Source organism: Lagopus leucura, unplaced genomic scaffold (assembly GCF_019238085.1).
Source record: "Lagopus leucura isolate 7727_CA_CO unplaced genomic scaffold, USGS_WTPT01 Super-Scaffold_100014, whole genome shotgun sequence".
Classification (NCBI taxonomy): domain Eukaryota; kingdom Metazoa; phylum Chordata; class Aves; order Galliformes; family Phasianidae; genus Lagopus; species Lagopus leucura.
The window spans coordinates 12,270,714-12,342,802 of NW_024962268.1; the positions used below are offsets into that span (position 1 = coordinate 12,270,714).

Sequence of the window (72,089 nt, forward strand, 5' to 3'; positions counted from 1 at the left end):
GTTACAAAATAAGAGCACTGTCTTCATTCCTGGACCTGAGTCAGATGGGAATGTTTGTTTGTTTGTTTGTTTTAAGAAAACAGTGCTCTTCAGAATGTCAGGACAAGTCTGAGGGATGAGGAAGAGAAATGACAGCTCCTTAGTGAGAGGTGGGGGCATGGGTGCCTTGAGAAAATACAAATGATGGCAGACTGCATGCATGAAAACATGTAGTACTAAAGTACTAAATAGGCAGCTTTAAATTCAGCATGAAGGTAGGTGAGCAGATTGCCTTGTGCAGGAGTACATGTACATGAATTTCCTTGATCCAAAAAAATAAGTGATGGAGATAAAATATAGAAAAAAAAATTTGAATTGTAAACAGAGAAAGAACACAGTGCAAGCTAAGACAGAGTAAAAGGACTTCATTCTTAGTCTGAGGCATGACTTTCTCAAGTCACAGTTTTTCTCACTGTGAATGGAAAAGGGTAAAACACTGCAATCATGGAGTAAAGGAATCACTTCCAAGACCATCTCCTCATTCTCGATGTATTGCTACAGAAAGAACTCTTTGCCATCAGACACTATTCAGCATTGCCTCAGATATCTAAGGACATAAAACAAAGTCATAGTCCAACTTACTGTTGTGATAGATGATGAATAATTCTTGTAAAATTGTAATTGATCTAAGCACTGTCAGAAACAACAGCAGAAAGATCACACAAACTGTGTTAGAACATTTACTTCTTTCTCTAGTCATATGATCAATATTTATAATCTTACAGCTTACTATCCAAAAGAAAGATACTACTTACAATGTCCATGTTTCAGGATGAAAAAAATGCAAGGGTATGACACGTTATTTACTGACAATTGAAAATCCATCTACCTTTTCACGTTTTGCTGAAAACACTTTGTTCAACAACAATTACTTTGTTTGTTCATGATGATACTAGCTCCTCTCCATGACTGTGAAATATCTGCTGTTTCTTCAAAACTCTCTGCCATTTCTGTTTCTTTATTGAAGCTCACTGTGGAAGTAATCAATACAGAAATTGCAGTCAGATCTAGCACTAAAAGACCCCTATAAAAACACACACATCTCCTTTCTTATTCTAGCCTTCACCTCAGATTTGACTGCAAACTCTACACGACTCCTTTTAGACTATCTATTCAATACTTATTTTAAAAATGTCTTTTATACTCCATCATAGCTTCAGCAGTTTCAAGTCATACTCAGCAGAGCATTATAATGCAACTCAGAGAAAACTGACCCATCAGAAACTTTGTAATATCAGTAAAATTCAGTTATTATCAACATTCTTGTTATGACCATGATCTTATTTGCCGCAATTACTCTCACCTGACTCTAGTCCTCTCCACTCCAAAATAAATAAGTAACTAAAACAAAATAAATCTCCCAAAACAATTAAACATGCAGGATCTTCTTCCAAGGATCAATAATTTTTTTTACATTAAAAACTAGACAGTACATTATGTATCTCCAGAGAATGATCCCATCTTCTTTTTATCTTGCAGGTCAGTAGTTCAAAACCAGCCTCTCAGTAATTAGTGAATGCTGTTATCTTCATAAAAGTATTCAGTACTTTATATAATGCACTATGAAATCTTATTGCATTCCAAGCCTTTAAAACCAGAACATTCTTTCACTATTCTTCTGCTGTATAAGGAAATAATTTTAGCACTTTTAAAAACAAATGGATTATTCATTTTTAGATGTATCCTAAGAGAAGAAATCACAATGCTCACAATCCTTCCACATCCTCACAATGAGGAAGACCAGCATAGGCTGTTCATACATTTTGGCTTTAAACTGAAACTGTAAAGAGACTAAATGTGTAAGTGTCAATGAGACAACAAAACATTGTAGGAAACTAGAACTGATTGAAGGCTACACCAAAAAAAATACAAGAAAACTATTTATTATAATAGAAAAATGCTATCTATTTGTTAGCTATGTTTAAAATAGTGCCAGACACTGTAGTCTCAAGAGTTAGTCGGCTGTCTCAAAGACAAGTAGGAACAAGGGATATTCAGGAGCATGCTCAGAGCACACACACTGAGCCTGGACCAGAGACGGGGGCTTTAGCTCCTCACAGCTGCTGTCCCAGCCAGGGCAGCCTAATGGCTTGCTGCAGGATACAGCTGGGCAGCAGGGCAGCCAGGGCAGCCTAGTGGCTTTCTGCAGGCTGCTCCGCTTTTGCACAGAGCTGGGATTCTGGACATTCCCAGTTTATGTTGAATACCAGAGAGAGATAGAGGTCCCCAAGGGGGTGGGTCTATTCTGGGTAGATTTCTAGTCGTAACTGCGGAGGAAACTAGATGGCGTGCCAGGAGTAGGATATCGCTTCAGCTTGTGAGCCTGACAGGAGAGCATATGCTGTGTAAATTGCTGCAGGAATTGCAAGGAGGTTCAATTTTGTTTTCTAATTTACTGTCAGAATATTGATAAATATTTGCAACGAGAATTGGTAAGAACTCACAGGGAATGGCAGATTCTGTATGAATTTGAGATGGAAATTACTCTGTTGTCTTTCAAGGGGAAGGCTTTTTATTAATAGGTATCAGTTACTTCTGTTATAGATGACTTTAAATCACCAATCAATTGTTGCAGATATCTTTACTTTTCCCTCTTACTATTTTAACAGAGCTCACTAAGTTGTAAAGCAGAGACTCCAATTTAAACATAAGTTTAATGGATTTACCATGACAAAATTTGACTTATTTCCCAGCTGAGCATAGACCATCATTCCCCAAAATAGAATATCTGACACCACTCATCTACACTGTCTCCAAGTCAGCCAACTGATATCAGCAGTGAAGTTGCAGAGGCAGAGGTATACAAAGGTTTTCCTCCCTGCAAACTTGTGCCCCAGGGCAAACTACTGTTATCTATGAAAAGAAACTAACAACTTGTCGTTACCATACAAAAAGTTAATTTTCCATTGAATAAAGTTTTCTTGTTTTGCTTTACGGAAGATTTGCATATTCTTTGTTTTATATAAACATGGCTTTTATATATAGGTTATATATGGGTTTTATATAAACATGGCTTGTTCTGGATACATCTACACTGCACTGCAGATACAGATCCAAACTTGCACTCAGGTCCAGGTTCATCCATGCTAGTCCATGGACTTTGGGCAAGATTTGGCAGTTTCTGCCACACACTGCTGTTTAGTGTGATCCCAAGCCTGCTCTCTGATCAGTGCCTGCTGCCAGTGTAACTGCTGCCTCAGAGACACTATGAAGAATCCAATACATTTCCTGTAAGCCATTTTTGTGCTGTAGTTCAAGATCTGATAGTATTGTACAGACAACTTTCTCTCTGGGTGTATGTAGGAAGAAGTGCGATAAAACAAACAAACAGAACTATATAAACTTATGTAAACCTAGCATTAAGGGGATGGATGACATTCACATTCCTTCCCCAGTATGAAATGTAATTGAGAACTGTGCTTTTCCATTCATTCATGTGTATACTCAGACATACATACAAAGAAGCAAAAGCCATCACGTGTAAGTAACACCTAGAGAGTAAGAAATAAATATGCAGTTGATAAACATTCTCTAGCTTCTACTGCAGGAGTGGGAGAGAAGCACATGAACAAGAAACATAACACTGAACAAGAAAAATAAAAATGCTTCTTGATAGCACTGGTAGTAATCTTCTGAAAAAAACTTTGATCTGATCCCACTGAAATCCAGTCCTTTTGCCAGACATGTCACTTTTGTACTTTGCCTTTTGGAAAGCCCAGACATTTAATTTTTTGAGCTACAGAGGATGCCTGTTCAGGACTAAATGTGGACAGTCATACTGTGAATCAGATAAGCTGCATACTTGGCATACAGACAAAGAAGTGGAAAACGTGATGTTTCCGGCTTCAGTTGCCTTCAGGTTGCCATTACAAGATCCTGTTCTCTTTTGAAAAGTTTCTCTTTTGCAAAGCTCCAAGTGTGTTTTTTGGTAGTGGTAGGGTTTGTTTGTTTGTTTGTTTGTTTTTTTAATGCCTGTGATAGAATGTTATATTGTGTCCACTTCAGGAAAAAGTAGACAGTAACAGTGTTCTCCACTCTACTGACATCATCAGAACACCAAAGGGTACTTGAAAATAGATTCGTATTTGCAACTTGCAGAAAAGAGTGTGAAATTGACTGAAAGCCCATCCCTCAGTTTATCTGTGAGATTAAATAGTTTTATATTTCAATTTCACATTCCCTGTTGCAAGTCTGTCTACATACGGGCTTTCAGGATCTCAGTTTCTGCAGTACTTCTACTTGAGACATCACAAAGCATGATGGCCTGGTGAAGTGTGTTAACATCTTCAAGAATGAATGCCCTCAAGAGGGAACTGGGGGAAAAAAAAATAAATAAATGCACTTGATTTTTTTTTCCTACTAGGAAGGGATGATGTGACCTATGGAGTTTCAGCAGGCAGAGCAACTTCTTCAGCACACACCTGGAAAAATACTGTGCTGTAATGACAGCTGCCTTTGAACTAGTTCAGGGATGATGCTTCAGAGAAGTTGTAGAAATCGTGATCAGTTATGCTGCAAAAACAAACTGGGTTGCAGTAAATGATACAGGAAGTTTGTCCACAGCCATACAGGAGTTAATTTTTCCCTTACTGAGATTAAGTAGAACAGTGACTAAGAAAGGCATATGAAAAGAGGATCGTGTATTTTCCAACTACACCAGTCACAGATTTCAGGCAGTGACTTCTGCAATCTGGTCTCCTACTTTCCTACTATTAAGTTCAATTAACTTACTGCATGGAGGTCACTTTCTGTGTGAAGTACAATTTAATGATGACTGTAGAAAAATGTAATTAATTTCTGCACTGCCTCTGGTTTGATGAGTTACAATAGGGAGGCACCATCATCCTCAAAGGTGTATTATCAAGAGAAAAAAAAAGCCATGAAGTAATTTAGAATTAATAGGCTTTGTTCTACCAACTTTGTAAGAAGATTTAAATACTTTTTATGAAACTTTCAGGCATATTTAAGTCTGTCCCACTAACAAATTGTAACTAAAATCTTACTTCTGGATTGAAGATTCCAGGACAGTCCAAAGTAGTAATGAACATGACACTTTTAAACTAAAACTAGACATTAATTATCTGTGAAATCCAGGAAATATATCACTGTAAGAAGTTTCAGCCTCAGTAGCCTTTTTCCTATTTATATACTACAGTAGCTGTAATTTCAAAAGACCATCAAGTCCTGGAGATCTACGATCAAATTCCTTGCAGAAATCCTACAGGATAATGAACCTGTTGCACAATTGCAATTTTTCAGGCTACTGGTAATTTGACTCTGATTTCCAACATAATGTCAATGTATAAATGCATTCAAACTTTTGCTTGCATGAAATCCCCATGTTCTCATAGCTATTTGATGCTCACCCTGCAACCTGTGCTGTTAGAGGTGGCAACTCAAATTCCTCCCTCGCAAAAGTCCAAACATGCTGGCAGTACAAAGGGCATGGCTTGTTCTCTCCTAAAAGGAAGAAGTGTAAAAAGCAGGTCAGTAAAGAATGCCTCTGACTTGTTCATTGCACCTTTGGCAGTCTTCTCCACTTATCCAACTCTTTCTCAAGAAATCAGAATAAAAGGGAGAAGAAGCTAGAAAAAAGCAGTCAAGCATAACATTGTCCCAGTGCTATCTCAGGTGAGTGGCTTAGTAATTCTCTGGAGTTAAAATTACCCACAAAGCTGACATGAGAACATATTAAATGGTGTTAAGCATGGGAATGGGGTCCACATCCATAGATCACCTTTTCCTCTGCCAGACTTGTTTCCAGTAAGATGAGAAATCAGCCGGAGGCATATGTCATCCCAATAGTCAGAATGACCCATCGGCAGACATTATTATTATATCATATTATATCAGACATCATTATTCTCTGAAACCTTGTTTCCCAGTAAAAAATTATGCAACCCGTAGTAGTGTGCCTTCTAAAGTCTTACCATTGCCAGACGTAATTTACTACTTATTCTTTTCATCTGATCTATCTTAAAAAAATAAATAAATAAAAAATAAAAAATTCTTCCAAAAAGCTCTCTTAGCAGTACTAACTTGGAACAGAATAAATCAAAATGCAATAATTACAAAAAATCTAAATCTTAAAAAAGTGTACATTGAAATCCTACAATACAATTACTATCTGTTCCAGTAATTCTCATAACGAGGAGAAGGTCAAACTACCTGAAGAGGAAGCTGAAACAGTGAACAATAAAAATATGCTTTTTTTTCTCTTTTCTTTTTTTTTCAGGCATTTGTAGGATTTGTAAAGCCTGAAGTAAACTTGTCAGATCAACCAAAAAAAGTTGATATCAGCTATCACTGAAGAAATTTATACTGCACTTGCAGATTTTTCACTGCTGGTATATTCTACATATTCTTTTCATGGAAAATCTGTTATTTTTTTAATTGTTGTACTAAGAGATAGGAGTCAGTTAGAATAAGTTGTCTTTGCTTAATCCTTCCACAGCTTACTGAGTGCAGAAATATTTCAAAATATATTAATAACTACAGAATCAATCAAAAAAAAGTACAATCTACCTATGGAATTTCTTTTTTTACTGTTAAATTAACATCCTAAATACTAATGTGCTTATTTTCCCTAGAAATATTGGTAACTGTACAAATTATATCAGAATCCTGATGAATCCTTTATGGAAAATGCCTCCCACATAAAATCTGCTGTTATAAAGTCACCTTCAGAAGTTCCTCTTTGAACCCTTTTAGTGTGACATGCTCTGCTGACAGACGCACTTTAACTCCATTTTCACCAGTGTCAAATAAAATTTATATATTTATAGGATGACATGGATACATAAGGCAACTGCGAAATAGCCCAGTCTCTGACAGATCCTACTGGATCCCACTGTTTCACAGAGCAGTTTACAGCTCTGGATGAAAATGTTTTCTGAAGTAAAGAGAATGTACCATCGTATGCTTTGGAGGAACTGTAGGAATCTGATGAATAGACAAGACCGAAAAAGCCACCAAGGGAAAGTGGTTATGTGGAAATGCATATTCCACAAATTCTAGAATTGCTAAAATTGACTCATGATCCTCTTCCTTACTGCAAAAAAGGTATGTTTCCTTGTAAGAGCTCTGGTGGTTTTCTTCCTTTGTATAACTCTGTGTGATATACCCATTTTTGACTGCTGCAAGGAAAATATCTGCATACTGAAAAACAATGGACTTCTGAAAGGTCTCCAATGTGCAAATAACAAGAAATGTTTGCAGGCTGTTTTGCTCTCCAAAGGTGCTTTTCTTCCCTCAAAAAGAAAAATGACACTTCCTCCCTCGGGATCAACATACTTTCTAAATTTTATTTTCTCAAGGTAAGAAATTATTCAATTCTCAGTATGCATCACTTCAGAGTATTTAAATAGTTCTCCACCTAATTTGTTATATGTGGCTGAGTTAAAGCTATGAAAACTACCACAGTGATAAACCCTGAAACTGAATATTCCCTTTAACAGAAATAGTATGGTCCAAGAGGTATGTGTAAATTACTGTAGTATGCAGATTTCAGGGTGCATTTCTGCTATCTATGGTGGTGAGGCTCTGCTAATGCATATACGAATTCTAAAGTTTTAGGAGAGTTAACACTGACATCCAGAGTCCCTCCTGGCATTCTTAATGCTACAGACAGCAGCGTTGGCTTCTGTGCTGATATGTACAAGAGCCCGTCTTACCATTGTTCTGTGATAATATGCAGTGACGAAATGACAGCACAGTTCTTTTTTGGCTATGATAACTCTGCAGAAATTAAAAAAAAATGGAAGATTATATCATAACTTTGGCAATCCTTTTTTCTTTTTTCTCATTCATAAATGTCCATCAAGGCCCCACTTCTAAAATCCTATGATTTCAGGAAAACAAAACAAAACAAAACTTTCATTTAAACGTGCTACAAGTTTATAAATAAGAGCTTGGAAATGTAGTTTTACTATATGCTAAACATCAAAAAACAAGACCAGTAAAAATTGTTCTGACTCTCAGGGTTTTGAAATTACAAAAGACATTAGCTTTAGCTACATACCTTTCTACAATTTTTTGCTGAAGCTCTCTTTTCTAAAACAACAGATAAAGATTAAATGAAGAACAATCTTGAAAGTGAAAGGATGCTATTATGGTTAGATTTTCTAAAGTTTATAAAAGTTGACCAATACATGGAGTGCTGCTTGACTTAAATGTCTTCCCTTCATTGGGAATAAAATCGGTAAGCCTGAGGCGACTTTCCTTTGTTATTTTACGCTGTCTTTCAGGTCTCATCTGCAGTGTTACAGGCACCTTTCAATTATCAATTGATCAATACATAAATAAATGACTAAATTCAGAGGAGCTGGGTTTGTGTCAACTACCTGAAAAAACTGCAGTGGAAGAAAGCCATAAAAGAGGTCATTTGAACTAGTCAATACGCGATGAAGAAAAACACAAAGGCAGAAAAGCATTACCTCCCACAGCACATAGATGACTTCCCCCAGAGGAGGAACCACACATACCCTGATTTCAACAATGTAAACAAGACGTCAGTTCACCAGCCTTTTTAGTGCTGCTACTGACTGCTGCTAACAACTGAGCAAGTTCAGAACCTCAGCAGAGGAGACTTTCCTGTACAGTTTGTTGTATACAAGAATTATTTTTATCGCTATTTTAGTCTTTCATGATTTTTATCTTTCCAACAAATCTATTCTCAAGCATTTATTGGATAGGAAAAATGCAGAAGTCATGAAGAAGAAAAATCAGAATGGTTTAATTGTATGTGACCTTAAAGATCATATATTTCCAAAACTTATCAATCAGTCTTTTTCAGCTATATGACTTCAGCATAGTAAAAATCATGCATAATAACCATTCTCAAATTGTATTCGAAGCAGATGCTGGCTTACTCATTCCAGCTACATTAATGTAATGAAAGGTATTACCTCCCTCAAAATCTGGTCTTGCTTGAAACATTTAAAATATTTTCTGCACATTCTGAAGCAAAAGCCTACAAAATAAACCCTGTGATACTGCTTTCAGCTGGGATAGATTCAACTTTATCTTAGTAGTTGGTACAGTGCCATGTTTGGGATTTAGAATGAGAATGCTGTTAATCACACCCAATGTGTTAGCTGTTGCTGAGTGGTGCTTACACAGAGCCAAGGACATTTCAGCTTCTCACATGGCCCTGCCAGCATGGGGCTGAGGGTGCACAAGGAGTTGGCAGGGACAGAACCAGAACAGCTGACTCAAACTGGACCAAGGGATTTCTCATGCCACATGGCATCACGCTGAGCAATAAAAGCTGGGGGAGTTAGCTGGGGGCTGCATTGCTCAGGGACTGGCTGGGCATCAGTCAGCAGGTGCATTGTGCACCACTAATTCTATTCATTCTTTGCTGGTTTTTTTTTTTTCTTTCTTGTTTGTTTGTTTGTTTGTTTCTTATTAGATTGTCCTTATCTCAAGTTTCTGTACTTTTCAGTTCTCTCCAACATTCTATTACAGGATGAGCGATGGAGGTGAGTGAACTAGTGTGGGGTGTTGAGCTGCCTGCTGGGTTATGCCACGACAGGATAGCTTATACTGGTGGCATATACCACAGGGAGTTTTATTTGCACTTCAACAAACTGTACAAAAGCCTTCAGATGTCCCTACAAAAGATTTCAAATTAAGTTGTGTTTGTGTTTTAAACCAGGTACTCTTTTCCCATTATAGCTTTTATTAAAAACAACTATTTTGTTCTGGCTTGGGGGTGGGGGCGAGGCAAAATAACTATTAGCCAAAAATCTACTTGGCTGACATCCTAGTTGCCAGTTGCTGATTAAAGTACCTTGTATACAAAGCTGTTCCTGAACCATACTGCCTCATCTGCACCCCTACACAAAATTAATACCAGCACACTAACAAATGGTATCACCGTATGCTCAGCATAGCCCAGTAATCAATACTGAAGGGAAACTAAAATTTAAGAACAACCAAAACTTCTGTTTTATCTACAGATCCAAATCCCAGCAAGCAACATTAAAGTACTCCATAAAGAGCAGAATTCTCAGCTCAGATTATATACGGACTCTTGCAAATTGCCTGCTAGGAGGTGACAGGACTCACAACCATTCAAGAGTATATAGACATTGCAGAGTAGGCAATTGCATAATCAGCCTGTAATTTTAAATCCAGCCAAGAGGTCAGTTCAGTTAAATCCTTTGGATGGAGTGTGCCAAAGATAAATGTTTGGGGAAGACAATAAAATTCAGTTTTATAGTCTTGCACTAGCATTCAATACATTGCTTTGGCTTTCAGAAACACAGGAGTTCTGCCCTTTCAGTTTATCCCATCTAGACATAGCACAGCAGCTACGCTTGCGAACTGTTCTGTTAGTGCTATGCAGATTAGTAACACATGGTTCCTGGCCTTGCAAATTTACTTCTCGGCCTTAATTAAATTAATTCTTCTTTTTTCCAGTGTTTACCTTAATGCTTTTCCACTCTAAGAAGGTCCTATCTTTAAACAAAGGCTGCCTCTCCTTTTAAGCTCCTTGAAAGAAAAATCTAGCTAAGTCCTGATGATTTAGCTTTGGCTACAGAAAGCAATAAGCCACCATCCCTGAAACAAGTTGTAACTTCCACCCCAAGAGGTATGCACTCACTTTTGATTGTTTCTTCCTTTTTCCTGTTCTTCTTGAACATATGCATTATTTTCCTTTCACAGTGTTGATTTTACAAAGCATACTTTCATCCAAGGAAGGAGGTGGATCACTCATGTCTGTTGGTTATTTTATTGCTTTAGCAATTAACAGATTAAATGAACACTGATGACTAGGCTTTAAGAATATGCAAGTGGTTGTAATACAAAAGGTGTTGTAACAGCTACAATAAATTATAATCTGAACTTTTCTTCAGCCAACATCTAAAATGTCACAGCAATTTTCTCCATCTACTTCCCTCCTGCCATGAAAACTTTTAGCAAAGAATGTCCATATTAATAAATCAGCAGTTTTCCCTCTAACAGAGGCTTTATCAATATAAATGTTTAACTGTAATCCAGAGTGTAGTTCAACCTGTGAATCCTTGTTCCGATGCAGCTCATATTACCATGTAAAGAAAAAGTCTCCCTTTTTAGAAGGGAGAGAAAAGAATGAGCTAGAGAAAAAAGAAAATACTCTGCATGTCTATGGATGGAGTAGATTAGTCTTATTACTTAAAAGTTTGAACAGATTTTTTCCTGAAATTCCTAATTACTCACCTGTCAATGTTTCAAAACACACAAGACATATAATAAGAGTTCATCTTTTTTAATGCCCTCAATGTTTAGTTTTCTCACAATTTGCAATCACTGACCTTGTCATATCTAAATTCTCTTATCCCAATGCTTTCACTGGTGCTGATGAATCCAGTATCAGTATTTGGGGAATCCTCAAGTATCAGCGCATTATGGTAACACAAACTTTAGAGAAGTGAAATGCTTATAGTGCTGTTACATTTTTTGCTTTATCAGTTCCTCTAAATTTTGCTTCCTGTTTTTGCCTTCCGTTGCTTTGTGGCTTCTTTATCTCATAATGTGAGAGTCAGAAAACAACAGCTCACTCAGGAGTAGTCTAATAGTTTTTTTTCTTCCCATGTAGCAGGTAAGATAAGAATGGGATGTACTACTGGCAAACAAGTCATGACAAGCAGTTGAGAAGGAATCCTGCAAAGACATTCAGCATGCTCAGATTGCTTTGATGTTCTATCCAAGATAACTTACTGGGAAAGTCCTAACCAGGACTCAAATGATCTACCAGAATTTCTAGTTTCCACTGGGCAAAACCTGAAAAGGCTACTACAGCTAGATCCCAGGTCAGACTGTCCCAGCAACTCCATTTATTCCAGCCATAGGCTTCTACATAGACTTGTCCAACATTAACGCGGCCACAGCATTTTCAGGTGGATAAAATCTATCTCACCAAAAGGTGCTGCACACCTAATGGCTGGATCAGCCAAACACAGAATCACAGAATCGTAGAATCACTCAGGTTGGAAAAGTCCTTAAAGATTATCGAGCCCAACCACAACATAACCATACTACCCTAATCAACAGCCCCCTGCTAAATCATGTCCCACATTCAAATAGATTTGATGCATCCAGGAATGGTGACTCAACCACCTCCCTGGGAAGCCTAATGAACATCAGGTTTTTCTTCTCTCTCCTACAGCAAGGATGCTGCACATCCTACGCAGGATGCCACATAGAAAAGTACTTCCAGACTTTTCAGGAAGAGCAGTTTGGAACTCCTTCATATCTTCAGACAGTAGGCATTGCCTTTTTTTTTTTTCTTTTTTTTTCATCAAAGAAGCAAGTTTCTTCAGGCCAAAGTGGTCCAAATTAAAGAGCTTTCAAGTTCCAGACACTTTTTCCCATCAAAAGTTGAATAACTTTGCCATTCCTGACCAGCCTTATCTGAGCTGTATTCTCTCTGAATCCCATCATTCCATGCTGTCAAAGCCGACTTACAAATCTGTGGGTTCAGCCTCAGAGGATTCTGGTATTATTGTCTGTCAAATGGCTCAAGAGAACTGTGGGTTGTAGCCATGTTTCGAAAACAGTTGACTGTTTTTGACTACACAGATATTTACTGTGCAGTATATGTATATATATATATGTATACACACATACACAGCTCCCTAATTTTTGTACATGAACAAAACAACATTAGATACAGAACACTGAAGATTCCATCCCAATGCCCCAAGTGTACGTATGGAGATTCATGCTCTCAGTATCAGAAAAGGCTCCTACCTGCATGTGGCCCTGTACAGCCAGCAGGAATCCCACGCCTTCCCTAACATATAAAATGGGTTCAAGGAAAAAAAAAAATCTGTTCCCAGTCCTTTGCGATTAGATCTATTTCTTAAGGGTTTTATGATGGAAAGATTTAATATGAAGGACTGTAATAGTGTTAAGGGACATGGATGGCAGCAGATATGTATAAATTCAGATGTAATGCTGGAAAATCAGCATGTGGGACATCTGACTTGCATATGCTCGGCATGAACTTCTGCAGCTCCACCAGCATGGGAGAGCTATGCTGATGTACCAGCTTCACTGCAGCGACCTTTTCTGCACTATTGATACAAATCTTTGGCAGAATTCAAGTTCTCCATCAGCTGCAAGAACTGTGTCTTGATAGTAAGAATGCAGCACATCCCCCACCCTGAGGATTCTCCTTCAAAGAATGCCACCTGGTCAGGTTCTACACTGCAAAACCCAAACTGATTTTTTTTTAAAAAAAAAAAGTAACAACCATGTATATATGCATAAGTGCCTTAATTTACGTGTAGTACTGTACAGGCATTGAAGTACCTAAGCACTTAAGCAATTAAGGACTCCAGATTGTGGCAGCCAAGCCTTGGAAACACTTGTTAGAAACAACTCTCCTCCAGCACTGTAGCTCGGCTTTGGACATTCAGCAGGGAGCCCTACGCAGTCCTTCCTCTCATACAGAATAACCCAGCTGCCTGCAAGCCACTGACCCTCAAAGGAGGGCCGTGCAGGAGGTCAGCAGGCAAAGGGCAGAGGAGGCCGCGCTCCTTTCCTCGGGAGCCGTCTCAACGGTCCCGCCGCGGTTTCCTCCGGCGGGGGCGGCCCGCGACAGCGGCACCTTCAGGCCGCGAAGATAACCGCCCTCAGCCCGGCCGAGGCGGGAGGAGCCCCCCGCTGCCTACCGCTCCCACCTACGCCTTCCCGCCCATAAAGCCGGTGCGGGGCCCCGCTGTTTGCTCGTCCTCCTCGCCCGGCGTGGGTCGCAGTCGCGGCCAGACATTTGTCCAGCTCGCGGGTCTATTTTTTTTGTTTGTTTGTTTGTTTTCTTTTCTTTTTTTTTTTTTTTCCCATTTTACGTCGTCCCCTCTCGCAACCACGGCAGCCGTCGTCCTTTCGCAGCCGCCGCGGCCCTCTGCAGGGCCCGGGTCGGCCGCCTGCTGGGTGCCTGCACGCCGCCGGGCGCGGCGAGGCGGCCCCGGGGCGCGGTGCGGAGCGAGTTCGGCGGCGGGAGGCCAGCAGTGGGGCGGCGTGCCGGCCGCCTTCTATCGCGGGCACCCGGGGTGGCTGCTGCTGTTGCTCTGCTTCTGCCTCCCGGGCGGCGGCCTCGCAGGTGAGTGTCGCTCCGGGGCTGCGGCGCGGGCCTGGGGACCTCGAGGCGTCCATCCTTCAGGTGTCGCGGGGGAGCCCTCCTGCGGCCCGGGAGAGGCGCCGGCTTGGCGGCGGGGCTGCGCTCTCCCTCATCCCCTCCGGGCGTCGAGGCTGGCCGCCGCGCCCTGCTGCCGCGCCCCCGGCATCGCTGGTATCGCAGCCGCGATGCGCCGTGCTGCCGGCTCGGCCCTGGCTGTGGCTCCGCATCCCAGCCCGGCCGCTGCTGCCCCGCGGGTGGAACGGCTTCATCGGTGCGCGAGTGCAGGGCTTGGAGCTGCGCTGCTGCCGTGTTTGTACCGAATAACGTGTCACTGAGGGCCTGGAAAAAAGCGTGTCCCCGTGGGTTTTAATTATAGCTAATTTATTAACATATAATGGGGAGGGTTGGAAGAATGTTTCTTGGAGGATTTTTCTACCGCGTTTTTAAACGTCACGTCTGAAATACTAAAAAAAAAAAGAAAAAGAGAAAAAAAAAAAAGCCACTCTGGGATGCGTTCCTGGTAGCTCAGGAGTGAGCCACGTCTGAAGAAATACGCTTCTGTTAATGGTTTTGTTATTGGTCGCTGTTGGTGGAATCGCGGCTGGGCGGTGCGGCACGGTGGGACGTTAGAGCCGAATCGCTGCGTTCGTTGGCGGGGCGTTGCTGTGGGCCAGGTGGGCAGCTCCGCGTGCTGTGAGCGCTGCTGATGGCCCCGCTGCCTGCTGCACGGCGGGCTGCGAGTAGTTACGGGCGTGTCGGTGCTCCTGTCGGGCGCTGGGAGGAGTAGTAGTGCTCGCCCCGTGGTGACAGCCTCCTTAACATCTGTGGTATTTTCACAGGAAGATGTGAAAGGGCAAAAAAAAGTGTCGTGTAGTTCTTAAAGCTTGTGCAGAATGTGCATTTATATACACATGAATACATCGGAAAACCTTTTTGACAGTATTTCCGTGATGGAAAAAGTTACGTGACTATGAATGCCAGGCTGTAGGAACCTCTGAGCTGCGTCAGGGGCAGGTGATGCTTGTTTTTTTTTGTTGGCTTACCACCATAGCTTTTACCTAATGGTGATTGAAGCAATTCTGAATTTATGTGACATAATTAACGAAGTGAAATTCTGTGCCTCCAAAAAAAAAAAAAAAAAAAAAAATTAAATTTAAAAAAAAAAAAAAAAAATTGAAGTCCCTGCCTGGGAAGCGATTTCTTTAAATGTACTGTCTTTATAAAATGGTGGGTATGATACCTGGTTTTTTTGGAAGATAAGCAGAAATGAATCAGCAGCTTCAGTACCATCTGTACGAATAAAACAAGGCATTTGCTTTTCAGACTTCTACTAAATGCTTTCATGTTGGTATAAAAAAGGTTCAGTAAGAAGAGGGGCTTCATACTGCGATTTCCATGGTGTCTTAAATCCAGGGAAAAAATCTATTATTACTCCCTTGTTGATGAGTAATTTGCAAAGGCACACAGGCACTCCCAAGGGAAGTTCTTGCAACTTTTGAGGCAGGTGCAGTGGCACTGACTTCTTGTGAAGCTCAGTAACAGCGTGCTCTGGAGATGTGCAGGTTCAGCAGGCTTCCTTCTAAACAGAAGTTTTCAGTAGAAGCAGCTGCAGGGAGTGCTTTGTGCACAGGGCTGAGCTGAAGAAAGTCGAGTTAGGTATCCCTCTGCTGCTGGCTTCCCATATATTACTTTGAGTTAAGGAACTTGAGTTCTTACCATTCTGTTCCTTCTGTCTTTTAGTCTTATTAACTGTTTAATTGCTTTGAAAAATTTAAACCATCACTTCTGTTCTGCGTTGGGTTTGGAGTTATTTCTGACTATTCATTGTCAGGACATAAAGTTCTTAAAAGCGTACTGCTTCATGCTGTTTCATTTGCCTGGTTTAGTTGCACTGTGTGCTGCCAGATTGCTTTAGAAAAAGCAAATCCACCACATCTTGTCTGCTGTCTTCTCACCTTATGGATGGCAAGCAGCTTCACAAACAGAGGATACACCTGTTTTTTTTGGGCTTCCTTGCTGGATTTCTCTGCTTGGCTGTAAAGAAGAACTTCTGTTGAGGCATTGAAAGCCCTTTGTTTGGATCCTCTGGTGTCTTGTGATAAAATTTACGCTGCAGCTTTTGCCTTCCAGGCACCACTAGAAGGTTCTGGCTGTCAGTCTTAGTAGCTGGTGGATGCTTGTGTACCTCCACAGAGCAAAATTAATTGACAAAAAATATTAAACTTATTCTGCTAAATTAAACCAAATTTCATCTCAGTCTTTCTCTATTTTTCACTATGTTTTTATGAAGACCTTGCAGTGTGCCAGATGTGTTTGCAGGATTCAAATGTGATTCATAGAGGTGAAAATGCCAGAAATCGCTCCAGTGATTACAGTCATAGTGTAACTCCACTTTATCTCCCAAATATTGTTGGCTACAGTAAGAAGTAGAGGGAAGATAGAAAAAAAATAAATGAGTGACCTCATACTCTCATCTACTCCGTTTTCAGTAAAGATCAGGGCAAGCAGAAGACACCAATCCTCATCATTGCTAATGGAATTTAATTATAGGCTAAGAAATTTCAGCTCTTAGTCTGTAGTGTGAGAAGTTATTCCCCTGTATTTACTTACATCGTATCTTTATCATACTCATCATACAGCAGTAGGTCAGCTTGATAGCATAAGCTGTATAGCAGTATGTTTGTGACAGGACAAGATGTGCTACGTTACCTCTGTGTCATGTAGTTCTGTTTGTGAGCAGGTAAGAACCAAAAGATAGAAGCAGTGTCAATGAGAAATAATGCTAGTCACCTGCTCTCATTTGGTTTGTGAATCAAAGAGAAAGGCCACGATGAGAAGCCTAATAGTACACAAAACATGTTGCAGGTTATCTGGCTTCCTTGCAGAGGGATAAGAGCTGCTACACAGCCTCGTGCCTTTTAAATTTATCATCTTCAGGGATTTTAATTACTATGCAGATAATGCATCTAATAAGCTGACACAGGATCAGGCGATCCATGACACCTTCAGAATGCCTCAAGATGATGCACAGATATAAAATTTGTGGACCTTTCTTCAATTTTAGCCTTAATATCAGGAGCATAATAGTCTTCCCTGCTCTGAGGACCTGGATTAAGCAGAGGATAAGATTTGGTCTTCTTATCAGCTGGGTCATAAGCCAGCATGTACTCAGATTGAGTGGATTCCTCTATTTCTTAAATTCCTTGTGTTAGGTGAAGAGCAGTGGGACTGGTGCACTAATTAACTGTGAGAAATGAGAATGCCAGTTATGAAGAACCACTCCGGTGGCAGATTGATTTATTTATTTATACTCTTTGACTAACTTGCTATACTCAAACTGTTTAAAGTGTGGTGGATAGATTGAGAGCAGATGGTGCAAGCCAGGCATGTTTCTGATGCAGTCTGCAGAAACTGTGCTGAGGTGCCCACAAGACAATCTGCAGGTAGTCTGTGCTTACAGTAGTGAGACTGATGGGCGTGTTGGTGGTGTTCAGTGGTTGGAATTAACAGTATGCTTGAAGGCACGTGGTTCTCAGCAGATCTGAACGCAATCAAACTGTGATTTAGATTTCCACTTTTCACTCTGTGCTTGCTTCTGTTTTGAAGGTCTAGCAGTGCTTATTACACTGTCCTTTATTTGCTTACAGCTGCGAACACAGCATATGTGCCTTTTTTCCCTCTGGCTGCATACACAGCTTTGTGACTGCTGGCCAAATCAATTAAAAGGCACTGAGGTGATGCTGCTCAGAGAGGAGCATATCCTGCTGCTGTGGCTGTAGACTATGTCCTGGAATACCAAAATTATGTTAAGATAGTGTTTATTTTAAGCTGTGCCACCCAACTGTGGGAATGGAAAGGAAGCGGCAAGCATCTGTTTTAGTAAATCATCTGGGGACCTTGAGTTCTCATCAGAAGTGATACAGCAGAGTGCTCCAGCTAAACAGTTTATCTCCTTCTGCCCCTGCTGTTCTTTCTTCTCAGCCAGGAAGGCAAAGCAAAATATTGGTATTTTGGCTGGCTCTTTAAAGGAGAGAAAAAAAAAAAGGTAAGGTTCAAAGAGTCAAATCAGGCTTGTGGTAAGGAAACTAGAAATACTGATTAGAAGTATTTGGTGAAGGCTGAGTTGAGCAGTACAAATGGCTTTTGTTTTGCTTATGAAAATTATAATGGATAGAAATCTGCCACATAACAGAGAGGAGCTACAGAAGGTTCTTACAGGTTTGTTATCGTGTCACTGAATCTGCCAGTCTGTTGTAAAATAATCAACTAGTATCAGTATTACCAGCTGAAATGGTCCAAGCTCTCAGGTAAGATGGGATTTGAGTATAGAGTATAAAACTTACTGTTCTGCTGAAATATTCTGAAGTGTAGTCTGACTATCTACAAGAAAAGATGCAAACAAAATTCTCATTTGCGTTTTTAGAGAAGTCGGGTAAAAAATACTGCCTCTGTTTGAATTCTCTTGTCTAAAATAAGCTAAATGCAACTAGTGAAAAATAAGCTTTTACTATGTTGGCTGGTTTTTCTCAAAAGTTAAGAAAAAATGATGGTAGACTGAGGGGAGTAGGCTCTATCTGTTTTCATTAACTAGATTCAGATCTGAGAGAATAAATGTTCTTTAAACCTTATGTAGGTCTGTTGGTGACGACTTTGGATGCCAATCATACTCAAGGGAATGCTTTGACTCAGATGCACACTGGACTGAAGTCATCTGCTGGTAACTATTTTATTTTAGTACACCTACAACTATAATACTCTTTCCCTATTGATTTTAAATTACTATGTAGTGTACACTTCTGTAATAAGTTGGTGGACTTTGTTCAGAAGAAAAAGAAGCAAATGTATTATGTTGGCTTTTTTAAGTCAGTGCAAAAGTTTGTATCGTAAGCATCTCAAGGGCAGTGGAAAAAGCTATCCTACAAGATGTATGAGATCAGATCAGGCACTTTCCCTAGAGAATGAACAATTCCCAAACTAGAAGCTTCATAGAAGGTTCTTTTCTAGCAGACAACTGATAACTTTCATGTGAATACTCTGCTTTTTGTTCTCGTGTTAGTAAGATTTGTAATCCCGTCCTTGCATCGTTTTACCTTTATCTATGTATTTTTTTTTTTTTTTAGTTAGATATGTGATATGATATGTACCATCATTCTGTTGTCCCCACTCTTCATCTGCTGTATATTTAGGTCCCTAATTGTGATGGGAAGTGGAGGGTATGTTGCAGACTGGAGAAGAAATGGATAATTGATTGCTGCCTCTTGTTTCTCCATAAAGATCAGAGCACCAGGAGCTCAGCAGTGCACCAAAGCTGAGGCTGATTAACACAAATCAGATTTGGGCTACGTTGTGTTTATACATGAACTTGTGGTTAGGACAGGTTATTTTAACCACTATTCTGTCTTTGAAGATGATAATGCTAACTTTCTGATGTTCAACTTTAGAGCTTTTAAGCAAAATACAACAGAAATACAGTAAGTGCAAGTAGTGAACACTGGATTCAGTAACTTTCCATATGTAGGTGGTTTAGTGGTTTTGGTTTGTTTGTTTTGGAGATACAGAACAACCATCATACAAACTGATGCCTTATGAAGGCATCTGTCCCCTTGAAGGATTTTGGTAATCAGGTGGTGCTTATAGTGGGCTGACAAAAACTCAGGTGATCCGTAACAACCTTGGCATGCTGTTAAGACGTTTGCATGCGCAAACAAAAGAACATTTCCCAGACCTTTAGTCTTCATATTTTGTCAGGCATAAGCATTTAGACTTGTTTGTCTGCAAGTAAGGCAGATATTGAGGCTTGCTTGCACACTTATGTAGAAGAACAGGACTCTGACTACTGCTGGGAGACAGTTTAATAATTTTATAGCTTTAAAAAAGTTAATTCTGAAATAGTAGTCAGGAGTGGCAATAACACTCTAGTATCAACAGCTTGTAAATGAACCAGCCTGAAGTTCTTCCACCTCATCCAGGTGGAAAAAATATACCTGTTTATTTTTTCTCTAAACTGGTTGAAGCATGAAGGAAAGTATGAAAGAGCAGATGGCACAAGCCAAGCATAAGGCTGATTGCCTGTAGCATAGCATTCCTCATGTTGTGAACTGACATGTTGACCCAAAAAATGACAAAACAGAATCTTGCTTTGCAGAATGGGCAAGCAGTTTGAAGGCATGTGGTACCTCTGCTAACACTTGCTCTGAGATATCATAAGATGCAAACCAGTAGCAGGGACTTCTTTCATCTGAACCAGATTCTGGCAGTAAGTGTAGCTGAGAGGCATTTTTTTTTAATTTATTTTTTTAAGAAAAAGGACCGTATTTCAGGGTTTTTTTTTTTTTTTTTTTTAATGCACTAAAAGAAAAGGAGGATTAATTTGAGAATATTTAGGCTTTTAGAAATGAGATTTCCACTGCGTAGTGGTCAACTCTGCCACCCAGTGCTTAGAGAAGGCTGAAGCTGTAGCAATTTTCTCCTCTTGGCTCCAAACAGGAAAACTTTGGGACCTTCTCCATGTGTTGGAGATCCATCCATAGGATAAATGATGCAGTCTCTTTCCTTCTTCAGAAACTGGAATCACTTTCTCCTGCGGTTTTATATGATCAGGTGGATTAAGTCTGTACTTACTGATCCTATAACTTAAGATTAATTATAAAATAACTGATAATAGAACTGCTTTGCAAGTATGTAAAAGACATGACTTAAAACATGTTTGCAGTGGAGGAAAGATTTTTTTTTCAGTTTCAAATTATTGGAAAAAATCAACTTCATTTGTAACAGCCTTGTTTTTAAACCTTTTAGAGCCCATAACAACTACACAGACTGTCAGTCAAACAACCTGGGGCAGCATTGCAGATCACTTGACACGTGCACGTGATGTATCTATACCTGGTAAAAGCAATCAAGTGTCTTCTTATACATAAAGTGTTAAGTTCTACTGTGTGTGTGCTTTTGGTCATTGTCTTTGTTTTAACTTAACAAGAAGTTACAGAGAATTTATATTAGTGGCAAGACAAAGCATTTGATGAAATCGACAGTGTTTAAGTTCTGTTTAAAGCTGTATGGAAAGGAACTGGAAATTGGAGAGAAAAAAAAAATTGCTGTAATTATATTGAATTGGCCTTTTTTCCAAGTATAATTTCTTGTACATTTTCACTGTGCATGAGTTTGCTAGGAAATTGTATGCAGATAACAACAAAACATATTTGTATGGCTTTGGAAGGGTGATATCTCCTTATCTCATTGGCATCTGTCGTTAAAGCTACAGCTTTATTAATTGTCTTAATTTCTCTGTTCTTGAAATGTACAGTGGTAAGCATAAACAGAGGCTCTTCCTGCAACTGCCTACCAGATAGTATCAACTGTATTAAACTATGCAGAAATTTACAAAGATTGTCTCTGAACAACATTCTGTCTGTACTACAACAAAACAGGGATTTTTTTTTTTTTGGTCATCTTATCCCTTTTAAATATCACTTTCTCTTCCATAAAGAAGAGATGAGATAGATCAGATAGATGATAGTACATATTGATACCCATTTTATGTAGGGAAGGAAATTCCCTCAAGTATATCAGGCATTTGGTGGAACAGTGTGGAACTTGAACTACGTTCTGCTGGAGCCCATGGCATTCGTGTCTTTGGATTCTAGCGGACTAGCATCTGAAGTAGATGGTCTGTGTCTGGCTTTATTGCTGTTAAAATGTTGAATTGTAGACATTTGAGAAATAACCATGTTCTTTCTATCATCTCTTTCTGTTTTTCTGAAGCTTATTACTTTTCCAAGCCCATTTTAATGTTGTTGTACCCCCATACAGGTTCAGGACTCATTCCTAAGTTTTAGGAGAAGTATGCATATAAAAGGCTCTGAAACAGGTTGTGAAATAGACAGTTAAGGATTTCTGGAGTATTCTGAAATTTAGAATTACAGCATTGTATTATAGTTAGAAACCATATTCTAAACTGGCGTAATTACTGTAGTGTTGGCCACATAACACTGCTACCTCAAGACTGTGGTTGCAAAAAAAGTGATCTCTATGGGAGTAGCTTTGGCAAGGTTTTGTTTTACTCTTATTTTTTTTCTCTAGAGGATTACTGTAAGAAATGATTGCAGTACTGTATTGCTTCATGATTGCATTTATAGCTTTATAACATATCACTGCCTCCATGACCTTGTTAGGTCCAGATCTTACCACGGTGGGTTTTAATGAGGAAATCAATTCGAACAAGTCTAAGCCCCTTTACGTGGAGTATGAGGTGCTCCTTCCTGGTGAGTATGTTATTTTCTCTTCCAGTTATGTTACATTGAAAATATCTTAATTTCATGTAGCATTTCCTATGAATTTTAGAAGTGTTTAGGATGGCAACTTATTGATAAAGTAAGTAGTTCAGAGTGAACAGTGATTTCAATTAAAGAAAAGATGAGTGAATTTGCTGCATTTACTGTTTTCTACTAACTATTTTGCAGTGGAGAACAAGACTTACAGTATTTTAATAAAAACATTAGTAAAACAATTCATAGCTCTCTATTCTTCCCACAAGTCAATTCAAGTAACAATTGCTTTGCTTTGGTGAATCTGTTTGGAGAGACAGTGTAAGGTGCGATGCTTCTTACCTGACTGGTGCTAGCCAGCTTCTCGGCATTGCAGCTTTTAGACCAAGGAGAAGAGACAAGCCACTTCCTTGAGGTAGACATGAGGTTTCCCAGTTGACAGATGTGAAGTTAAAACCAATTTCTAGTAGAAATAGAAAAAAAAAAAACATTTTAATTGAAATTTAATTTACTTAGAATTTGAAGAGATCAATTGGAACTCTTTTGCAAAATACTAATCTTAATCTTTAAGGACACAATTGCATAGCACTTACGCTGTTCTTCTGGCATTGTTTTCTTCTAACTTAAAGTGAGATACTTAATGAGGTAGTCTCTGTTTCTTGCTCCAATACAAGTGCTCTTAGTGCAGAGATCTCCTCCTACATATCAGCCTTCCTAATGGCTAAACTTCAACAACATAAGGTTTTCATGTTCCATTCATTGTAAGTGTGGATTTCTTTTTAGACAGTTAATCTCAAACTTGCATTCTCTTTTTAACCACTGTGATTAATCTAATTCTAAAACTTTCACTATTATAAAACTAACTCAATTTTCAAATTACTGTGATCATAAACATGTAAGGTGAGTTATGCTTAGTTTGGTTATTGAGTTTAATGTATGGATTTAGTAAATGAACTATGATCCTTATGGCTCGGCTGTGTAAGATGGAGTGTTGCACTTTTCAGTCTAACACCAGGCCAACAAAGCTGTAGTATTTCAGCCAGGACTCAGAGTTCTGGGCATTATGTTCTTCTTTAAGCATTTACATGCCCCTGCCAGACTCAGTGGTGTTTAAATACTCCGTGGGAGTATCAAGCTCTGCTTCAAGTGGGCTTTGCTTCTTTTTAGGTAAGTTATCACAGTAAGTTAGTGAGGTACACCTTAAAATTTCTTTTCCTCTCAGATAAGATTAAAGCTATGAAGCCCAAGTACACACAGTTTTTTCATTTTTTTTTTTCATTTTTTTTTTAAGCTGCTGCAGAGTAAGCCTGGGATTGAGATAAGATTCTGAGTGAATTTTCATGGGCATATTAATTATTGATGGCACAGAGTGTTTTGACAAACAGGATAGCAAGTTAACAAAATTACAGATGTCAAGGTACCCTTTCTTTACTGCATAGAGGGCAGGATTAAACGCATTTGATCAGAAGACTTTCCCATCGAGTCACAAAATTTAGGATAGACCCCTTTGCTTCCTAAACTCTTCCTCAGGGTAGTCTAGGTATGGCTGAATCTTCTTACAGTCCCAGACTTGGTCAACAGCTTATGTCTAAGGGATCGTGTGTGCAGTCAGTCTAAGACTCAATCTTGGCAAAGTCGACAGAGCTTAGACAAACTGTTACTCAGTTACTGAGGATCTGTGTTGGCAAGGCATCCCTTGACATAAAGATGTGAGGGATCTTCACAGCAGGCATAACTTTGAGGCTTCAGGAGAGATCCTGCTTCAGGAGAGATCTGTTGTGCAGGAGAGCTGAAGAAGCTCTTGGGTTGCTTGCTATTCATGGTGCAAGATTAATGACTTAGGCATACTTTTTTTTGGCACATGCTCAGGTGGCCCTCGTCTGTTATGCCAGGTATGTTATCAGTCCTTTCAGCCTTCAGTTTGAGACAGATTTGTGGTCAATTCCTTGTCTTACTGAGGCCTTGAACATAACCAGTCCTGCGCTCATTTACTGCTTAGTGAGACCTTGATTATAATGAATATTGTACTTGTTATATGCCTGAGCAAGGCCTTGTGTAATGACCAGGCCCAAAAGAGGAAGCTGGGGCAAGGAGGGGAGCACACAGCTGTAGAATGGAACCATAAATTGATTTGAAAATGATTCAGTTTCAAGTGAAATAGCTGAAGCATGAAAAGCCAGATCCAGCAATAAGGTTGTGGATTTTATTAGCAGGGCATTACCTATGATTTCATAGTATCATGAAGATGTGTAAGTGGCTGATTTGTAAATACTTATAAATATTTACAAGTCTAGCTCTTTTTGAAATTAGTAATGCAACTTTGTACTTACAAAAGTACTTATAAAAGTATTTTAATCCAATAATATTCTTTCCGATGTTACTAAATTCTGATTTGTAAATTACCTTTTATGGAGTTGAGAGGGAGATTTAGACTGAGGAGGCATTGTTTCCCCACTTGCCATCCCACTTTCTGTGAGAATTAAGCATTAAATGTATTTCTGTTTCAGGTTAAGCTGTGTAGAAGCACAGGTGTGTCTTGATGTTGGCAAAATGAATGTTTCTGTGTGTGATTCCTCTAGGAAGTCTACTTACAGAATTGAGTGACTATGTGTTTGTAATCGTTATATATAGCAACTCATTAATAATTAAATTTTGTCAAAAGCTCAATACCTGATACTATAGTTTTGTTTACACTGGAAAGTATAACAAAACCATACTGTATCCTCTTGCAATACAGCATAGGTTTTATTTTCACAGAATGAAGAAATAAGGTGTTTTTTCTTATAAATACTGTTTTTCAACTTCTGTTAGGTGAATCTGGTGGTCCCATGGAAAAAAACATCACTTTGGGCAGTCCGGTTAAAATTGAGCTGTCATGCAGACTGGCTGATAAATATTCTTACATGAAGAACCTTCAGGTGACTTGGAAGAGGGGAAATGAAACTATCAAACACATCAATAAAACTGAAAATAGCTGGGGCATCCAGTAAGTAGTTGTCTTTACTGTTCTGCTTGCAGGTTTTCCTGTCACATACATATACGCAGTCCCAGGCTAATGTTAATAATTGAATAATATGAATATTCTATCACTTTTCTGCTACTCCATATACACAAATGCAACCCATGTAAAGAACCTGTAAAACAAGAAGTTCAGCATCCTCTCTGCTGTCAAATTCTTGAACTGCGTTGTGCTGGAGCTATTACTAACCCATTGATGAACAGGCTTTTAAGAGAGCAAACTGTGTAAGTTATTTCATACAGCATATGCTACATGGTGAAGCTGTGTCTAATTCAGTAGCTCATGGATAATACTGCTTCAAGATACTTGTGCCTGTGAGCAACAAGAGTTAGAATGATGTTCACATTCCTAAATATTCATGTGCTTTTCTGTTTTCTTAAAATGTTGTAGTGCTTGTGCACTGCACTAAATCTGAATCTGACTGTTTCAAGAATGTTCTCTGCTGACTTCTTTGTGGTATTAATTAGTAGTCACTAGTAAATGCAAACAAGATGGTGTTTCTTTTTCCTTGTGAAGATTGACTATCTCAGAAAACAGACAACTGGGAAGTTACACTTGTGTGGTGACAGGTGAAGAAGAATTCAGTGTGGTGTTTCATTTACAAGGCAAGTTGACCAATGAAATCCTTTGTTAATAGCTCCTGAATAGCGTGGAAATTGCAACAGTATTAACTTGATAAGTGGTTGCTAATATTGTCAAGCTAAGTGAGAATCACTATCAAAGGCAATTTTTGAAGCATGGAGGGAGATAGTTTTGAAGCAAAGCTAAAAGCCCTCATAACAAAACTTGCAACAACCTAAACCATGTTAGCCTACTTTTCTGCCCCTCTCCCCCTACAGGAGTGACTGATTTTTGTCTTCCTTCCCTATCCATCCAGAAGAAGTGAATGTTCATCAGTTTCTTAAGGGGGAGTGGGTAGGTGGAAAAAACTGTGGAGGGGGACTGAGGTTTTTTTGTTTGTTTGTTTTTGGTGAACTAGTGACTAGAAAGTTTGGCCTGTGACTTTTGTGTTACAAGAGTAGCAGTGATTGGCAGAAAGGAGGCAGGTTCTTAAACAAGTTCAGTTGTTTTCCTGAAACAGAAAATAAATGCTGAGTGTGTTAGAACAGTAAACAGTTAGTGCTTCATTGAGCACTGTGGGTGGGGAGCTGAGCACTTAGTTTTTTCTCCTCTGATTTCACCCTTTGCAGTAGTAGGTAAAATCTAGTTGAATGGAAAAACATGGAAAAGAAACGAATACAAGTTGCTGAAGTGGGATTTCCTCCACTTTTCATGCTTTCCAAAGTTTGCTGAAGCTGAAGGATGGGAGGCCTGCATAAATGTAAGCTCAAGAAGGAAACGTGGAGTCTGCCAAACTTGTTGTCAAGATAAGAAAGTAGAATACATGTCCTGCTGTTGAAGATAAAATGGCAAAACAGATGCCTCAGCTCTATGTAACATCAGTTACATAGGGAACCAGTTTGGGCTACCACCCTTATAAGGTTGGAAATTTGCAGCAGGAATGACTACTAGCCTTCATCCAGTGACCACCAGAGATGTTAATTATTTCTTGGGATTTCTGCCCGTGTCCTTGGAATGAAATGAATATGTGTACCTTTAAATATGTAGTCACTGCTCTCGGTGTGCATCTTCACTGGAGTTATCCCCCATGCACCCAGTGCTGTAATTAAGGGAGTGCTTGCTTGACATGACTCATTAGCATGTTCAGTTACTTTGTTGGCTTGACTTCAATGGCAAGCATGTGATTAAGTGAAAGCTCTCCAGTCTGATATGTACTAGGAAGGATTCTTTATCAACACAGAACTATAAAAACCCTAACTCTTCTGACCTTAGCTGAACTAGCCAGCGTGGCTTTGTAGTTTTCAAACTGGCTTTGTTCAGAGAGGCATCTGGTCATACAACTTCAAGAAATTTCTGCAAGTGCAAATCTTGAGTTGTGGTCTTAATATCTGCTTTCAGAACTTTAACTAGGGTAAGCTTAGCTTGCAGTGCCATGGGAGGACAAAATTGTAGTTTACTTAGACCTTTTCATGTCTGATAGTGCTTACATTGTTTTTGTTGAATGGCTAACCAAGTCTGTTTAGATTTTAAAAAAGGATGAGGGAGTCTTACTCTTTTGAAAGTATGAAATAAGTTTTTTGGTAGCAAATGAATGAACCAACAGAAAAGTAACTTTTCCAGAGCACAGTGCACAGGACTGGTTGATTTATCGTAAGAAGATGGGGAAAATTACTTCACAGTGCTGCCGCTTCTGATGCCATAAAGTTACTGGCTCAGCAGTTACTAAGATAAATGCAAGAGTGAAGGAAATGGGAAAGAGAAATGCTTGAATCTTTCAGTCAGCAACGTAGTGGGAATAATTCTTAAACTGCATGAGATGAGTAATACGTTGATGTAGGTGCAGTGGCTGAAGTTGTTACTGCTCTGACTTTAGTAGCTTGCCACCGTGCTCCTGGCTTGGCATAACTCTGTAGACTTGAGATTTAAATTCCCACGGAAGTCTGCAAGGAAGCCATAACATTTTGAGTAGCTTTACAGGAAACTGAAGTTATTAAACATGGTGATGATTCTTCATGACTATTTTAATCTAACACATGGTGTTGTAGTAATGGCTATATTAGTGAATGGTGTGCTTAGTTTATGCTTGCACTTTGTTCAGGGTTTCTGCTTGCTTAAATATCTGTCCAGAGATGTGCACTGTGAAACAATGCTGTTCTTTAAACTGCTGTGGAAATCCAGTATGAATACTAGTAGGGTCACTCATCTGTTCATCTCCAACAGTGTGCTGTTTTTGTCTGTAGCTGCAGTATTTTGTCCCCTGATTCTGGGTGATTTGCCTACAGGAGAAGAAAACCAAACACAACAAACAAACTGAGAGTACTAAGTACAATTCCTTGCATGCATTCACGGATTAACCACTTTGTTACAGAGCTAAATGCCAGAATGCATTATGGATATTCTTGTCCTTAAACATGTCTGAGGTGGTCCCATGTTTTACTAGTATGTCGAGAGTTGTGCTTTGACACAGCATCTCTGAAGTCTTTTTGACTACCATGGAAGTCTGTTGTGCTGGGTGCAGTCTTTTTTTTGTATTTCTTAGTTTTTCCTCTTGCATAAATTAGAGAGGAAGTGGTAGCACATATTAGTGAAATTCTACCTCTTAGTGGTAAAGTAGAAGTATACTGACACTACTCTTTTGAAGTATACAGTATTTCATGATTAAAACAGAAAAATAAATGGAAAGAGCACTTTATTGCTGATGAGGTTGGATTGCTGAATTGTACACTGAACTCTGAACTTGGGAATAGTACTGTTGTTAAGAGTAGCTGGGAAATTAATTTGGAATGAAACTTATAAATTTGAGCACTCGCAAGAAGTAAACTTTATAGAGATATTAGTTCAGCTGGGAAAAAGGAGTAAGAAGAATTTGGTAGGAACATAGAATATTATAACTGCTGAAAAAAAAATTGTTGGCCTGTTTATTCTTCTGTGACTAAAACCATTTAAAAGATGTGCTGCATCTACTTTGAAGAGAACAATAAAACCTAAGAAACAAACCTTAAAATAGATAGATTTGAGAAAGGCATACTGGTAAGCATCCATAGAATGAGGCAGATGAGAGGGTAGGGGAAACAGCCTATTGTGAAATATTTTCTCTATCTCTGTTTAATGCCTTATTATATTAAACAGTTCTTCTTGTGCCTCTGCTCTTGGAAGACTGCTGGATACTTGCAGATGTTATAGCTGGGTCAAACAGTCCTAGAGTTGTGATCTGATGTTTTGTTTCTTGTGCCTGTGTTCTAAGCAAGTTTGGACCGGAAGTCTTTATTTAGTAGCACGCATCCAAAAGCTGGTTCTTCAGCTAACAACATACTTACAACTGTCAAGTTTGTAGTATGTCCTAATTATAAAATAAATTAACAACATTACTTGTGTGCAGGACTTGCTTGATGGCATTGTTTGGTAGCATTACATCTGGAATAGAATCTGACTGAGTTTTTGCAAACTGAATGAAACTGCAGAAAAACTTGTTTTTCTGAAAGAAATGAAGCATGTAGCTCACAGTTGTCAAGGAGGAAAAGAGGAGATGAACAAGGGTAGAGATCAGTACAGGATTTAACCCAAGTTTTCAGTATCAGTTAGCAACTTCAAAGATGATACAACCACTAAGAACAGGGTGCCTGTAGTTTTCTACAGGAAATTCTATATAGAGAGTATCAGCCTGAAATGACTCTTCATTAGGTCATGACTAACATGCATAGTTATATCATTTATGACAAAGGAAAAGAGAATAAGTAGGCTACTAGAAATCCTTATGTAGAGATACAATACTTATATATTAATATTTTGTAGTATAAATATGTGGCTTTCATGTGATGTATTTTTCCCTACTTGTTCTTAGTACCACAGATTGAAGGAAGAGAAAAACCTGTCATCAGTTATGAAGGTGACTCAGCTATACTGATTTGTAAAAGTCGCAGTTATACTCCCATTGCTTGGACCTGGTATATGACCAATGGCAGTGAACAGGTAAGGTTCCATTCTAGCCCAGCAAAACAATGTGACAAAAATGTACAGACATGCTCTGAAGTATAATGGCATTTCACTTCAAACTCTACCAACTGCATTTACATCAAAGTTAATCATAGAATCACAGAATGCCTTGGAAGGGATATCAAGGATCATTAAGTTCCTATCCCCTCTGCCGCAGGCAGGGCCACCAACCTACAGGTCTGGTACTAGACCAGCTTTCCCAGGATCTCATCCAACCTGGTCTTGAATACCCTCAGGTACAGAACAAAAAAACCCCACCTATTCAATATTTAGAAGTACTCATTATTACAAGATGCAGTGTTTATGTTCTGGCATGGACAAATAACATTATTCAGAAAGTCCCTCCTTTATTCCTGTAGTCTAAATAAAAGAATCAATTAAATTTTTTAAGTCTGGAAGTACATTTATTAAAAAACAAACAAACAAACAAAAAAAACCCACCACAAATACAGAACCTATGTTAGTGGCGACTGTTTCTCAAATCTTACTATCTGGTAGCAAAGAAGGTTACCATAGCAGGATGTCTATTTATTTATTTATTTTTATACATGTAAGATTTTCGAGACCTGAGGGAAAACAAAAGCATTTCCCCTCTTATTTTTTTCTCCTTCTCCTGTGTTTCTGATTCTTCTCTTTACAAATATTTTTGTTTCCTAGCCAGTGCGAACTCTTGAAGGAAGGTCAGTATGACCTCTGAAGTCATCATGTGGTGGAGACTGCTGTGTATCTGTTTTCCGAAAGAGCTGAAGTATCTTCTCAATTCAGCTCTTTTTTTTGAAAATCAAGATCAGCATTTTCCAACCTTTCAGGATCCTCACTAACCTTAGCAGTATAGCCACTTTGTTCACCAGCCCTTTTCTGGTGGAAGCACTGTGAGCTGAGAGAAGGCAAATCAGTTTCCTCCATGCTACTGGAGGCAAGCATTGGCTGTCTCAGCTTGCTTTGCACCAGAGCAGCATTCCCTGCTTCCTTGAAAGCTTATACTTTGTGCTGTGGTGGAACCTGGGCATCGGATCCTGACTCCAAAGGATTGTTAGTAGAGGCAAAGGTAGCTTTTATATTCAGTTGGCTAAAGAGGGTCAAGTGACTTGCACCCTAATAGTGCATAGTTTCATGCACTGAATGCTAAGGAAACTGATCGTCGCCAGGAAGGAAAATTCTTCACTTGAAGGCAGTCTAAATGCCTCTTTTTTACTGTTTTATGTCTTTATGTGGAAATATTTCTGTTGATAATGTAAATAACTTGATTAAACAATTTATCACTGCAGTTATAAAACCTAATTAATTTTTTGTTTTCAGATTGCCATTAATGATTCCCTGATGTTGGATAAGTACGTAATAGACAGAACAGATGCCAATGTAACCCATCTGAAAATACTGAAGCTCACCAAAGAAGATGGTGGTGCATACTGGTGTGAAGCTGCTTTTGAACTAGGAAAGAGTAAAGGAAAGCTGAACCTTAAAATTCTGTCACTCACGGAGCCACTCAAGCCATTTCTAGCAATAGTGGCTGAAGTTGTTATTTTAATAACTCTTATTTTTGTTTTTGAGTTGTATTCAAAAAAGAAAGAGAAACGTGCAGGTAGGCTTTTTAATTTTTTCTAGGTTTGCATTAAAATTACAGCTGAATGTTTGACATGACCTGTGCTAATTATATACAAAATCTGATTCTTACATTCTGATAAAGAATGCAGTGTTACAGAAAAAAAGTAGTTTAGACTTTAAAATCTTATCCACAAGTCTTGAATTTGATTATGAAGTGCTTTCAATGTGAAATAGCTTCCCATAAAAGGTTTGGTACTGTCATTTTTTTTTTTTTTTTTTTTTTCCTCATTAAAAGTCAAGTAAATCTGGAGGCTGTAACTGTTTCAGGAATGCTTAGGAAAAGAAGTAACTGTTAGTGGTTCTGATGGGAGAAACTTCCACCAAGAAACAGAGTAGAAGGGGAAAAATGTAGAGACTAGATCAGTGTGGTCATCCTGACTGGTGAACCAAATACATGTGGATGAGCCAACTTGCTTCATCTTGCCAACATGTGTATTATGTAAATGTATGTTATGCATTTGCATACTGTGTTTCATCTATATGCTTGTGTGTATGTAGTATGTGATACAATGTGCATTAAAATCACATTCATCGTGTTTGATAAAGGAACATTTCTTGACAACTTTGTAATAATTCTGTTGATAGAGTAACAGAATGATTACAGACTTAAGAAAAATGAGCTAATAAAATAGCATTTGTTTTCATTAATGCATCGAATTCATGGTATAATGAAAAATGAGTAACTTTTCTAATGTGTGTAGTTAATTAAGACTTATGTAATCTTTTTTGTTGTTGTTGTTGTTATGCAGAAGATGAAAAAGAATTTGACCAAATTGAGCAACTGTAAGTAAAAAAGTTATATACCAAACTTAAATGCTACTTCGTATGTATATTATGTGTCTTTGTATCCTATTTGGTAAGAGTTAATTAATCTGAAAGTACACTTCATTCCCCTTCTCCAAGACTACATAATCCTAGAGTGCAGAATGCTGTTTCCTGACTGGCACTTAATTTTGGTGTTTGGAACTTATTTTCACTTGTCTTTTGTTAAGACAACATATGTCCTCATTCTGTCAGGAGAAACACTCAAGTGGAAACTTTACAGAAAAGGCTTTGGACATTTTTTGTTTACATTTTTATTCCATCAACATTAATACAACCGTCTCTAATTCATGCATGGTCAAAGCCCTAACTGTCCAAGTTGTACTGTAAGGCTGGAGGCTGGGAGCTGCTGCTGTTGGCTGTGTTGGTAATTCTCACTTCAGGAGCAGCCCCTTGCTGTGCTAAGAGTTTGGGCTTCCTGGGCACTGAGATAGAAGGGGAGCTACAGACACTCTTGCTGCCATCCTTCTGTTAGAGGGTTGATACAGCCATGCTGGTTCACCCTTCCTTAGGAAGATGCACTTTTTAAAGGCTTGTTGACATAAACTGTCTCCTTGCCTCCATCTCTTGAAGCCCAGTTACTTGGCCTTTTAATTTTCCTGTTCTGCAGCTTAGCAGTTCCTTTTCCCTTTACATATATATTCCTGTTTTGATTTCCTTTGTGTCTTTCTGAGCACTTCCTGCCTTTCTCAGACTTCTTGCTGCAGTGACCTTCTTGGTTTCTGCATGCTGTGTTCACCCTCCTGTTTGTTATTTTCGTGCTAGCTGAAAATACATCTTAGTGCTTTTTCCCTTATCAAAACAGCTTTAAGATTGTAATTCAATTATACCATGAAGTGAGGATTTGTCTTGGAAATACTGTATGCTGTTTTACTGCTGACTGTTTGGGTACATGCCTTGGGTTGAAATTGAATAAATGCCTTTGCACAGCCATGATTCTTATAATACAGTTTCAGCATATTTATAATAGGATTGTAACTTAGTACTGTATATTGTAGTATTAAATGTTCATGGTTGATGAAGTGGGGGATGTTTCTGATGTCGTAATTTTGATCAAATGCATGGGCTTCTGTGTGTTGTTAGATAAACATAGGCAAGAAACAGTTTAATAGACTCCTTACTTATATATTTCTAAACCAATTAGAAATTATTTTAATGCTGTCTGTTTCAACTGTTTAGAAGATAAATTTGTGTCCCAGAGCAAACGGCTCTAAGGGAACAGTTCTAGTCTGTTATGCCAAGTATGTATAATATATAGCTGAATTTGGTTGATGAAGTTATAGTTAAAATGATACATGCAATGTATCAAGTAGTAGTATTCAGATAATTCCTTTGCTTAAAAAAAAAAAAATTAGCTAATTCAGTTCCAGGTAAAGTTTGGATTATGATGAACACAGTAAAGTTTTTGTAGGTACTCCAAAAGAAGCAATGATAGGAGTGTTTCAGTCCATGTTTTGAGGATGTTCACCTGCAAATTGTTCATATGTTGTTTATTCGGACATTCGCTTTATATGCACATTATAACAACTGAATGAAATGATAGCATAGCAATCACTTCTGGGAACATTATCACTGTTATCACTTCTGTGCAGAACTTTGTAGGTTGTTTCTGAGGAGGATTGAGTTGATCCTACTTCCACTTTGGTTACCTTGGTGATATTTAATCTTACTTTTTCATACAACCTTACATGCCAAAGTGAGAAACGCAAGTACATCTTTGATGCATTCTGGAGGCATGATGGTGCTCATCCTGCATTTCAAAATTGAGTTTGGGAATTTATCCTCTCTTTCTTGCAGTAAATCAGAAGAAAGCAATGGTGTGGAAAGCAGTAGTGCAAGGCACAGAAGAGTTTAGTCTGGCTCCTAGAAAGGTAAGTAAAGGATGAAATGTAGATATTAAAGCTTACTTTTTCTTTGGTAGTACTTTTTCCTTGGTAGTAGCCTACTACGATAACAAGGATAAATTAAAAAATAGATATATCTGCTCTTATCCAATTATTTTTTGTGGTGAAAACGTAGTATGTTTAGATGAAGGTAATATGTTGTCATTAATGACTTGATTGGAGCAAGATAGTGAGTTCAAAGCTGTCTAATTGAATGCTGTTATCATCATCCTTCTGTTCACCTAAGCAGACTTTAAAATAGAAGCTAGATAAACCTTAATTCTTTGGTTCCTCATCTTGAAACATCTCTGTGAATATCGGGGTAGGTGCTGAGATGCAGAAGGGCTGTGATGACTCTGAATTCTTTCTGGCTGTAATTTTAGATACTGAATTAGGTTAAATGAGGAAGGGTGCAAGTGCAGTAGCATGTTTAGAATCCAAAATGGGGAACATTGGTAGTACCAGAGATGTGAAACAAGAAATTATAGGAGTCTAGGAAAGACAAGGTTTCATAGATGATTACTATAGGAATTTGTTGATGGATGCGATGTTGAAGGATGAGAGGTGTGAGTCACTTTGCGTTTGTCACTGCTGGTACTGTTGTTCTTCCTTCAGATAGATGACGTGAGAAGAAAAAAGCATTTCAGTACTGTTTGTTTTAAAGACCAGAAGGAGAACAGTGTGCAGTAAAGCTTGTATGAATTGAAGAATGACTTGGAAAACAGTCTAGAACAAATACTTTCCAAGAACATGGGATCTCCCGTTTCTTGCGTGTTATTGTGCTTGTTGATTGCTGTGCTGGGCTCCCAAAGACGTGGCCTGTTTTAGGTCTAAGCACCTGTTTTCATTGAGTCATTGTGGCACATGACTCTCACCAAGTCAGTAAGGATTCATGTTCCCAAGTTGAGTTTCAGTATGTGCTTAGGCTACTCAAACTGGACCATTCAAATATTTTATAAAATACAAAGTAAATTTTATAAAATATAAAGTAAAATATAAGCTGCTGGAACAAAGCTCAATTTCAGACAAATGTGGAAAAATAATATGCAGCAAAATAATAAATTGATTTAATAAAGATATATTTTTTCCTTCTTTGATTAGGGAAGCCAAGCCTACAGAAGTGGAAATCATCACAGAGTTAAAGAAGTGTGCAACTATGCTTTTTGAACATTAACTATGTTTCTGCATAAGCTCCTCTACAGTTGTAAGAAATAAGATGCTTTTAAAATAATTGTGAAATGGCTAATTTTTTACCAATAATATATCCTGATACACTGCATTTTGATTCTCGCTGTCTGTAAGACTGTCATTTTATGCTAAAAGGCAGGTTTTTCTGGTTAGATTTCATATTGTTATATTGACTGTGTTTCGGACAAAATTAACCTTACATTTACTGAACTAATGGGTGATACAGAAAGGGAGCATTATCAAAACTAGAATTTCTAATACTTGTTAAAACTGGGCTTGTGAGATCAAAAATGTTTTCCACCAAAGAAAATGCCTTGTACTGGCAGATAAAGCAAATGTGACATACAGCCATTTTTACCAAAGAAATGTTCAAAGGGAAATCTTTATCATTATTTAAGTAGAACATCAGTGGTTTTGCACTTGTAGTGAGCAGTAAAATATCTAAATTCTAACTTTTTGCTTAGCTTCCTTTAATTAGAAGGAAGTAAAATATGTTCAGGGTACTTCATAGATTAATTTCCATGAGATGTCCTCCTGTATGGCTGTGATTCTGTATTGTATTTCCAAATAGGCTGAACATTCTAAACGGACAACAAGCTGAATGCTGCGCAGATTAGATACTTTGGTATTACTTCAGAACAAGTGAAAGAAGGAAAAGGGATACAGTGTCATATTAAACATAATTGAAATTATTTCTTGTACAGATTACCTCAGGATATTTGGAAGTTGCAGAATCGTTCTGTGACTACAACTAATATGGAGATATTTTCAGTCATCTACCTACATGGTTTTTAACATACATTGTGTAACTAGTATTCCCACTTCCTCTCACATATGGCATGGTTCCTTGATGAACTCATCACAATTCACTGAAGGACTTGAGCAGCTAAAGTTTCCAAGGTAATAGGGAAAGCACAGTGAGTACCACCAGCTGTTGCACATAGTTATGGTGCTGCTTAACTGACAATACTGTTACAGAAGAGTGGTAATTTTAGATATATTCAGCAGCTGAAAATGGAAAACTGGTTAATTGCAGTAGTGGCCTTTGCTTGCTAATCCAAAGGAAAAATTAGAAAAACATTTCTTTTTTGAGCAGGGGAAAGTAGACTTTTGAAGGCTTTTTCTCTATACAAAATGTAAGGGAAAAACAAAGTGAATGGAAAAAAAAATTTGAATTGGATTTCCTCATGTGGTCATTTCTGATTGAAAACAGAAGAAGGTAGATGGAAAAGTGAAAAGGAAACAAGAGGAAAGGAATTAAAGCTGTTTCACTGTTCCTGTAATTGTCCCCATACCGAAAAGCCAATGCTAGGCTTTTTGTTATTTTCAAAATACAATCTGATTTGTGCTTTTTTTTGGCTTGTTTGTTTGTTGTGTACAATTTGGTGGTTTCGCAATCCTAAATTACAGCCCAAATAAAAACCAGTGGAAGGAATATAGCTATGAAATGGCAGAACGTAGGGGATGAACACTAAAGAGTTCCCTTGCTGAGATACTGCATTTATTATATTTTGCCTTAGAGTTCACATGCATTATTAAAAACAAAAAACCCAATACATTTGTAGGTTTTTTATATGACTTTCTTATAACAGCATTTTTGTTGCTATAACAAGTATATTTTTGCAGGTCAAAATTCTATATTGGTTGTTTGAAACATATCACTCAGTCTGTTGTTTTTTGTGTACAACTTCTGCCTTTGTTGAGCATTCCCACTTGATCTCAAAATTGTTTCATTAAGTCTTGGCCACCCGTAAGTGAGTTGCATGAACAGTGACTTTTGTTTTCCTTGTTAATAATAAAGGGCTGCAGTGAAAGCAGGCAGGAACCAGAGAACCTTGAAGTAAGCATGTGTTTTAGATGCATTATGAATTCCTCCTCTCAGGACTGCAGTAATTTTTAGTCCAGTTGGCTTCTGATACATCAGATCTTGATGCATTTGATCTTGACCTGCCTCCAGTGTGCACTACTTGCTGTTCCTCCAAGGGAATTGGTGCTTCTGTTTCTGTTGGTAAATAGGTCTGTTCCTCCTATGTCTGCCAAAGACACCTAATAAGAACCAAAGCAGTCCCAAACCCAAGTGTGAGAGTACTGACTGATGAACAATTAAAATCAGAAGAACTTCAAGTTACATCCTTGGTAACTTCTTTCCAGTAGTTTCAAACAGCTTTGCAGTTTTATTTTCTTAGCCAAAACATGCATGTATAAAATACATTGAACTGTTTATGGGATAAAAAGATAATCCAAAGTTCAAGTCTTACAATGTTTTATTAATGCTGTATTTAAACTGCCTAAATGTATTGTTTATGAGTGGTAGAGCCTGTCTTGTTGAATCTTATAAGGTTTCAAACTTGTATTATTTGTACCATCGTAGCCAAAATGATTTTTTTTTCCCATGAAGATGTTTTATCTGATTTCTTTATCTATTCATGCTATCATTTAAATATTGGACTCTTTTTCATTATTAGAGTAATATTTACATCATTTGACTTGCTGAATTATTTTCTAGTTGACATTAAAAGTTCTACAACAAAAGTTCTACAGTGCCTTGAAGGAAGTAGTTTCTCTTAGCCATGGTTAATTTTTCTCTTTTGCAGTATGTTAAAGAGTTTCCTCTAAAGTTTAACAGCAAAATCTATTTTTCTAGAGAAAGTACTGAGCCTAATGCTTTTATCACACTTGCCTTATTTTACATTCTGATTTTATATAATGCTTCATTGACTCTTATTTTTTTTTTTTGCTTGAGCAGAAAGATGTATACAGAAAATGGAATGTCTTCTGTATGTTTCTTGTATTTGTAATAGATTAGTTATGAGTTGTATGAAGTAGCATTATTGTGCTTAGAAAAAATTCAAATAAACTTAACAAAGAGTGCATAATGTTGAGAGTGTATTTATCCCCATCACATGGGTAAAGTGAAATTAGTCTTAATTTCCTCTTTTCTTTGTCCACGTACATTAACCTTTCACAAGAAACACTTGAGAAATCTAGCCTCATTTACTTGAGCACCAAATTGCCTCCTGTAAGCTCTCAAAAACTTCTAGGTAGAAATTGCAAAGGGAAAGTGATGTCCAGGTGATTCTTTTCTAAATGCATATGCTGCATCTGACCCAGATTAATACTTTCTAATTTAGGCATCCAAATTTGTAAGTTAGGAACCTTTTCTGTGTCCTATGTTGATCAGGAGAAAAAATAGTGGGTTATTATTATTATTATTATTTTTGTCTCCTGGAAAGCTATGTAAGTGGGAGTCTACTGTTATGCAGGTGAATCTGAGCATCTGAGGCTGACTTTTTTTTTTTTTTTTTTTTTAATACAGCATGAGGTGCCAGGATTTAAGATGGTGTTAGTCTTCCCGTAAAGAAAAATCTCTACAGTTGGCTTGGAAACAGAAATAAAGACTAACTTCTGCTCACTGGTTTAATTATAAGGCATAACATTGTTTATTTCATTACATTTCTTTCTAATGTGCTCACAAAGAGATACAAAGAAAACATCATATTGTACACATTAAGAACATTTTCATGCTTTAATCACACTAATGCTCAGTAACACATCTCATCCTTGCTGGTGGCCCTGTTTGCCTGCAGAGTTTGGCTGAGCCAAAGTAGTTAAAATAGGCTGAGTAGCACAGCATATACTTTTTGTCAGTTGTTTTTAATCGTTTGGAACATTTGCATCTCCCTGGCACAGGATACTAAAATGGTAGGCAGATTTGGATGAGGATAGGGTACTCTGTTGGTTTTCATCTTTAATATTTTTTCCTAGGCTAGAACTCGTGCACAAGAAATTCTAAGTGGCAGAAATACAGCTGTCTGCTACCAGTAAATCGCTGCATCCTGAGCGTGTGTGGTACGTGCAGCGTAGATAATCAGAGGACACTCGAACAAACAGCTCGCTGTTGGAGAGCAGGGTGCAGCTACAGACTTGCAGTACCAAATGCTTTTTTACCATGTTTTGAAAAATCTGATTTAGAAATGCATAAGGCATCAAGAGTTACCGTAATAGCATGGGGATGGAGTTCTTCTAGGTTAAGGTGATAGTGTTTCATAAATCCTGAGAGAAAATATGTAAATATCATAGGAAAGTTGTCAGTTCAATTATATACAGTGGGCTTGGAAATAACTTCCTCTACAAGTAAAACAACTTTTTAGTACTGTTTAATGTTTTTCATAGAGTCACAAGGTTGGAAATGACCAGTAAGATCATCCAGTCCAACCATCTCCTCATCACCATTGCCACCACAAGCACTCAACCATATCACGCAGCACGTCATCCAGACGCCTCTTGAACACTGCCAGGGACGGCGACTCCACCACCTCCCTGGGCAGCCATTCCAGAAAAAAGAAAAGTATAGGTAACCATTTTTAACTTAATCCCTGTAATTTAGTTGCTTCTGTGGTGAGAGAGGATAATTGTCAAAGATTCTTAAAACGCATTAGTCTTTATATTACTTGGTACATGCACACCAATGCTGTTATCCTTAGGTTCAAGTTAAGGCCAGTAAGTCCATACATTTCAGAGTATATGCAGAAATTGCTACACAACATTCAGGACTTGTTAGGCTTATTCTAGGCTCAGATGGTGTGTGTTCTTCCTCTCAGTAACTGCCCATGCTAATCTCTAAACTTCTATGGCATGGAAATGAAGGAAAGAAGAAATCTTTGAAGAACAGAATCCTCAGAAATACAGACAGTAATTCAGAAAGGAAGAGTGTATGTAAAGTTCCTGCTGGCCTTTTTCTATCCAAATATGTGTATATATTATTAGGATACCTGATACAACTTGATAGCATGCCTTTGGAGAAGTAAATATGCAGGTTGCTCTGAAAGTAATGCCTGCTATTTATTTTAATGGAAACTGCAACAGATAGAAACAGCATAATAACACTATTTGATAGAACAAATTCACAGCTACAAAACGCTCTTTTCCAACATAAGTTATGTGTTTTCACCAGTGATGAACAAGAGCCTGCATGCCATTTTGTCAGACTGCCTCTCTGCTTTCTGTCACACAACAACAAAACGGAACATTTGTTGGAAGGTTCAACCTTTACTGCCGTACCACCAACATCCACCTCTGATGTCATGGGCCAACACCACAAAACATAGGAGGCATCCCTTTAGGAGTTGCCTTTGTGAAAGTGTTTCTGTGAGACTGGTTAACTTGGGAAAATTAGCTTCCCACAGTGCAAGTGTCCACAGCATCCTCAAATGTCATAATGAAAAAATAAGATACTGTGGCCGAATGTTGTTCAGGGGTTTCCACTTGTACTAAGCCATGCTCAGTAACACTGTTGGCATGAATTAATGAATATTACATGTCACTTCCTATATCTACCATTAGTATCCCAGTGCTTTGGAGGAGCTTTATGCAGCTTGGCAGTTGTGTAATTTTGATGGTAGGTAACAGAATGTTTGCACAGAACAGAGAGCCAGCTTTCTGCTAACTCACATTTCAGAAAGAACAGCAACAGATGCTATTCCACCTCATAATGGGAAAGGTGTACATCAGACCTAGTAAAACATGTCACAGCAATTTTTCTCTAATTTATATATATGTATGTATGATGTATGATATATACATAATATACATTTTATATACATTTTATATATACATTATATACGCATTATATATACATTATGTATGTACATTTTATATACTATGTATTTATATATTTAATAACAAAGAAATAGGGAGAGGAAGGGGAATTATTGATTCACAGAGAAGGGAAACGAAGGAAGTTTCCTACTGGGTGCTGTGTAGAAATCATCTGCAAAATTTTGCTGTGAAAGACATGCCTCCACTTACAAGATAGTGAAATAGACGTCAGACTTTGTGAATGAGGCTAATAATTTTTCCTCATCCTACACACAGCAACAATTAGAACATTAGGAAAAGGTCTCTCTGCCTTTCCACATGTATTTTCTAAGATAGCGTTTGCAATTTGTATGAGTCTTGAGTGAAAAGAAAAAACAACAGCAGATAATTTGATCTTTCCTTTGAATCCAGGTATTTTTATGTTTTCTTTTGCATGACCACTGATAACCTCTGTGAAAGCTGGGTAATGTGCCTTTGCTGTTGTCTTCCTAGGGACATACCTCCCTCCAAAATAGGTGTGGAAAATATGGCCTTTAATGTTTACCCATCACAGGACAGACAAGTAGACAGCAAGCAGAGGGGCAGAAGTAACAGGGTGGCAAGAAGAACAACCTGTGAGCACTGGCATAGGCAAAGAGGTGTGCCAAAGAAAATACAATAAAGGGTGTTTATTGTATTTATAGGGAGATGAATGACAAAAGTGGATCTTGGTGGTGAATTTAAACACTGTCTTTAGAAGCATCCTTCTGATCCAAGACAAGCTTAAGCGTGGAAGAAGGAATAGCCAGGGTAGGACATCAGGGCAGTGCCTCTAACTCTGAGAGTAGCATAAGAGGGATATATATGAAAACCTGCCCTCCAGATCGCTGTCCACCCTGTTAATTAAAGTTTGAAAAGCATATTGAAAGATATTTCCAGATGACAGGTCACCATGCATGAATTGATGGATACATCAGTAAAGTAAAATCAACAGATGTGAGCATGAACAATACAATGAAGAGTCAGGAGGAGGAGTATCACTGCATGGATCTGTTGGAATTATTTGAAGGAATCAGTAAGCATGCAGAAAGAAATAACAAAAATCCTGAAAAAAACTAAGGAAAAGCAACAGACCTATTATTGCCAAATCATAGAATTGCAGAATGTCTCAGGTTGGAACTGAATTAAGCCCATCTAATTCCAACCCCCTGCCATGGGCAGCATTGCCATCCACTAGATCAGTCTGCCCAGAGCACCATAGAACCTGGCAACTATTATGGACTAACAGTTGCTTTTGCAAGAAAAGATGAGGAATAATGTTCAGATTTGAGAGCGGAAAGAGGGATCAATGCTTAGATCAATGTTGTTCAACATACTCATAAAAGCATGGAGGGTTCTTGGTGAAATGAGAAAGTCTGTCAATAATATTAAACTATGAATGTGGCAGTGAGTTCTTAGAAACATGCAGGAGTAACATTTTAAACGAGGTTAAGTGGTAGATAACAAAGGTTGATAAAAGCAAAACAATAGCTGTTGTAGTTTTCCCATAAAAGGCCATTAAACTGAGAACTACTGCAGCAGATCATGAATGTCAAAGTTTATACAAGCTTGAGAAGTAATTACGTAAATTCAGAAAGAAAAGTCTGCTAATATCAACTATGAATTAAAGCCTTGTCTCCAAGGCAAGTCTAATCCAAGGATGGTTCAGACTGGTGGGTATTCCTCAAGTATATCCCTGTGTGCCTGCCATGCTCTTTTTTTTTTTTTTTTCTTTCTTTCTTTCTTTTTTTTTTTTTAATATAGGAATCTGAGGCATTGTTTTCCCAATTTTAATTTTCCCCACTGAAAAATGCCATCTAGCAATCAATGTACCTTATCAAGCAATGTATTTTACTCACTCAAAATTCACCTCAACATTGTCAATGCTTATATACATATGAAGATAAACAGTAAATCATAGAATTACAGAGTGGTTTGGGTTGGAAGGGGCCCTTAAGACCTTTTAGTTCCAATCTCCCTGCTATAGGCAGGAACATCTCCCACAACATCTCCCGACACAAGATGTGGTGCAGTGGTTTTCTTGAAAGAGAGAAAATAGAGATTGCAGCTGAGAAAAATACAGCACAAAAGGTTTCTGGAAGATGTCAGTACACAGAATTTGAAAAAAATCCCTTAACCAAAGCTGAGATCTCCATACAGTGGTACCTCGTCCCGCTCAGTGGCTTACAGGGAGGTGAGTCTGTCTCCAGAGCTTCACCTCGCCCAGTCAGCAAGGAGTTGCTACCACGATGGAGTCATCCAAGCCTCAGAGGAATAACATACAGCAATGTAGTGAGAGCTTTCTTAGCAATAACTAATACTCTACTTGGAGGTAAAATTGTCTGATTTGCTAATTGCAATTAATAAGCATTACAGGTAAGACAATAATTAGGCAACAGATATTAAGAAGTGTAAAATAAAAGAAGATAAAAAGACAGAAAATGGGGAAAGACAGACAGCGATACGAACACAATAAAGCAAAGCAGTTCACCACTCCTTTATTCACTGATGTCTTGGTGTCAGCCACTGTTCTCCAGTAGATGTGGGTTGTCCGAGATTTTGTTGTTTGGTTGATGACTACTGAAGACAGTACAGACTCTTACAGTCCAAAGTGACCCAGCCAGCTCTTTTGGAGTGACAGCTTCTGGCTTTAGGATCTCAGCAGGAACTACTTTGATTCCCATCTTCCCACCCTTGCAAATTTAAGTCACCAGATAAGAGGACAGCAGGGAGAGGCCAGCTTGCACCTTGCCTTCACGAGACACAATAGTATCACCTCCCAGTCTCCATATCAAGCTGATTTCATTTGCTCCCAGGACAAGTCTTCAGCCAACAAACATTCCTGGGCCCTCCTATTCGAGGTCAAACAATTCCTAAGAAACGCTTTCAAATGTAAATTTGTCCACCAAGTGATGTTGATTGCCTCATGTTGATTTGAGAAATTCCAGTCTCCACCAAACCAGACAAGTGGTTTGGCGAGTAACTGAAGATTCCTTAGAGGACAAGTATTTAGGTACCTTGGTGAAGTCAAGAGCAATGGCAAAACACCAACATATCGGACTAGTTTCATAATCATACTCTAAAGAAAATCACTGATTTATGCAAGCTATTAAGTGGCAGCCAGTCTTTAAGTGAGTGGTATATTTCCATGATGAGTGTTGATGAAATCTCTGTTGATCCACAACTGATACATCAGCTGGGTCAGCCAATCATTTCAATCAAGGAAATTTTATGGTGACTTTCAAAAGACTTCCAGTCAATTCAGTAAGTAGAAAGAAAAACATAAAAGTTATCTGAATGGAATTGTCCTGGAACACTTCAGCCACTCAGCAACTTGAGATGTTCATCAGTTTTCAGACACTCAGAAAAGAATGGGTATTAGAATTCACTATCTGTATCATAATATATGAAATCTTACTTTGCGTGATCCATTTAGACTTCAAGTGAGTCTGAGCGCTGATTTGCATGCCATACAGCATTAGGATGAGATAATGAATACCACATGTATGACTACAAATGTATTCTTGTCTCTGGTCCCTTAGGTAAATATTCACTAAGCATTTTAAATTTAAAAAAAAAAAAAAAAAAAAAGTTGAAAAAAGCATTTTATGCTTCCTAGGATTTCATCTATTTAGTGCAGCACAACTAAAAATAAAAATGAGTGGTCAAATACCAGCAGTAAACCATGAAGATTTCCCACACAGGAGTTCAATCATCTCATGTAGGGGAAGATGTGACTGTGAGGAAATCAGCAGAGTTTATCAGACTCCTTGATAGACCCTATCACTGTGAAACCTTGGGAGTCTGGAGTGTAAGACAGAGAGCAAATGGTATCTGTTTGCTTCTAAAGGTAAACAGGAGGTTCTGTTTGTGTGCACTGTTAATCTTATCACACTTAAGAAACCTTTCATCCTTTATCACTGTGTTTTGGGAGAAGCTAGGCCAATTAACTGATTAGAGGGACAGGAATTCCTGGCTTGTAAGTGAATGGTATGTAAGATGTATGTTGAACACAATAAAGCAGAACTATTCGGAGAACTATTCTGATGCTACAAGAAACTGTGAGAGGTCTCTAAGTCCACTGAGCGCCGACAATCTCAGTGGAAAGCAATTAAACGCCAATAACAGCATTTATTTCTAAAAGCAAATGGGGATGATGCCGACTCATTTGCCCCTCCCAACGGTACCGGAGTTGCTCAATGCAAGTCAGCTCTCCGGCCACAAGGTGTCACCTTCCCCCCGCGCTTGCAGCCCTGCACGGTAAGGCTTCTCTCGTTCTGCAGCACAGAGGGAAGCAGTTCCCCGCTGTGTCTCCAGCCTGCAGGCCGCCTGTAGCGTCAAAGCCAGAGCAATGAATTTAATCGCAGCACGGAGCTGTTTTTCTGAGTTTGTTGAGCGTGTTTTTGGGACCACACCGTGCATTAAACGCTGGCAAACACTCAACCGAAGTCCCAGGGGAACAATTTTACTTGTTTCCTTCTGTTGTTATGGATTACATGGATGCTTTCTCTCCTTTTAAAGCAAAAGTGGTTCTCTGGCAATCCGTGTTTTCTCTCCCCAGGCATGGATCACCATTCACCTACTCCTTGGTCATGCCTGCCAATGTAAGAGACCATTTTTAAGGAGCCTGTCATTTTCATTCAGCTACTTTTAAGGGATATTGCCATTTTTAGATACAAGCATTATGGTAGCCTTTTGGATATTCAGTCTTTTCTGTAAGCATTCATGGATTGATTACAGACACATCACATTAGATAAGGCCCCTTTCTGAACGAATAATTGAGTTTCTTAGGAATTAAGTTACCTATGTTTCTAAATTGTTTTATTTTGCTGTGAACTGCAGGAGACAGGTTGTTCCTGACAGGTATCAGATCACAGTGTGTGATGAGTACAGTGCCACAGAGAAGTTTGTTAAAGCATAGCAGTAGGACTGGATTCTCAGACCAGAAATCTTCTCTCCTGACTCTGTGCACTTAACTCAGATTCCTAGTGAATAGATAAACCTTACTCCCTTTGCACTTCATTAAAAGACAGAGATGTTTCCAGTGGCAAATCAGATTTAAGATCTGAAGCATCAAGTTGTATCAGTCATAGTGGGTATATATTTCTTTTTTGCCCGGCAAGGTTCCATTTACTCCAACAGCAATCTTTCAACCCTATTAATTCCATCTGAAAGGAATTAAGATGTACACTACAGCACTGTACAAAGTCACTTTAAAGTGTTTGGCAGAGTGGCAGTTCATAGATAATCACCTTCTTCCTCACCTTCAAACACTGCCCATGTTGGATCTGATTACAGTCAGTGTGCTACTCCACAGTTACCATGCGTGGTCACTAATGATGCCACTTTGCTGTGTCGAGATAGCAGACCTAACCTTTCAGAATGGAGTTAACAAAGCATTAGCAAGCATGCTAGCTCTAAAAAAGCAGAATATTGCAATATGTGCTATTTACCTAATAACCTAAGCAGAAAAAACTCCACTTGTGCTTTCATTCTTTATGAAAGACCACAGCAAAATCATTTCTTATTGTTCAATCCAACAACAAAATTAATTAAGAATGGTTGCTCCTTTCCAAGGAGACAAAGAAAGGGATAAATTCTTCCTCTAATTTATTCTTACTTAAAAGCAATATGACAAAGCTCTTCAGTACTTAATGCTGTATGAGAATACAAGACGTGCAAACAGGAATAACACTGTCTTCACTACAGGACAAAATATCAGATTCTTATTATCCTTCCAGGGAGTTATGTAATTTCTTGGTTCTAGTTTGGCTATCTACTTTTTAAAGTAGAGTAAGTCAAATATGAAAAATATGAGCATAACCAAAATAGAACATAGAATCAAAGAATCACACAATACCATGAGCTGGAAGAGACCCATAGGGGTTATCAAAGCCAGCTCCTGGCCACACACAGGGCCACCCTAAATCCAAGCACAATGTCTGAGAGTATTTTCCAACTGTCTTTGAACCCCAGCTGCCACCACAGCCCTGAGAATCCTGTTTCAGGGTCCTGCCACTCTCCGATGAAGAAACTTTTCCCAGCACCCAATCTCTTTCTGGGATAGCCAGCAGCGTCAGAGGGCTGACAAAGGGTGACTGCTTTTCTCTCAGCCTGTGAGCTCATTGGAAAATGGATCAGGTTACTGCGTATTCAGCACCTGACACAATGGTATAGATTGCTGAGAACTAGTGCAGCATGCACACCAACGTGTATCGTGTGAAGCAGTTAAATGTTCTAGTGTATTTGTTAAGCTTCTGCTATTATATGAAATAAAATTTGATTATTTTAAGCTTTTTCCTTGTTTTCAGTTCTCTGTATCTTTTGTTCAAAAATGTACTGTTTTTCTTTTTTCTATTGTTTTAAGTTAGCTTTACAAGTTTTCTTCTCACTTTCTTGAGAGAAGTGCAGTTCTTTTCCTGTCTGAAGAAGTACAACACCACATTTAAGTTTTTGAAAGACAAGAGGACACAAGGAGGTGTGTTTCTGAACAGAGGTTTTGACTTGATTTGGACAGAATATGCTGGCTAAAGGTCAAAATGCACTCTTTTCTGTCAAAGAATCCAAAATCTCTGGTTTTTTTTTTCTCTCTCTTATTTCCCATTACCAGCTCTACTCTAGTGGACAAAACCAAAGCTAAAACAAAAGCATTGTTACCTTCACTAAACATAACGAAAACTCTTTTTTATGATTAATATTCATAGATAGTGGAAAATTTAGAAAAGAAGTTAAAATGCATACAAAGTCTATGCTTCATAAAATAAATGCATAATGTTAGTGTGGATATCATAGGACCATATTCCATTATCAGCTATGGAATGTATTCATGTTTTGCTTCCCTTAATTTCAGTAAAAATGGGTTTACTCCCCTCAAGTCTTATCTAGGTAAACATGTTTTTTATGGAGTAAGCTTCCTTACCTCTTGCTTGTCACCCATATATGATCAGATACTACTGTCTGTTTATCGCATCTACACTGGAATTTTATGTTTCACTGATGATTGGGCTATGCAGAGGTTAATGAGGAACACAGCATTCACAGAATGTGACCTTGCCAAGCTGTTTTATCCCCAGTAGCTCACAGAAGACAGTCCTTTCTAGTTTGCAGTGAGTCATTAATTTTAGCTGACAGACCTGAAGGCAGCATAGACATTAGCGTGCAGCCTGCAAGCCACCTCTCTCTGCTGACTTAACCAATGAAATCACTCTAATTTCTACTGTCTTCTCTAATTTGCCAGCAGTCCTGATAAACTTCTCCACCTCCCCAGAGATGCCTTTTCAAAATGACCTGAATCTTAGAGCAGAATGTTTGTGAGGGGCTCCCCAGCCTAAGATGTAACGATAGTCATTAATATTTTATATGATGCATTAGCAATTAAAGTGAGATATATCAAATTAGTAATAATTTATTGAAGAGGAGCTGAAGTTACTCATAGGCTTCAGAGGTTTTTTAATACCATTGTTTCTTCCTGAAGAACCAGAAACTGGACAATGATTAAAGGACTTTCAGCGTTGTTCTGCAGACTACACCTCTCTCCTGCTTATTAGTCCTGAGGTCTTGAGTTCTCCTCCTTAGTGTCTCACATGGTATCATATTATTTGCTCAAAGGCTTTAACAAAATTACAACATTAATATGCATGAGACTTTCTCAGGATAGGAATGACAGCTGGGAATAACATACATTGATTAAGCTGCATGATTGATAGCTTTTTCAATCCAAACAGAAATGAATCTGGAAAGGACAAACCGAGATTGGAAGCTAAAATTTCAGGAAAATGACAATGTCTGACTGCAGAACTGAAGATGCAAAATCAGCTGAGAGATATTCATTTCATAAATAAAGCATTCAGAGAGAGACCTTCTAAGCTTACAAATCGAAATATCTGTCTGTTTTCAAGGTTTGTGTACTCCCATTTTGCCATCATCTTTTCCAGTCACTCAAAATTGGAATTTTGTCTACGGGGAAGGTTTGTATTATTTCGGTATATATATGATAGCAAAAACATAAATGCCTTGCTACAAGTAAAGAAGAAGAATTAGGCTACAGACAGTTACCAAAACCAGTGGCTTCTGGTTCCCCTTTCTTTCTCTCGTGTGATTTAAATAGATTACATCAGTTTAGATGGAATTAGATGGATTTTCTGTTCATTTCACTGAGTATTCTTACAGATATGCATTTTGAAAATGGTAGCAGCAATTTTCCAAGTACCAGCCCTCAATATTTCCTTGTAGAAAGCTTGGTATGACCAAGAGCAGAGGTGATTCCTTATTCCGTACAATGAATTTTTCTACAATTTTCCTTGGAGGATGTAACTCCTTTCCAGAATTGTGCAAGAAACCACAGTGTCTACTCAGGTGCTGCAATTCTGCTGTAGAATGTCTGATAAACACTACAACATATAGCTGCAGGTACTAAGTCCTTCTGTAGATCTAAGCTGCCAGGTGAGCTCAAACCACTCGTAAGATAGCCATCAGCAGCACAGACACCCAGAAAGGCCATTGTGTATGTTGTTCTGGAGGTACACTGAGATATGAAAGAAATGCAAATTAAACAAATCAAGCAACTTTAGAAACTTCTGATCCTGCTCATTACCTTGTGATGTTTCTATCCCTAGCCACTGTGGCTAAGCAGTCTTCCAAGAGAAAGAAGACTCCCCCTCCTTCCCTGCACAGGAAGATGCAAAGATGGTAGAAACAAGTCTAGGTAGGCCATATATTCTAGTCCTGTAACTGGGAACAAAGTACTTAACTTTTACCTGGACAGAAAAAATTAACTTTTATGCTTTTAGACCTTGTCATTAATATACAGATTACTTTCTTAGGGAGCTCTGAACATAAAAATATACAGCATACTCTCTCATTCACAATGAGAATACCAGTTTTTTGAGTGCCTGAATACACGTGTCTATGTTTCTGCCAAACTCCAAGGCTAAGCCTCCAACACTGTAACACAGGCTGCCATTACTTCGGAGATAAATTTGTCCTGAAAGCGTTAACCAGAGACAATTTGCAAAAAGGAAAGAGAGAAGACAGCCCAGAACTTTGGGCTCACAGATTGCCACAATATGTACAATTTTTTAAAAAAGTTGTATTTTGCTTTACCTTTTTAATTTCTACTTTTGTTCATGTTTTATAATGCACATAATACACTAAGAAATAATACAGTGGATGTACAGAGGGAAAAGTAATTTTTCTGCCTATCCAGAGATCAACATATGTATTTGGATTTGTACCAGTTTTAGTTCTCACTAAACTTATAAATAAGTTAAAATGCATCGTACCAACTTTAAAATCTTGGAAGAAATAATAGCTAACGGTATGTTGTATTTGCCAGATGAAACTTTATTGTGGGGAAAATTTTAATTAAAAGAAACAGCAATGTATCCTGCAGTAATTCCAAAGGATTGTTTCATTTTGAAGACGTTACTGTCAGCTTCCATGCTTCACAGACAAATGAACTGGCAGAGAGAGGAGCACATGTTGCTAAAGGGATTTTTCAGCTAAAAGACGTGAAACTAACTGTGCTGCGAGCTCCCACATCTGATAGAAGAGGGTGCCCACTTTATGGTTCAATAGACAAAAACAGTTCTGCAATCCTTAGAAGGAAATCTTTGTCCTAGATGCTTCTGATCAAAGGCTATGATTCTAATCAGAGTTTTCATGCTTTCTTGGTTCTGGCAAAAGCTTACCAAAAACAAGACCAGAAGAAACAGTGATTATGCCAAGCTAAAATAACGATAGTGCTGGTCTAAAGAACCGCATAGATTGTAGATCTGTCTAACCTATTATCCATGCTCTGATAGCCATCCATAAAGAATGCCTAGGGATGAAAATCAGAATATATTGAGCACGCACCACATTTTCCAAATGCTCTCATAACCTTCAAAAACTTGCAGGTCTGGAGCTTGCTGATGGAGTCCAATGTCACTGTACTAAGAGCTTACAAAATACTTCTTCCCTGTAGCTTTCTTCAAGCTTTTAAAACTCAGTAAGCACAGCAGGTGGCGGCAGCAAATTTTCCCAGTTTAACAAAAGATTACACAAAACACCACCTCTTTGGTACGTTTTCAGCTTGCCCACCACAGCTTCATTCAATATTCCAATGGCTGTATGCTGGAAAAGAAAATGTACAATCATTCCCTCCACATAGTTTCTCATGATTTCACTAACTTCTACCTATTTTTTACTTAGTTGCTCCTGGTATACTTATTCTTGGATTTGTAACTGCAGAAATAAAATGTTTACGCTGCAATTCTTCAGTCCAAAAGTATGTGTTAAAAGGATTTACTGGAGATAAGTATTTAAACTTGCATGAAGAAAGCAAACACACTGGGGTCTTAACAAGAAGCAGAAATTTCAAACTTCTTGATGCCAGTACATGCTAAAAGCTTATTCAGGGTCTGTAAGAGCTGAAAAAATTATAGTTCAAGAGAAGTGCAGCAAAATACTACACCTGAATCAGACAGACTTTTAGCAACAAAACATCAGGAGGGAACCCTAGGGATCTGCTACGCAGTCTTCATTGTATTTCATCTCTGAATAAATGTTGTATTTTCTCTGGCTATTTGACTCGTTTTCTCAAATAGTGATGATCTTTTGAGAAAGAAGTATCTCTTGATAATCAGCATTTGCACAGTTATGGTCTTTTCATGGCCTAAGATTTCTCTGAGTGACTCATATGAGTTTACTACCTAGTGATTTATTTGACTGTTTTTCTATTGCTTTTCTAAACTGAAATATACTAGTCCATGTCAGGCATCGAGTAGAAGTACTGATAATCATATCCACAGCAACAGAATACATGGCCAAATGCATTATAAGTTTCTTAGCCATTTGTGGGGATGGTGAACAATGGTAAATAGGTTGAATATGTTCTGGCAAAGGTCTAAGTTGTCTCTCATTGAGATTATCTTAACAGTAGGGGGATCTTTACTCCATAGAGAAAGCTTGTATCAGGGTCTTATTTTATATATGCCTGCTGAATCATTAGAAGACCATACTGTTATGGCACTGAAAGAAAGGACAGAAGGCGTGCAATAGGAATGTAAACACAACTCTTTACTCTTAATTTTTATTGTTTTTAAAACTTATGAAACTTTTGTTCATTTTAGTGTGAGGGTTACCGTGCTACGCTTTATGGGAGAGAGAATACTTTCACGATCTTCGCAGAAACTAAAAATTGTGTTAATTTTCAAATTCTTTTTCTCTATAGTTTTTCACCTGTTTTCTGAGAAGCAGCTACAATGTACTTGGAACATGTTTGATTGTACTGCAGACCTGAATTCCGTAGCTAAACTCAGAGAAATCTCTGTTGTAAATTTTTTAATAGGATGCTGCTGTGATGTACTGATTTGCTAGGAGGTAAAAGAATGAGATAAGAAATCTTGGAGAAATGTTACTGATACTTCAGTGTCCTTGAAAAGTCACTTAAATTATAATCATACCATGAGTGAATGAAATGAGAGGACTACTTCAAAAGAAGCTTAACAAAATCACAGACAAATGTATTGCTTCATAACAGGTAAAAAATTCCTCTTGCAGTGTTTCTCTACTATTAAGAATAGTCCAGTTATGAGCTGTACATTTATTTACTCAAAATAAATTGCAACATGTAATGCAATTTATTTAGAAATTGTTTGTCTAGCAGGAGACATGATAAAATTAATTTGCAATTAATCACATTAATAGTCTGTGATAAAAAGAACAAGATGTACACTGGATAGATTACTGCTCAAGCGTAAGCAGGATGAAGTTTCTTCTAAAACCAGAAATACTGATATATACTGTGAAGATGGAAGATTTTATCTGGAAAGATAACAGATAACATAAATACAAACATTTCTGAAATACTTGTAATAAGAATTGCTAGAGACAGCATTAGAATAATAAAAATATTATTATACAAAGTGTAAGGGCATACACATTAGTTGACTATGAAGCTGTAGAAAAATCAAAGATTCAGTTAGAATAAATTAAATTAGATGTATTCATGAAAGATAAGTATAACAATGTTAGGGAAAGAGAAACAAGCAAAAAAATGTTTCATATTCTCATTATTATTGGGAGATATAGGAGAAAAAGTCCGAAAAGGACTGTCTATCTTGAAACACTATTCCCTATGAGGGGCATAACAGATCATATATGTGCTTAGCAGGTTTTGAGGGATGATACCTGCAGCACAAATGCCTCTAAAAATCTGGACTTTTGCCATATAACAACAGTTGTGTCAGTTAATTAAGACTATTATACCATGTGTAATTCGGTTCAAGTCACTAGAACAAATACCAGTTTCATAGACAAAAAATACAAATTTCATAGACAAGATAATAGACTGACATGTTCTAGTAGGTTGGAAAATATTTTGTGATAGTTAACCAATCTTAAAATCTCTAAATTTCTATTAAGAAGTTTTAACAAGTATAGATAAAACTATCCTCTGAAAAAAGCCTGAAGATTATATGTGATTCTGCATTTCATGTTGATAAATGGAGTTAGGTGTTGTATAGCACAAGAGAAGAAGACCAACTGATCACATAATCACAGAATCATAGAATCCCAGGACTGCAGGGGTTGGAAGGGATGTCAAGAGATGATCCAGTCTAGCCTCCCTACCAAAGCAGGTATCCTACTACAGGTCACACAAGTAGGCATTCAGCCAGGTCTTGAATATCTCCGTAGAAAGAGATTCCACAACCTCTCTTAAAATCTGTTCCAATGCTTTCTTACTCTTACCATAAAGAGTAGAATCATAGAATCACAGAATAGATCAGTTGGAAAAGACCTACAAGATCATCAAGTCCAACCACAATCTAACTATACTGCCTTAACTCTAACAACCTATCACTAAATCATGTCCTGAGCACCACATCCAAATCGTTTTTAAACACATCCAGGGATGGTGACTCAGCCACCTCCCTGGGAGCTTATTCCAGTGCTTAACAACCCTTTCTGTAAAGAAGTGTTTCCTGATATTCAACCTAAACTTACCCTGGTGCAACTTGAGGCCATTTTCCCTCATCTTGTCACCTGTCACCAGTGAGAAGAGACCAACCCCGCTCTCACTGCAATCACCATTCAGGTATTTGAAGAGAGCAGTAAGGTCTCCCCTCAGCCTCCTCTTCCCCAGACTAAACAGCCCCAGTTCCTTCAGTTTCTCCTCTTAAGGCATATTCTCCAAGTCCTTCACAAGCCTTGTTGCTCTTCTTTGGACCTGCTCCAGCACCTCAGTGTCCTCTCTGCGCCGAGGTGCCCAAAACTGAACACATTACTCAAGGTAGGAAGCTCACCACTGCCGAGTACAAGGGGAGAATTATTTCCCTAATCCTGCTCACTACACCATTCCTCATACAAGCCAGGATGCCACTGGCCTTCTTGGCCTCCTGGGCACACTGCTGGCTCATATTCAGCCACCTGTCCATTAATACACCAAGGTCCCTTTCCTTCAGGCAGCTTTCCAGCCACTCCACCTCCAGCCTGTAGGGTTGCCTGGAGCTGTTGTAAACAAAATACAGGACCTGACAATTGGCCCTATTGAATCTCATGCAGTTTTTCTTGGCCTGTTGATCCAGTATATCCAGGTCCCTCCATAGTGCCTTTCTACCCTCTGGCATATCAACACTCCCTCCCAAGAAGTTCTTCCACATGTTAGCACAGAACTTTGTATGTTCAAGTTTTAGGCCATTACTCCTTGTCCTATTACTATGCAACACCAAGAAGATCTTGGCCTCACACAGGAGATGCTTGAGGCCCTTAATCATTGCTGTGGCATTTAGCTGGACTCACTCAAGGAGATCCTTGTCTTTTTAAAACTGAGAAGTCCAGAAATGGGCATATTCTAAATACGGCCTCATCAGGACAGAGTAGGGAGGGGATCACCTCCCTTGACCTGCTGGCCATGTTTTTTTTAATGCCCCCCAGGATGCCACTAGCCTACTTGGCCCATGACATATCACAGGTTCCTGCAAAGTTTATCTTTTTATTCTGGGCCAGCTGGACTATCTTGCATGCATCACATAGAGCATGTCCTAAAGTAACCTGGAATACTCATGTATACTTTAGTTATCATAAATGAATACACATGTATATTAAATGTATATACTGGTGTGGCACCTTTTATCAAGGTTGGATTGTCAAGTACTCTTGACACTCTAACAGCACAAGCCTCTGCTTTTTTGAATAAGTAGCAGGCTCTAGGAGTACAAGTGCAGAACAATGCACTTCAGTTCATAGACACCACAGGAAGTTGGAGAAGCTGCTGATAGATTGGTTCTACACAACAGACATGCCTCCAGGTGAAGAGGTTCTCAGATAGTGATGGACAGCTGCCAACTGCCCTCTTAACATGCCCTCCACAGATCATAGAAACCCCTTAGAAGCTCACGTGCTTCAATCATGCAGTAGGACATCCCTTTTCAGTGACTCGTATCACCTATGAAATGTAGGAAGTGTTACATTCAGAGAATTAACTCAATGGGTAAGCAGAATAAAGAACAAAGAAATAATTCTCCAGTGGTTCCACTCTATAAATAGTTCCCATTAGTTCTCTCTAACCTCAAGAGAATCAAATGTGAATATACTCTTTTCTGTGGCTTGCTTTTTTTGTTAGAGTGCTTCTGAATACATAAATCATGTTGCCTTCACTGTTGTTTTCCTGTTTATCCTTGTTTTTCCATTAGAATCATAGAATCACAGAATCATAGAATGTGTGGGTAGACCATCTAATTCTAACTCCCTGCTGAGAGCAGGTCTGTCCTCCCCTAGATCAGGCTGGCCCAGAGCCCCATCCAACCTGTACTTAAACACCTCCAAAGATGGGGCATCCACAGCTTCTCAGGGCAATCAGTTCCAGAGCTCTACCAATATCTAAGTAAAAATTTTTCTCCTAATATCTGATCTAAATCTATGCTCTTTTAGGATGAGGGGAAATGGCTTTAAACTATTACTACCTACCTATGAAAAAGGTCTGTCTCCCTCCTAGCCACTGTTGCTAATTATGCATGAGAAGAGGCTGACCCCCCACCTCACCAAATATCTGTGGAGATCAATAATGTCTCCCCTGTGCATCCACTTCTCCACTTCCAATTCCTTTTGCCGCTTCTCCTGAGTCTTGTGCTCCAGATCTCTCACCAGCTTCCTTGCCCTCCTCTGGACACGCTTCACGGCCTTGATGTCCTTCTTGTAATGAGCAGCCCAAAACTGAACACAGTACTCAAGATGTGGCCTCACTCTCACTGAGGGGCAATCACCCCCTGCTCCTAATGGCAACACTATTTCTGATCCAGGCCGGGATGCCATTGGTGTTCTTGGCCACCTGAGGACACTGCTGGCTCACGTTTACCTGAGCATCGATCAACACCCATTTCTTCCACAGTTTTTTAGCCACTTTATCCCAAGCCTGTAGCAATGCCTGGGGTTGCTGTTCCCAGTGTGCAGAACCTGGCACCTGGTCTTGTTGAACTTCATCCCATAGGCCTCAGCCCAGCTATGCAGTCTGTCCAGATCCCTCTGTAGGATGTTCCTACCCCCAATCAACACTTCCTCCCAGCCTGGTGTCACCTGCAAACTTCCTGAGTACTCAATTCAGTTGTCCAGGTCATCAATGAGGATATTAAATGGGACAGGGCCCAGTACTGACCTCTGAGAAACACTGCTTATGACCAGTCACCAAGTATCTCCCAAGAGTATGACCTTTTCATGCTTCTTCCTAGTAAGGCCCACTGGCCTCTAGTTCCCCAGATCTTCCTTTCTACCCTTCGTAAAAATAAGAGTGATGTTTTTCTTTCTCCACTCACTGGGGACTTCACCTGATAGCCACGAATGTTCAAATATGAAAGAGAGTGGTCTGGCAATTCCACCAGCTTTTTCCTTCAGGACCCTGGGATGCATGCCATAGACTTAGGCACATTCAGTCTCATCAGGTGGTCTCAAAATTGCTCATTGCTTACAGTGGTAGGGATTTTGTTGCCCTAACTCCTGCCTAAATGTTCAGGAACATGAGATATTTGGGAAGCTTGACTGCTAATGAAGAGTCCTGCAAACAACTTGTTGAGTACCTCAGCGTTCTCTTTGCCTGTTGTTGCTAATTCATTGCATTCTCATTTATCAGAGGGAAACACTCTCCTTGGCCTTTCTTTTCTGACTAATGTACACACAGAATCTCTTCCTGTTAATTTTTACATTCCTTGCCAAGTTCAGTTCCATCTGTTCTTTGGCTTTCCAGATTCCATCTCTGCACCTCCAGACAATATCCCTCTATTCTTCACAGGCACCTGCCCCTGATTCCACTGCCTGCACATTTCCTTTCTAACAGTTTTACCAGCAGATTCTTGCTCAGCCAAGCCAGTTTCCTGCCTCCCCTGTCTTATTTCTTACATGTAGGAAATGGAAAATTCTTGTGCTCCAAGAAAAGCATCCTTGAGGATTTGATAGATCTGCTCCATTTCTTTGTCTGTAAGAGGAGCTTTCCAGCAGATCTCATCCACTAATTCTTTAAACAGCTGGAAGTCATCTCTTCTGAATTTCAGCATCCTGACTTTGATCTTTGCCAGACCCATACTCCTCAAGATCACAAACTCAACTACAGCATGGTCACTACATCCCAAACTGCATCCAGTCTTAACCTCTTTAATCCGCACTGGTGAGCATCAGGTCTAGTAATGCTCCACCTCTGGTTGTTTTTTTCTAATATTTGGACAAGGAAGTTATTTTCAGCGCACTCTGGGAGTCTTCTGGATTGCTTACAGCCTGTCACATTGCTCTCCCAGCAGACAACTGAGTGGTTGAAATCTCCCATTAGGATGAGAGCCTCTGAGCACAATGTTTTTTGTAGCTGAAGAAAGAAGGCCTTGTCAACAGGTTCCTGCTGGTCAGGCAGTCTGTAATAGGCCCCAGATATCAGATGTCCTTAATTGATCTGGTCCTTAATTTTTACCCACAATCTCTCAACCTATTTATTCTGTTTCTCAGAGACAGTTCTTTGCAGTCTGTCAATTTCTTAACACAGAACGCAAAACCTCCACCCTTCCTTCCCTTCCCATGTCTTCTGAAAGGCTTGTAGTCCTCAATTGAGTGTTCCAGTTGTGTGATTTGTCCCATTATATTTCTGTGATAGCAGTTAGATCATAGTGCCTTCCACCTCCTCCTGCTTACTTCCCATGCTGCATCCATTGGTGTACAGGTATTTCGCTGGCATTACTGTCACATCTTCTTAGGAGCAATGGTGAGACATGTAAATATGGTGTAACAGCCACTAACAGTCACTATCACGCAGTCAGCCCCAGTGCTGACACATTCTGAAGCAGAGCAGGAGATCATGGTGAGTAGTGGAATTCCTGCAATAGAGAAGACCTTAGGATGAGGAGAGAGACAGGAGATTTCAGGAGCTTTGAGCTTTCAAGAGAACAGCCGAGGAGGCATGGGCATGGCCAGGAGCAGTGGCAACCACTTCAGCCTGCACTAAGACAGTGCAAGTTACTAGTAGCACAGTTACCAGGGCAGGCGAGCAGGTTGTGCCATGACAGCTATGACAGCACAGCATGCTGGTTTGCATGGGAGGGCCACTTTCTTCCTTTTTAGAGCAGCATGCAGCCTCACTCTATTAAAACAGACTTGGTGACCACCTGCAAAATGTTGGGCTGAGGTGGAAATCCAGGCTGAGGGGCCATATTTACACTCAGATGGACCTCTCAAGTAACAGAGCTGCCCAAACCTTTTTATTCAGGGAACTCCAGAATCTGGAAACCCTCCAAAGGCCTGAGGGCAAAGAGAGTTCCATGGCTGCAAGCTTGCCCAGCTCAGTGAACTTTTTGTGCAGGTGGTCAGAATCACAAAAATCACAATGAGTGCGTGAGGAAATCACCAGGCAGCATTGCATCTGTAAATCTGAGAGAGATTGATGTGTGGCGTTGTGCAGTGACACAGACTGACAGCCCTGTCTTAAGTTCCTTCAAAAGGAAGGTAAGTCAGCTTGTGGCCCTGAGGTGACTGACTACACTGTATACAAGATAAAGGAGACTGGATCCTCCCTCTTCTTGGAGCTGGAGGAGGAGTCTTCTTGCTCCTGAAGTGCACCGATACAACAGATAGGAGGCTTTGGGTATGTGTGCAGATTACATACTCAAAGTTTGACCAATCCCAATTAAAACACAGAAAAAAAAGGTTTGTTGAGAAAAAAGCCCAGTTTAGGTATATATATGTCCTATCTGAAACATAATTCTCATTATCGTTTAACTTTTGCAATTTACAAAGGTGGATCTGAAAGTAATGCCTCCTATTTTATTATGATGGTTCACAACATCAGAGACAGATGTGGTGGTATGGCTGTAGAGGTTGAATCTTCCCAGCAGTATTCCTTTACCTTTCGTTGCCATGTGAAAGATGGCACGGGCAGTCCAACAAAATGTCATCTGACACGGAAGTGCAGATGAAGCAAAGATGTGTCACTGAATCCCCCAGTGTAGAAAAATGGCTCCCATTGACATTCACTGATGCTTGCTGAATGTTCACAGAGATCAAACAGTGAGCACAAGTGAGGGTGAGTGATACATTTCAGCAGTGGTGACAATGACGGTGGTCACATTGGCTGGTGCAGATTTTGAAGAGTGTGGCATACAGACTCCTGCTCACTGCTCACATAGTTATTGGTGGAGACTATAATGACAATGTTTTGTAGCTGACAACTTGCTCTATCAAATTGTATTACTGTGTTCTGTGCATCTGTTACAGCAAAAAGTTCAGGCACTTACTGCAATCAAACCTCAACTGCCACGTTTTTAGGCTAGCACACACTCTGAATTGTCCACATTTCTTGCCAGACTTTTCTACCTGGAAGAGAACATTGCTAGATTTTTGTCTGGGAGGAAGCCGACAGGTGTCCCGGTATGCAGAGTGCAAAGAGATACTCTTTCTGCATGCTGGACCTGAGAGAGCTACCTGCATGAACAGCTGTGCCGTGCCTTATCTGCCAGGCTCTTTAGCAGCAGGTTTTGAGCACAAAGATGGTGATCCTCTGCTCACCCTTCACCAGGTTTGGAAATGCTGTGGCACCTGTCACAGGCATTGTGAAGTTGTCCTGAGGCTGAGCAGCATCTCCAGTTGGAGATTTCCAAGACCAGGCTGGTGAAAGCCATGAGCCCCAACTCAGCGATGCTGCTTCCAGCTGGCAAGCTGCATGGTGGAGCTCCTAATGTCCTTTCCAATCTGAACTCTCCTAGCATCCTGTGGTTTTCTCCCTCTTCCCATGCAGCTTCTTCCCACACCCACTTGAAGGCAGCCCATTCTCCCATCCTTTGGACATTCCCCAGGACACACTGCGACGACCTCAAGCCGCAGAATAGCATCCCCTCAGAACATCTGTGAAAGCCCAGACGCTCTCGCCCTGAAAGGAGCCCTCTTCAGCCTGCACGCGTTTCTGTGGCTGAAGCGTCTCAGCTCGGAAGAAAAAGATCTGAGTTTGCCACCCATGGGGAACACTGGGTGTATCTCAATGTCTATAAATATCCAAAGAGAGGCTGTGAAGAATAGTGAGCCGAGCTCCTTCCAGCGCTAGCCAGTGACAAGAGGCAGAGTGCATAAGAAGAAACACAGGAGGTTCCTCTTGAATATCAGGAATTTTATTTTGTCCCATAACAGGCCTTCACCCTGGCATCAGTTACCTGGAGAGGGTGTGGGGTTTCCCCTGCTGGAGATCTTTGACAGACAGATCTGCCTGGTTTGGGACATGGGCATGATTTGGGACAGCACTAGAGCAGGCTGGCCCTGCTCCGGGAGGGGGGGGGGTGGAAGGGCTGGACAAGGTGCTTTCCAGAGCTCCCTTTCAACCTCCACCGTCTCTGGGGTCTCTGGGGCTTTCCCACTGGTGGCAGGGTACCAGTCCTTCTCCTCAGACAGGCCTCTAAGCAGCTGAGCCACAGCACTCTGCTGGCACTGAGGGAGGAGGCTGCCACAGTTCCCCTGCATCATCTGCTCCACTGCCCAGCGCCAGGCCCATGTGCTCAGGGACACCAGGCTGCTGACAAGCAGAAACCACATGGCCAGAAAGGCCACATGAAGCACCCTTTGCCCCTCTGGGGCACTTGCCTACCACACTCTGAATGGTCTATGGGCGGATTCGGCCCCGATTCCATGACTGATGGGGTGGGGTGGACCCATGGACCCACACCCTGGGAAAGGAAAAAGTGAAAAGGGGGAAAGGCGGGGAGATGGGACTAAAACAAAACACCGGCAGAGATCCGAGGAGGAAAGTTAATTTACTAAATAAAGTATCAGAATGCAAGATAACACAGTGCAAAACAATATAATCATAATTGAAGGCCATCAATCAAATAAAATGAGTGTCCAAAACCAGAAGACCTTACTCTAATGCTGAAGGTGAGGCAGATAGGGAGCAAGACAACACAGAGACGAGCAGAAAAGGAAAAAGGGGTGTCTTGTGACCTGCTAAGAGTTTTATCTTTATCTATCCTGTGAAGGGAAGACGGAAACAGAGCCGTGAACAGTCCTCTGGGATACACAGGTTCTTCTGCTCGTCTGAGACAGGCATACCCATAACGGGAGTGATAAGTCTTTAACTCCCAGTGCACTCCATGATGTTATGACATGGAATACCCATAACAAAAAACATGAAACCATTGCACTCACTTGGTGGCCCTCCTGGCCCCTGTGATGTCACGATGCAGTGACTGTGAGTGCCCATGGCTCTCCCCTCCCCTCCTCTCTCTCAATACTTTGTTGGGTTTTCTTTGCTTTCCACTTATGAGCATGACGCAAACTCAGGCCATTGGCACCTCTTTATTTTCTTTTTTTCCTCCCAGAAATTAGGTTCTGAGAAATCTCTGGAGGACAGGGGCAGTATTGCAATGGCCAGCAGGAGCCATCTGCAGCAGGAAAACCCATTGGACGCACTGGAAGACTACTACTGCACCATCTGCTTGGACAACATCAGCAACATGGCGTGTGTGGAGCCGTGCTTCCATTGCTTCTGTTCTGGCTGCATCCAGTGGTGGGCTACCATGAGAGCTGTGTGCCCACTCTGCAGGCAGCCTATTGACCGTGTCCTGCACACAGTGAGAGCAGATGATGACTACCAGGAGTACGTAGTCAACTCATCCTCCTGTTGGCAGAGAAGAAGAGCCAGGGAGAGGTCCAGGAGCAGGTCCCCGCTGCAGCACAGGCAGTCCAGGAACAATGGCTTCCCAGCGAGAAGAAGCATAATAGGCAGTGCCCAAGTGTCACAAGGTGATGCAGCTCCAAGTGTTCCTGCAGTGAGAATTTCTGGGGAGCAAAGCCCACCGAGCAGAGCAGAGCGTGTCGTCAGCCCTGGTGACGGAGCGTACGTCTGCATCGGCACGCTGCAGCTGCCACCTCTGCGCATCCAGGTCCCCAGTCGGAGAGCCCAGTAAACATCTGGATGCTTTTCAGGGCGTGGCTTTTACCAAACCAAAGAACAGTCCCATGCAGGGAATACTTTTCAGCGTTGTCTCAAAGGCACAGGAAATCAAGAGGGAAGGACCTCCTGGAGTGTGCATTTAATGGTAGTGCCGCAACCGGGAATACTTCACTCCCTCAGTCCCAGCAGCCTCAGCCCTTCCATCATGCTTCTCTGCAACACCAGCCCCACATTCTCCAGCCCAGAAGCCTGTGGCTGTGGCTGGGAGGCAGAAGGAGGCCGACCATCTCCTCACTGACCAGAAGATTGGGGATGATAATAACGATGATGATTAAAGAATGCAGGAAACAAGTAGCACACAGTGTAATTGTTCCACGTCCACCTGAGCGAAGCCCAGCCAGTTCCCAGGAAGCAGTCCCTGCCACCAGCAGGTTCAGTTCCCTAACGCCTTCTTGTGAACCCTCAGTCTCTCTCAGGCAGGGCAAGACCTTGAGTGTAAGCACCCGTTGGCAAGAACTAACACATCGGGGCATGATCAACAGTATTCTCACCCTACATCCAAAATGCAGCACCGTGCCAGCTGCTGGGATGAAAGCTGACTCTATCCCAGCCAAAACCAGGACAATGCCCTCCCCTCATTCTATACCATCTCCAGCATGCTCAGGTCCCACACTTTCCAAGACATCCAAATCACCATCAGATTTCCTGTCTTTTGATACAAACACAGAGACAGCATTCCCATAGTCTATTGGCCATACCTCAAAAATGACCGTGGGGTTCATTTAGCCCATGGTCAAAGAGTCAAAGCGTCACACCGCTCCAAGGCCTTGAAGCAGCTGCTCCAAGCAGGCTCCTTCGTCTGACACTATTTGAGCGTGAGGCCTGTCTAGCATAGGGAGGTGCCTGGTCAGCTCTTGTGACAGAGCAGTCACATGCATCGGGCTCTGTAGCATTTGCAATATTTGAGAAACGGGCTGAAGCTGTGGAAAGGCCTGTCAGTGGCTGAGAAGCTGCAGTGCTGTCCGAAGCCACTTGAGACTCTGCTGGGCCTCAGGGTTTGCAGAAGCTGCTGGCCTAAGCTGGGCTTGGAGCAGCTGCAGAGCCAGTCACAGGCACTGTAATAGCTGGAGGGCCTGTCAGAGGCGCTGGGAAAGTTGCACGGCCTGTGGTACACTTTGTAAAAGCGGCAGGGCTTGTCACAAGTATTAGAGCAGCTGCAGAGGCTGTCACAGGATTTGGATCAGCTGCAGGGCCTGCTACAGGTGCTGGAGTAGCTGCAGGGCCCCTCGGAGGGGTTTAGGTAGCTTCAGCTCCTTTCACAGCTGTTGGAGTAGCTGCAGATTCTGCCTGAATCTTTTTAAAGGATGTCAGGATCAAAGAATGCTAATTTACAGTGTCAAGACCTTGAGCTGACTCTTGGTTGAGGATGGATGTTTTAGATATTCTAAATCTTTCCCAAGTAGTATGAGCAGCTCAAAAGGACCAAAGTTCTAGGGTAGGTTGTTTCTCAAAAGAGCAGTGGAATTTCCCATTTTTTTTCCAGTTTCCATAAATTTGGACAAACCAATGCAAAAAGCTTCCGAGAGTGTCTGCTTCCCCAGTGTATCCTTTCAGGACATCACCAAAGAAATAAGACTGATGTGTCAATTGCAACTGTAAAGACAGTTTTTATCAGAACTAAAGCTAGAATAATGGTGTTTTAAAACACTAATGATGAAGTGGAACTTAAAAGTGCTATCATTTTTTTTATTGCAGTTGTGTTGGTAAGCTGAACCCATTCTTGTTTCCAGACTAGCAGCCCACCAGAGAAGCAACAGTCCCACAGATCATCACTTTTAATGCAATTTTTACATCTTCCCCTGCCTGCTTGAAAAGCTCTTATCACACTATAAATTTACATTTATCCTGTCTCTCACAGTCTGTGCTTAAAAAACAGGTTTCTCTAGTACCTTCTGGAACAGTTGGGAGCAATGGTTACAGGGGTAATATCATGAACAATTGACTTGGTTGACTGTCTCACCAAATGTTACTGTCTCAGAGCAGGAATAGTTAACAGTTTTCAAACTAAAATTTTGAACTAAATATCAAAGAAATATCACAGCTTTCATTTTAGAAGGTACCATGCATTGCAGCTGCTGCACATATTCAGCCTAATGCACAGTCCTCAGGAGAACTACTATCTCTATCAGACCTCTGGGAAATGCATCCTAACACTTCCCTGTGAATAACTCAATACCTTGCAGTGTGAAATAGGAAAGATGCTGTCTATTCAAATAATCATAAATAAGAGGCTACCTCTTCAAATCAACATCAGTAACACCAGCATAAATGAATGACATCCATTTTTATTTGAATATTAGTCCAGAATAGTAAATAGACAGTGAAACCTGTACTGAAATGAGAAATCATTGCCAGAGCAAGATCCACATTAAATGAAAACTTGATAACATAAGACAAATTCATTTTAAGCATTATTGAAGTTTCCTCATATGGTCATTTGCATTATCCACTCAAGCAAAGGAAAAAAAATAGCTCTAATATTTTATATATAAGTATATATGTATATTTATACATATTTATATATATTTACATATATATATTTATTTATATATAAAAATCTTTGAAAAGGTGCAGAAGGAAAAACTAATGGAAGTCAGTTCGTGTATGCATCCATAAGAGAAAGAAAATGGTTCTAGAGAATGATGACAATTAGAAAGCAGAAACTTGTCATCCATAAACATTAGATCTTACATGAAACAGATCTAGGGCTGGGAGAGAGGGTATTTGCACATGAATAAATGTGAGCAAATACTGTCACATTTTTTTGTGATACCTTATCTGGGCTTACATTGTACCTAAAATGAACAGCATAGTTGCTAATCTGGAAAGAAATAAGTACGGCATCTAATAAATTAAAATCAGAAATTACATTTTCTATAGATCTGTAGTGTTCTCTCACTCACACACACACATTAGAAGTAAATTAGAATCAAATACAATCTTCTTGATAAGAAGACTAGATTGAAATGCAAACTTATTCTAAAGAAATCTGTAATACTCTGAAGTCAGAGTATTATTTCCATTACACTTGGAAAAAAAACATTACCTCTCTTCAATGCATTTATAAGACAATCTTGCAACTGCAGTGTTGAAAAATCAGAAATTAATATCTTAGAGCTGCAGGATAAACAGCAGAGCATCAAATCAACCCAGTATATTTTCTGATCTAACTGACAATAATTGAATCGTTTCTCAGTATTGCTAGAAAGGCCTGCAAGAGCTTTGCCAGCTGGTGCAAAGAAATTTCTGTAGCATCCCAGGGAAAGCTGTTGTCTGGAGATGTGAAACTGGGATCTACTAGAGCAACACTATTTTCTGTTGAAGAGCAAAACAGGAGTCCACTTTCTGGACTAATTCGACACCATAAAAGCAGGCGCCAGTGTCCAACAAAATGCACAGTTTCTTATCTATCTATTTTTAACTAAAAAAATGCTTTCATCTATATATGCTCTGTTTCTGAGCAGCTGATCTAAGGTATTGGAAAGTCAGCAGGCAAACAAGAACATTAGACTAAGAAGCTGAAATTAATATTCAATCCCTTCTGCATTCTGTTTGTTGTTGTTGTTGTTTGTTTACCACTCTTTTACATTTACCGGAGTTGAAAAATGAAGGAACTGAGTAGTGTAAAGCGTATATGCAGAAGAGTCAGAGCTGCTGCTTGTCACAAACCCATAACAAATATAAAGCAGAATTTTGCATGGATAGGATGGTGATCAAAGAAAACATTTGATGAGTAGTATTTTTAACACACCTTTTCTTTTATATAGTCCTACACATACAGGATATATAAACTACTTACAGACTGAAGAAAAAATACAGATGAATTTATTTACATTTTCTTGCCCCAAATGAGAATAATTATGTAAAATTTATCCTTGAAAAGCAAATGTTTCATTTTTTATTTTCAGTACAATTAGGTGCAATTAGCATCAAAACAAAAAATAATTAAATTCTTTTTCAAAGAAAAACAGGCTTTTTGTTAGTTCAGTTACTATCACAGGGAAAAAAGAAACAAACCCACACACAAACAACAAAAGTTATCATAGAATCATAGAATCACAAGGTTGGAAAGGACCTACAAGATCACCCAATCCAACTATCCACTCATCAGCAATAGTTCACTAAACCATGTCCCCCATCACAATGTCCAAAATCAACCAGTGCTGCTGTAAAGAGTTATTTAAATCTCAGAACATTACTGAGAATGACTTTAAGAGGAAATAGAAGAAGAACTAAGGAGGAATAAAGTTTTCTGGCTGTAACTTTTTGTTTCATAAAGATGGCATCTGTACTCCTTAAAAGCACTAAAGGAGGAAAAGATCACTGGTGAAGTTGCATTTTCCTGGTTTGATATTCTCTTTTGCCTTCAATTTCAGGTATCGTTTCAAAAACTTATTCTATGTTTTTAAAAAAAAGTGAACTTGAAAATAAATTACCCTTTAACTTCTTCAGACATGTTTTAATGTGAAATGATTTTTTAAATTCACTATTACAATAAGTTTCAAAGTCAAATAATAGATTTTCCATGTAATTAAAAAAAAAACAAACAAGATTGTGCCTTTTCAAAGAGGCATTCATTATGTGAGTACTGAGTTCTTTGAGTGAGAAATGGCTTTTATTTACACTTACTTTCCTGAAAAATGCTTGGTTTTCTTCATTTTCAGTATTTCAGTGGTCCTGTGCCTCTTTGAAATGAATGAATTATCTTATTTTTGCAACAGTTATTTTTTCATCATGTAAAAATCCCTTGTGAAATACCTTATAATAAATATAATGTAAGCTATGTCATTCAATTTTTTTTTTCCTTTTTAAATTTTTTTAATTTTTTTTTTTTTTTAATTTTTACATCAGCCCCATCACAAGTGCCTAAATTGGAGCTCAGGGCATTATTTGTCAATCACATTAAAACTGCTAATTTGTTTATCGTATCATCAGAATAGACAAGCTCAGCAGATATTAAGAAAAAATCATATAAAGCTTTTTACAGGGTCAGTGAGAGGGCTTAGCAAGGTCTTCAGCACATTAGTGCACTATTCATTGCATCCTCAATTTCTTTAAATTAAAAATTTATCTGGCAGACATTCAGTTTTCAGAGCACCATCTTCTCCATAGAGGTAATACTGAACTGAATGCCAGGTTCTGAAAGTCAGAAAGACCCCATTATACAATGGTTTCTGCAAATATACTTCTGATGTATGTATGTGGCCTCCTAGAGCCTCTTTCATGTCACTAGTAGTTCTTCCCTCCTTGACATTTTGAAGTTTGTGAATGGAATAAACAGCAGATGTTTCATGATTATTTTTAAGATTATTTCTCTAGTTGCTCTTGGAAACTAGGAGGAAAAAAAAAAAAAAAAAAGATGCAGAAAAAATCACTGAGGAGACCTTACACTGAAATGCCCTGCTCTGCAGTTTGGGGCTCCTTCCAGTAGCAATTTCTAGTAGGTTGAAAATAAATTCTTATTGAATGATGTATCAAGTTATGTCTTTTCATGTTTAAAGCTACATCCATCTCTTCCTTTTATAGTTAAGGGTTTTTATACTGAGGAATTAAGAACTTATTTCCAACGTGATGGAAAATCTTTGTAAGAATTGCGTACTCTGAATAGAGCCTAAACTGTGAAGTTGCTGTTATGTTTTCTTAGGAAAATGAATTTTTGTTGAAAAATCCTGTGATCCTGTGACAACCCTTGAATACTCTGGCCAAGTTCAGCCACAGCTGATCAAAAAACAAACAAACAAACAAACAAACAAACACAAATCTGTGAAAAGCAAATCCTCCAGTGCTTCAGAGGTAAAAAAAACAAACCCCTACTCTCCCACCCCCCTCAAAAAAAACCCAACCAACAACCAAAACCTTCTAGGTAGGCTGTTTATTTCATATCAGCTAAACAAATGGGTGGCAAAACTTTAATCAGAGCTCACACTTCAGTCTTCAACCCATGAGAAACAGGGCTCACTTGAGACCAGTGTTCATGGAATCATTGAGGTTGTGGTGAAAGGTCTACTCAGAAGGTTGTCTAGAGTGAGGTGGTTGACTCCACACCTAAAGACTGCCTCCGCTGAGAAGGAAAGAAGGGTAATTGTTGCAGGTGAATGCCTCTTGAGGGAAATGGAGGGCCATCTGTGTCAGCCAGACCCTATCCATTGGGAATTGAGCTGCCTCCCTGGGCTCAGTTCAGGGACATTACTAAGAAACTCCCTAGTCTGGTTTGCCCCACTAATTATTATCTGCTACTGGTAGTTCAAGCAGACAGCCATAAGGTTGCTTAGAGAAGCCCAATAGCTATCAAAAGTGACTTCAGGACAATGGGGTGTTTAGCTGATAGAGCAGGAGTACAGATGTTTTTCTCTGTCCCTTCAGTGGCATCAAGGGATACTGAGAGGACAAGGAAGACTCATCTTGTAAATATGTGGCTGAAAGGCTGATGCAATTGCAGAATTTTTTTTTACCATGGTACGATATTCTTGGTGCCTGGTCTGATGGCTGCACGTGGGTCTCACGTGTCTCAGAGGGGAAAGAGATCCTAGCCCATGAGCTGGCAGGTCTCATTGAGAGGGCTTTAAACTGAGTATGAGGAAGAAAGGTGATAAAACCAAGTTTGATAGAGATGATCTGATAATGATGATGTGGTTGGGAGTGAGGCAAGGAGCTCAGCTGAAGTATATCTACACCAGTGCATGCAGCATAAGGAACAAGCAGGAGGAGTTGTAAGCCATGGTGTGTGCCTTAGTTGCCATTACAGAAACACAGTGGGATTGTTCCTGTGACTGGAATCATAGAATCATAGAATCACAAGGTTAGAAACAACCTATAAGATCATCTAGTCCAACCGTCTCCTCATCACCATTGCCACCACAAGCACTAAACCATATCACGCAGCACGTCATCCAGACGCCTCTTGAACACTGCCAGGGATGGTGACTCCACCCCTCCCAGCCATTCCAGTGCCTGACCACTCTGAGAGAAATAGTTCTTCCTTATGTCTAATCTAAATCTCCTCTGGTACAACTTGCAGCCATTTCCCCGTGTCCTGCTTGTTGCCTGGGAGAAGAGACCAAAATCCCTCTTCACCACAGCCTCCCATTCAGGAAGTTGTAGAGTGCAATGAGGTCTCCCCTGAGCCTCCTCTTCTCCAGACTGAACAATCCCAGCTCCCTCAGCTGCTCCTCATAAGATTTGTGCTCCAGACCCCTCACCAGTTTCATTGCCCTTCTCTGCACATGCTCCAGGACCTCAACATCTTTCCTGTAGTGAGAAGCCCAAAACTGAACACAGTACTCAAAGTGCTGCTGCTGGCCATATTATTTCTAATGCAGGCTAGGATGCCATTGGCCCTCTTGGCCACCTGGGCACACTGTGGGCTCATGTTCAGCCGAGCATCAACCAACACCCCCAGGTCCTTCTCTTCTTCACACTCATCCAGCCACTTATCCCCAAGCCTATAACGCTACATGGGGTTGTTGTGCCCAAAGTGCAGGACCCGAATGATGCAATGGATGGCTATAAGCTCTTCAGAAGGGATAGGCAAGGAAAGAGGAGTGGTGGTATGGCTCTCCATGCTAGAGAGTGTTTCAGTGTTGTTAAGCTCAGGGCTGAGAATGATAAGGTTGATCTCAGGTAAAAAATAAGCAAGCTGAGCAAGTGGGAAAGAAGATCAATGAACAAAGAACTTTTTCTGAGGCTCCAGGAGAAGAAGTTAATCTTCTTCCTGTGAAAGAAGGAATAGGCAACTTGAGGAGAGTACAAAGAATTTGTTAGGATCTTCAGGGAGAAAATTAGAAAGGCAAAAGCTCAGCTTGATCTCAACTTGGCCGTTGGGGTAAAAGTGAACAAAAAACTTTTTTACAAATACATTAACAGTAACAGGAGGGCTAAGAGGGTGGCAGAGAATGTACCGCTGAGGATAAGAAAAAGGATGAGGTTCTCAATGCCTTCTGTACATGTGTCTTTAAAACTCGGACCAGTTATCCTTGGGGTACTCTACCCCCTGAGCTCAAAGTCTCAGACGGGAAGCAGAATATAACCCGCATGATCCAGGTGGAAACAGCTAGAGAACTGCTACTCCACCTGGACTGCCACACATCCATGGGGTCAAATGAGATCCACCCGATGGCTCTGAGGTAGCTGGCAGAGGTGACTGCCAAGCTGCTTTCCATCACCTACCAGCATTTCTAGGCAACCAGTGGACCCAGAGGACTGTTGTTTTGCCAACGTGTCTGTCATCTACCAAAAGGGTAGTGTTGAGGATCAGGGGACTGCAGGATGTCCACCTCACCTTGGTGTCAGGTAAGGTTATGGAGAAGATCATCTTGAGGGAAATCACATAGCATGTGTGGGACAACCATGGGTTCGGGTCCAGCCAGCATGGGTTAATGAAAGACAGGTCCTGTTTGACCAACCTGATCTCCTTCTATGAGAAGGTAACCCGCCTGGTGGATGAGGGAAAGGCCGTTGACATAGTCTACCTGGACTTCAGCAAAGCCTTTGACACTCTCCCACAGTATTCTCCTAGAAAACCTGGCAGCCCATGGCTTGGACAGGTACACTCTTTGTTGGGTAGAGCTAGAAGGCTGGGCCCAAAGAGCAGTGGTGAATGAAGCTAAATCCAGCTGATGACTGGCCATGAGTGATATTCCTTGAGGGTCAGTATTGTGGCCTGCCCTGTTCAGTATTTTTATTGATGACATGGATGAGGGCATTGAGTGCACAATCAGAAAGTTTCAGATGTTACCAATGTGGGAGGAAGTGTCAATGTACCTGAGAGAAGGAAGGCCCTACAGATCAATCTGGAGAAGTAGGATTTCTGGGCTGAGACCAATGGGATGAAGTTCAAGACCAAGTGCCAGATCCTGCACTTTGGGCAGAACAAATCCAGGCATTGATACTTGAGGCAGAGTGACTGGAAGGCTGTAAAGGAATGAACCTGGTGATTTTCACCAATGTTCAGTATAACATGAGCTAGCAATGTCCCCAAGAGGCCAAGAAGGCCAATGGCATTTTGTCTTGTATCAGAAATAGTGTTGCCAGCAGGAGGAGGGAGGTGATAGTTCTTCTGTATTCAGCCCTGGTGAGGCTGCACCTTAAATGCTGTGTTCAGTTTTGGCCCTTTACTACAAGACAGACATAGAAGCCCCAAAGCTTATCCAGAGAAGGGCAGTGAAACTGGTGAAGGGTCTGGAGCACAAGTCTTATGAGGAGCAGCTGAGGGAATTGAGATTGTTTAGTCTGGAGAAGAGGAGGCTCAAGGGAGACTTTATTGCTCTCTACAACTACCTGAAAGCAGGTTGGACTAATGTGGGGGGTCAGCCTCTTCTCCCATGTAACTAGTGATAGGACTAGTGGAAAAAGCCTCAAGCTGTGTGAGGGGAAATTCAGTTTGGATATTTGGAAAAAATTCTTCTCTGAAAGATTGTTCATGCACTGGACCTGGCTACCCAGGGCAGTGATTGAGTCACCATCCCTGGAGGATATTTAGATGTTGTACTAACGTGAATAAGGGGAAATATTGGTGGAAGATTGGACTGGAAGATCTTAGAAGTC

At 39.7% G+C, this 72,089-nt stretch overlaps 1 protein-coding gene across 1 annotated transcript; it reads left to right on the forward strand.

The window, feature by feature from the left end:
- Nucleotides 1-14,018: 14,018 nt before the first annotated feature.
- EMB (embigin) lies at nt 14,019-38,355 on the forward strand. The gene is made up of 11 exons (XM_042875256.1): nt 14,019-14,131; nt 18,783-18,866; nt 20,945-21,034; nt 22,321-22,410; nt 25,225-25,399; nt 25,949-26,037; nt 29,835-29,962; nt 31,286-31,568; nt 32,341-32,374; nt 34,211-34,284; nt 35,398-38,355. Exons 2-10 carry the CDS (start codon nt 18,839-18,841, stop codon nt 34,266-34,268), a joined length of 975 nt encoding a protein of 324 aa, XP_042731190.1. The 5' UTR covers nt 14,019-14,131; nt 18,783-18,838; the 3' UTR covers nt 34,269-34,284; nt 35,398-38,355.
- The last annotated feature ends 33,734 nt before the right edge of the window (nt 38,356-72,089 follow it).

Coding starts and splice junctions, on each gene's coding strand:
- EMB (XM_042875256.1), top strand. CDS start 18,839: ATGCACACTGGACTGAAGTCATCTGCTG. Junction 29,963..31,285: donor TGACCAATGGCAGTGAACAG/GTAAGGTTCCAT, acceptor TTTTGTTTTCAG/ATTGCCATTAATGATTCCCT. Junction 32,375..34,210: donor TTTGACCAAATTGAGCAACT/GTAAGTAAAAAA, acceptor TCTTTCTTGCAG/TAAATCAGAAGAAAGCAATG.